Genomic DNA, 72,089 nt, shown 5'->3' with positions numbered 1-72,089 from the left:
TTATATCAGATTTGCAAAAATTGCGGTGGAGATCGATACAGAAGTTTGATGATATATTATAAACACAGAAAGAACATAAATCCAAAAATAGAAAAACCACCATCAGAACTTGAATATTACTTGAAACATAGAACAAATTCCGAAGATTCAGATGAAGATGAAACAGATGAAGATTCCCATGATTCAGATGATGATTCCCAATATTGATAGCAGCAGAGAGGGGCGTCTACGGTTCTGTTTGGGACAAACAATAATCGTAGACGTGGTAATTGACCTCTATGAGTGGTCACTATTTTTTTTTGGTAAAACACAAGGGTGACCATTCCCCTAAGTGGTCTGTTCACCCTCTCTGCTGCTCTTTTACTTTCATTACCAAACATATCCAAGCCAGCCTAACCCATATATGCTCTATTTGCTGTTCACCCATGTCTAGACTGGTTCCATTATTCCATATCTGTGCCGTGAGTCCCGGCCATTCAAGGACAAATATCAATGTAGTTGTGTAGGTATGTGAAACACTTTCTAACCCGTTTAGTTTGTTCGGACCATTTAATCTAATGGCGTATGTTCCTGGTGGGGCAGGAGAATGGGTTCGTTTGCCAACAGCAACAGTTAGACATAGCAATGTGTGTGTGTGTGTGTGTGTGTGTGTGTGTGTGTTAAGAGAGAGTTTTTAATATTATTCTTGAAAAGATCCATTAGAATAGATTTTATTTGGGGTCACATGACATTTGATTGGGAATAAAAGTTGTTTTGTCAGTAGTAGTAGTAGTAGTAGCAGCAGTAGCAGTAGTAGTAGTAGCAGTAGCAGTAGTACTGATAGTAGTAGTAGTAGTAGCAGTAGTAGTAGTAGTAGCTGTATCAGCAGTAGCAGTAGTAGTAGTAGCAGTAGCAGTAGTAGTAGCAGTATTAGTAGTAGTATACTATTACAACTATACTCGTTGCTCGAAATTTGTGGATCTGAACAAATGTGTTCACCTCTTATGTTTCCAAATTGTACTCTGTTTCCCGGACTTGCGGAGACTAAATAATCTAAAAGCAGGGAAGTGGAAGATGCAGCAGGTGATATTTATAGTTTAATTAATGGAGTTGAATTGAAACGAACAGTTTTGTGTTCTTTTAGTCAAACTAGAAGCTCTATTTAAACAATAAAATATTGAAGACGTTGCCATTGTTATGTTTCATTTACCATCCCCTAATTAGTTTATTATCAGAGTAACGGTAAATGACATAAGTGTAGGTTGAGCATCTTGGTCGATGGTCGTGCGTACGTGTTTGGTGAAATGTCACCGCTTCCACAGCCTTGTAAAAACTTGTTAGAATCGCTAAGAATTTAAGTAATGGAAAACTTCAGATCAGTTCTCGTTCTGCGCGGTAGTAACAGAACCGTCATAAATTTATTCCACTATCTTCAAATGCAATATCCAATCGATGAAGCGGACAAATCAAATCAAATTGTAATTGCAACGTTCAACGACTTTCTTCCATATCCATCCAAAGATCAAAGCCACCGCATCTAGTAACATAGACTATCTATGCAAAACTAGTGTAATTAGACTGATATATTGATTGATTGATCGATCGAGTGATTGAGTGATTAACTGATCGATGGATAGTCTACTGGAAATAAATGTATGGATAGATCAATGCATATGTCAAGTTATTGGCTGACTGACTGATTTATTGATCAATCGATTCCAAGCAGTGTGAGACGATGGGCAGTTCTAGTGGTCTGAATATTCTAACAAAATATACCACTCTTTAGATTAGAACCAATTGAACAGTTTTAAATCAGAAGATACGGACAGGGGGAAAGATGGTGAAAGACATGCTCTATACCATTTTCTTGATATGGTTTAGATGAAAATAGGAGATTTTGGGAAAGAATTTGGTACAGATGAGCCTCATGTCAACATAAACAAGGGAAAGTTTAGTGCCAAACATGGAGGAAAAAGAAATAATTGACGTCATATTTTATGCTCTCAGTATTGTTAAATAGTACAAAGTTATTGAACTTAACATATACTATTTAAACGACATCCCTTTGTACGTACATGCATGTAGTAAAGAGCTATTTGTTGGAATCTGATAGGTTTTGTGACAAGAAATAAAATGTTTTAATTAAGAGAAGGGAACTAGAGTGCTCATTAAAATGTGTTTATGTAAATATAAAATTGACCATGCGCACTGGTGTACTTTCTTTTTCAGCCTATTCAGTTTTGGGGCAAAGTAATAAATCCCATAATGCCTAACGGAAGCGATCGGTTTTGGACATAAAACAACATACCAGTATAAACATACAAGAAAACCCACTGTAACGTATCAAGCTTGAATTGGCTGAAACACGACCAGTTTTGGAAGAGAGATTACAGAGTAACAGTTACCGTTCCTATATGTCGATTGTATAACATGTGCGTTCACAATCAATGCACAGGCCAGTAATGACAACAGTGGACCTATTGTTAACAGTAGAGTGCCAGAGACCAGTTATATTTTGGTCTACCTAAACACACTGCCTTGAATTCCATTCGCACTGAAACAAAAATACTTTAATAGGCTTATTTAAGTAACTAACATGCCTATGATACTTTGTAAGGCTGACATCTGAGAGAGAACAATTGCCTTTACTATTGGCATACAACTGTCATTCTCATTTTGTGTGACATTGATAATTCAAATTCACTTAACATAAACGGTATTTCATCGTGTTTATGCATGTTTGTTTGCTTGCTATGATATTCTCTTGTCGTCTTTACTGTACTCTAGAATTACTGACTGATCGATATATTCTTTTCTTTATCAGTTAATGATATAGTATATGGATGATAATTCAGCCAATAGCTGCGCAAAGAGTTTTACGAAAACAAAAACCAATAAGACAAAGACGAACATTAGTATGCGGTTTTGATCATATCATATTTTCATCAAGTATTCTCTTGATTTCTGGCTTCATAAAACACTGGTATTGCAAACAATACTGATGCCTATGTTTAGAAATAAAGTGAAACTGACCGAAGAGTCACTTGGGCTCACTTTTTTATGCTTGAGTTAGTTTGCTATTGCTCGTGCCATTCCTCAAATCGCAGATATATCCCTTTCACCATGTTCGTTTCTAATTCCCTGTAGTTGAGTCAGTATATATAGTAGGTAATGCCATTTGTCCTTTTCTGATTTGTATTGATTTGATATTGATTTAAAAGTTATTTTATCACCGAAGCAGAACTAACCTCTTCAATGATTTAGATTCACTGGCCCGTCATGAAGCATTTAGTCCTACATTCGTGCTTCTGTTCATGAGCAGAAATTTCTCCTTTTAACCATTGTTTCCATCATTGCAAATCTAAAGCTTGAGCTTAAATTGTCCATTAAAAAAGTGTGTCCTTTATAACAGTGAGAACCAGGCCGAGGCTATCATATACTAGAACAGAAGTGGGTCTATGTGCAATATATTTTTCCCTTTTCCTCGGTTTTGCTGGTCATCTAATCGAGGTAGCTCACTTTGTTGAGCGTATGTATGTATCTATGTATGTATGTATGTATGTATGTATGTATGTATGTATGAATGTATGTATGTATGTATGTATGTATGTATGTATGTATGTATGTATGTATGTATGTATGTATGTATGTATGTATGTGTGTATATATGTATGTATGTATGAATGTATGTATGTATGTATGTATGTATGTATGTATGTATGTATGTATGTATGTATGTATGAATGTATGTATGTATGTATGTGTGTATGTATGTATGTATGTATGTATGTATGTAATGTATGTGTGTATGTATGTATGTATGTATGTATGTATGTATGTATGTATGTAATGTATGTGTGTATGTATGTATGTGTGTATGTATGTATGTATGTGTGTATGTATGTGTGTATGTATGTATGTATGTATGTATGTATGTATGTATGCATATGTTTTGTTTAACGACTCGTCAGCATAACTCGGCCAATACACTGTTGATCGAATGTAAGGATCTAAGATTGTATTGACAAAAAAATTTCGTTAGGACGACAAAACCTAACAAAAAAAGATAACGATAAAAGATTAAAAGTAACATTATTAAATTCTTTAAACTAAAGATAAAAAAATAGAAATCACAAATTTGAAATAAAATATATGGCATTTTTTTCTCAATTATTTAAACCGCATACTTTGAACTTACTGACAGTGTTCACACTCTAGGGATCACCATTCAGAAGGATTACATAGGTAAGGCGTGTTTGTGCTAAATACGATCGACATGGAGATTTTGCATAGAAATTAGAACATTTTAGTCCTGATTCTATATCGGATCACACATCTCCAGTTAGGATCTGCGAACTGATCCATAGACAATTGTCACAGAGCACAATGTGTATTTTTCCAAAGTATTGTAGATCCCAGGGCAAGAGCTCCCAGCCTACTCCACAAATATGTACGTCGAAATAATCGTATTCAAACCAGTACCATTCTGACATTTGTTCCCGAGGTGTTTAACATGCCGAAGGAAAGTTTGGTTGCACTCAAAAACAGTTCTGAGCATTTCTGTTGATCTCTTTCATAACATGGATAAGATAAATGTCGGTACAGAGTTTAGGGTCATTACCAAAATGTATTGACTAAAACTTAATTTAATCAAATAAGTTTTACAGCCAGGTTAGTAATTGATTTGTCCAGCTAAATAGGTTACTTTACGATCTGGTACTTTACACCATTAGAACGGCTGTCTTTTTGACCTCCTTACATTACAAAATTGTTTTGAATGAAATCAATTCCGCCTGAGAAATCCAACGTGACTAAATAGTGTAGTATCGAGACATGAGAAAGGTAGCGCGTTTTTTTTTTTTTTTCTTCCTTTTTTGTACAAATGACAGACTGAATTTGTATAATATGTACTTTTAAGACAAATAAAAGTGTTATTAAGGAACTCGCAATTAACAGAGTGAGTCAAATCTTGCAAACTTAATGCACCATTTTAAGAATTTGTTTTTATATCATATTTAGTGACAATGATATCGTGACTTCTGAAAATCTGGAATTTACTTTAAAGACAAGCTATATGTTATGTAATGGTTTATTTGAAGACATCGTTTTAAAATATAGCTTTGCACTTTTGATGCAAGAGATGTGTTTTCCATCTTCCGTGTAGATCTCGTTTCACTAACTGCAGCGACTACGTCATCAGCAAACCAAGACTAAAAACGTCTGTGGGAAGTAAACAATATTCACTTCTCTTTCCGTCCTGGGAAATTTTCGCCTTTCCTTTCCACAAACAACATATCTGACTGATTCGTGTCGTTATCGTTTTGTGAGTTAGCAAATCAATAACACATGCAAACAGATTCATTTTATTACATTGATATCCTGCATATTGGTATATGCAATGTCTAAGAACTATACACTGGAGCTCTGATGGAATGAATGGAGCAGAGGTTCCTGGTCAATCCAATTCCTTCATTTGTTTGACAACGTCTGTTTTGAATTTAAGCTCAATTCCACAATACTTTCAGGGTAAATTTGAACTCGACACATACATTTTTGTTTTTCATTAGCTTCTAAATCAGCACAGCAAACTCAGCGGCAGAATGTATGCATTGCGTTCGCACACACACACACACACACACACACACACACAGAGAGAGAGAATTAAAGTAATTTCCAGTTTTCCTAGAATCTCTGCATTCTTCTGTATAATATTGAAGGTTGTGTGACCTTCACTTTAACGATCGCGAGAACAAGACCTAGAAATCCTGGTAATCATAAAATACAGTAGCACCTTCTGCCTATTTAGATCCATAAATTAGGGGTCAGGTTTAGACTTGTCAGACGTGTCAATTATTTTAGAAAATATGAACATTTTTTCAACAACAATAAAGAACTAATTCAACAAGCGAAAAAAAGTTCTAAAACTTTATTCGACATGGAAAGGTATTCTAAAAACATACTGTTTGTATTGTATAGAAAATGAATCTGATTTCTCTCTCTCTCTCTCTCTCTCTCTCTCTCTCTCTCTCTCTCTGAATATTGCCCGCCATATTAACTTCAAAATGGTATTAAAACTTATCCAGGGCTCCAGTGCAAGATCTGTAACAAAGTACAGTCAGATCGTTATTTTGGAATGACTTGCTGAAATTGCACAGAAAACATATGACTTATTTCTTTTTATGTTTCCATGCAACGCCTTGTGCTACGTAAGATGCAGTTATTGATTTGTATTTGGAATCACGTAAAGTTTGGGCTCTAATTGATGTGGTTTCTGCCATCCAAATTCAGAGAGCAGATGCAAAACGTGCAGATTTGCAGAAAAAAGTCTCAAAGTAATGAATCAAATCGAGGTGTTCTTTACAAAATTAAGGCACAGTGTACAATCAAAGAAAAGAAAACTAAGTCTATTTTAGCGAACAATGGGCAGAAAGCACCACATATATTTTCTTGCAAATGTCCGTTTCTAGGAAGATACATGAATAAGCATTTTAATCATTTATTAGCAGACCAATTGTCTGTACGTGGAAGAATATTATCGATTGTATTATAGTGTATTTTAATCGACATGAAATATTTACTTTTCACACTCAGGATATGTAATACGTGTTTTTCAGATTTAAATATTTACGTAGACACACTCAGGATATGTAATACGTATTTTTCGGATTTAAATATTTACATAGACACACTCAGGATATGTAATACGTATTTTTCGGATTTAAATATTTACATAGACACACTCAGGATATGTAATACGTATTTTTCGGATTTAAATATTTACATAGACACACTCAGGTTATGTAATACGTATTTTTCGGATTTAAATATTTACATAGACACACTCAGGATATGTAATACGTATTTTTCGGATTTAAATATTTACATAGACACACTCAGGATATGTAACACGTATTTTTCGGATTTAAATATTTACATAGACACACTCAGGATAAGTAATACGTATTTTTCGGATTTAAATATTTACATAGACACACTCAGGATATGTAATACGTATTTTTCGGATTTAAATATTTACATAGACACACTCAGGATATGTAATACGTATTTTTCGGATTTAAATATTTACGTAGACACACTCAGGATATGTAATACGTATTTTTCGGATTTAAATATTTACATAGACACACTCAGGATATGTAATACGTATTTTTCGGATTTAAATATTTACATAGACACACTCAGGATATGTAATACGTATTTTTCGGATTTAAATATTTACATAGACACACTCAGGATATGTAATACGTATTTTTCGGATTTAAATATTTACATAGACACACTCAGGATATGTAATACGTATTTTTCGGATTTAAATATTTACATAGACACACTCATGATATGTAATACGTATTTTTCAGATTTAAATACACTCAGCAATCTTTTCTCCAAAGATTGTTTAATTTTCTTTAGAAATGCGGATACATTAGCGTTTTAGTCTCTCAGTAATTTTCTCAAGCACAATACCTATGTTCAAACAAAATTGAAAGCACGTTTGAAAGCTCGAAATAATGTTAACCAAAATTTCTGGTTCAATTTTCCGAATGGTTCGAACATTTCGTGGTAGCTGAAACGAGAATGCATTTCACCGGAGCTAAGCAGATAGTTCATTTAATTAAACTTGCATATCAATTTCCCTTTTTACAAATTGCAACCAAATCATTTACACAACACAACACACACACACACCCTTGCATGACTTATCAAAAACCTGCATCGAATATAGTTTCATAGATATGTCTTATCAGTCATAATCGTCGTATACCAAGGAATGGGTGTTTGATTCCTTGCAGTCGATGGATGCTTGCAGGATATATTTGACTTTCATTTGATTCATGGTTCATACAGACATTAATGGAAACACACTCTTCGATCACTTCTGGTAAGATTGGATTGCACTTGTACGCGAGAGGTTTCATTAACTTCTTCAGCATGGCATGTTCAGTAAACAAACGCTGAAAAGCAAACAGCTTCATCTGTAGTTATTGTAATCTATAATATGATTGGCAGAGGGACAGAAATTCCAGTCCAATGGTTACATTAAGAAAATGTAACTCCAAGACTGGTATTTTCTCATTTTCGTTAACACCATGCAAACAAATAATTTGTCTCAGCTATGTATTCAACAGAAATACAAAAATGATAATAGTTCATCACGTATTCATTCGCATTATTAACTTGGTTAGGTGTGCTAACGTCAAATGTCTTCAATTATCACGTGACAATTGGACACTGAAACCTCGCCCTAGTATCGTAAATCTGCGTGGTTTGTCTACCAGGTTCATAATTGTCCTCCAACTGTCTTTGCTAAGAAAGCATCGAATATATCCTAAGCCACCTATGGTCATGTGATTTTGAACCTCAATCACTGCACAAGTGCACGAAATTGAGTAAGCGCTCTTCTTCCGTTAGTTTTCGTTTTTACTTGAACTGAGTTACAATAGCATGTCATTTTTTGGTATGATATGAAAGGCAAAATTGTATCAAATAAAAGCAATGGACATTTCTCACCCTTGTCCCAGCATGCAGCTTCTGTATCTTATGAGCAAACACGACTCATCCCAATTTATAACGGACATTTGTAAAATGTCACTTCTGATAATATATATGAAGGATGGGTCACAATGGAAACATGATTACAAAGAAATTAAACTCTATACAAAAAGTTGCAAGGTTTTGATGCAGGCCAACACGATATAATTAAACTGAGAGTTCTCATTTTAGCTCGTTGAACAATAACATTATGTATAATTAAAATACAGATTTGTGTTGTATTTATTGTTCAGCACACGATAGGCTACGTGGCAAGTATAACTGATGGAGGAAGAATCCTGGAAAACCCAAGTTATAACCACCGACCTACGGGAAGCTACTGGCGATCTTCGCCACATACCCACATAGGACGAGCCCGATACTCCAACCCACGCGGGCAGTGTGAGAAAATACAGATTGTGCCAAGATGGAAAAAAAATAGAATATTCAACAGATGTATGACGGATTGTATCAAAATACTAGTTCAACTAGTATGATTATAAGTCAGCGTTCAGCGCTTGAATTGTATAACGACACAACCAAATTTAATAACTGTGATCATTTATATTAATCAACTGGCATATAATATATAGGATGTTATACTTTTTATGCCATTGTCGTTGACAATAATATGCAGTACAAGGAAACACACATAGAGTGCATATTTATCTTCAGAAGAAATATGTCATCTTCAGTGCTTTTTTACATTTCATCTTCAGTAATTCGTAAAAAGTTTTACTTAAATAAAATAGTGATTTAGGATAACTCATCATTCAACAAAATAAAAATGGGAAGACAAGCAGAGAAGCCATAAAACCATTTTACCAACCATAGGCACAAAACAATAGCATGTTAGCAATAATAAATCAGGCGTATGGACATAAACTATATAGGGCAAAGTTACACGGAATAGACGTGCTTAATAGGATGTAGAACAAGTCCGATACGTCCACGCTGCATGTCGTAGGAAGCAAATGAGTGAAGGCAATCCGTGTCGTTGGAAGTGATGATCATGGTAGTTGAACATAATTGCTTGCCATCCTGATGTAACACACTACTTCGTTAGTCAAGAAGTTAAACAATCGTTAGCAGCTATGTTACAGGCATTCAGATTCATGATCGAATGTGTCAAAGGTCACCGTTGTGATCAAATGAACGATGATATTCTTGAACTTTACAAAAGACAAAGACTTTGATGGCCGTAGCGAGGGTAAGGTTACGACGGTTTGTCTTTTGCTCGAGTAAACCACTATATGTATCACTCCCAGAAACGCAATATATTCGCTTAATTCTATGTCTATATCCCCATATTTGAAGCAAAGTGATGAATTGTTCAGTAGGACACTATCGGAGAAAAGAACATAACTTAACATCACAAGACCAGGAATAATTCAATCAGCAGCTCGGACGAGGAAATTCTTCCTAGTCAAACTTCAATCAGCAACACGGACGATGAAATTCTTCCGAGTCAAGCTTCAATCAGCAACTCGGACGAGGAAATTCATCCGAGTCAAACTTCAATCAGCAACACGGACGATGAAATTCTTCCGAGTCAAGCTTCAGTCAACAACTCAGACGAGGAAATTGTTCCGAGTCATGCAAACTGGCCAAGATTTATCATTATTGAAACTAATGATGCAATCGATAAGACCAAATCGGAGATCTCAGAATGCAGCAGTATGATATTTTAAAAGTCAAATTGATTTCCACAAACACATACATTCTATTGTTATAACTTCTGAGAGCAAAGCCAGTGTTTTTGAGTAATTACAGTTGACCCTTTCATTCCTACTCCTCTGAGGTACTTTAGCTGCCATAGATATTACCACCATAACTATGCTTGCAAGAGAAAACCAGTGTGTCCGGCTGTGCATATGTATGTAGTGATTGATCGTCTGTACCAAGAGACTGTTTTGTGAAAATTGTTCAACTTAACACAGGTAACAAATCCTAAGCCAATATAGCTAAAGTGGACAAAGAAAACCTTCTCGAAACCTGGTGCACCTAGACCGACGTTACATGACCCAAAGGGGAGATGATGTTCAAAGTTTTGGTGCCTCCAAATCCCCCATCAGCAGGCACCCTAGCAATCAATATCCCAGTAAGTGTACCAAATAAAACTTCACTGCTAGAACCATTATCCTAGTTAAGTCTAGCCCAAGAAAACATAAGCAATGGTGCCATTTGTCATAGAAACGGTACGACTAGTATGATACCCATCTGTACTACCGAGACACCATTTTGATCGGGATCATCTAGGCGTAGCAATAAAGAAAGAATACAAGAATCGACTAGACTTAAGAAAAATCTGACGATCCTATTTAAACTCTTTAGCAAATTTGGAAATATCGAGAGTATGTACAGTGGAGTGACCACTGATAGCACGCTTCAGGGTAAACTCTTATCGGCCACTTTTTTAAATGTCCGGCACAATAATGAAATCGATATGATAAGGTTTAAAGGCAACTGACGATAACATATATTTTGTTTAAATAATATGAGCTGAGAGGTAACTGTCTTCAATAAACTATTTTAATACAAAACGATATAGTTCATTCACCAGCCTCACAACCAACTGATTTGTGTCAAGAAAAATGGATAAATCCGCTAGAGGAGTGACCATCATCAAATGTAATCAAACTTCTCACTGCCAAATTAAAACAAATTTACAGTGCAGGCTATATCAGTTAGTGAATCGATCCACAAAACTCGTACACCTTGCTCTATATATCTCCCTACAGTATCAATTTGCATCCTGACAAATTTTTCTGCTCATCCTTAGATCTGCCAATCTAAAATCCATGTTCTTTACTTGACTTAACGTGTGAGGTTAATGACCACTCATGTGGTTGTGACCAGTCTCCAAAATGCTTTAGTACTAAGAGTACCAAATTCTCAAGGGCTAGGGCAGAGAAGGATACTGAACATGGAATCCTTTCCCTCTGCGTATCAAATCGGAGAGCTGATTGTTTTGACAACGTATGCTATTCAATACACCCAATTACAAAGATACTCCAAGATGTTGCTGCAGATGCAAAGCCACAAATGTCGTGAATTCCTAAAAGTTTCAATAAGCCGTTCAACCAAACATCAACAGGAAGCGTTAAAAGGTCTTGAAACCTGTCAAAACCAAATTTAAAAGCGAAACTGAATCAATACCGTATATACCAAAGTAATCTTCGTGTAACCGTTAGAAAAAGCAAGAACAAACGTAGCGCTCCATTGCCGCTAGACTGAACTATCATTTTTGTATTAAATTACTTTGAACTATGAAGTAGACAATTAGGGCAAGAATCAAAGCAACTGTATAAAATAGCGTAAGAAATTTAATGAAATTGTCATAACTGTACCAGAATCCTCAAATACATTAGTCGAAATATTTTTGAATAACACCTCACAAGAGAACTATTCTGAAAGCATTCAAATGTCTAAAATATGAAAGAAAAGATTCCACTCAATAGAAAACCTGCTGATACTGAAGTTTACATCAAACATTTCACTCTCATAGAATTATTAGACTCACGTGATAGATCACATAACACTTCAGATGGTATTAATTATCAACGTTGAATCACTGACCCGATACAGGTCTGAGTACACTACTAAATATTCTCAATAAACTCGGAATGCTGGCGACGCAGTTCAGACGAAAAGCAACGGTAACACCTGGAAAAGACCACATCATTAACAAGGTGCATTTGCAAAGACCATCGAACGGAAGACAAACAATCGACTCATCTGGCATCTTTAGTTCAACAAACTACTACTATCAGATGTTCAGTGTAGATTCAGACGCCAGAAAAGTGCAGTAACTCGTCTTATCATATTTCAGGCATTTATTAGAGAGTCAGTAATAAAGAAAGTACATATAGATGCCGTCTTACAGAAATCTTATGCCACTACGTGGAAGTACGGTATTGTGAAGGACCTATTCAATATTGGCCGAATGAGCCGACAACCTAGCAACATTTATGCCCAGTCTTTTAAAACGAAAATGCTAGAGCTAAGGAAGGCAGTAACCTTTTGAAAGCTATACTCAGTAAATAGGTCTACCTCAGGGATCGTACTGGAACTTACGCTATCAAACATCAAACTTACAAGGATAGTGCAACACATTTATTGAGGAAACAACTGCTCATTATATGTCTACGACGCATTTGATCTGCTATAGTATTCAAGGTATTGAAGGTCAACTGCTTAAAAGTTTATTTTAAATAGAGTTCAAAAATGTGCATGGGCAAACGAATTCAAATATGAAGATCTAAAATTTCTTTTATGCATTTCTGCTGAATATATCAAATTTACGATGATCAAACGTTCTCTCTTCACGGTTATTTAATTCCTGTTGAGGAGGCTGCTAACACTATAGGGCTCAATTATAACTTAACTAACTTCCCTTACTCATATTAGTTACCTCAGGCAGATATATTATTTTTTTTAAATCGATTTAACGCGAGTCTTGAAAAACACAGAGTGGAGAGCAGATAGGACGATTTTTCTCCGGTTATAAAGGTCATTAGTAAGATTTAAACTTGCTGTGTCTCCGCTTGATATGGATCAGCTTGGAAACCTTACCTCCAGATGCTTGATTAGATATGTAAGCAGTGCTTAAAAGCTTTATACGCGCAAGTTTAACTTCCATTCAGAAAGCCCATATGGTGGGTTAAATTGACGGTCACTTTATCTCAGACGAACGAAACTGGCTCTTCAGTACACTGCCACACACAGAAACCAAATTTCACTCCATCTCCTGGCATGCTAATTCATCCTCAATTAAACGCAGCAGAATGCTTCATTTCAAACATCCGTATGCCCAAAAACACAAACGTGGTTTTCAAAACCCCTCAAAATAACAAACGACCTTTGCGATTCCAAAACATTTTAAACCAATACACATGTTCTGCAAAATAAATGCAACGAACCAGAGCATACTCCTGTGAAACTATATCCATACATACACATGGTTCAGAAACCCTTCACCGCTGCGGTGGCCTAAGTGGTTAGACCGTCCTCCTCATATTAGGGAGGTCGCAGGCTCGAGGCCCCGGCTGAGTCATACCAAAAACATACAAAAAAGGAACTAGCAGCTGCCTCGCTTGGCGCTCTGCATTAAGAGATTAGTGTTAGGACTGGTTGGCCTGGTGTCAGGATAATGTGACAATGTGGGATATGATGTCACAGTGATAGACATCACTATAAACTGCCACACCGAAACATTGTTAAAGCTACGTTAAAAATCAAAATCACACACACACACACACACACACACACACGCGCGCGCGCGCGCGCGCGCACACAGACACACCACAGCCTCCTATTGTGACCGCATGTTCTATATATATGTAACTCGAAAGATGAAAACAAGATTGCAGCTGCCATCGCGACTTCCCGTGGCATCTTCGCATGCTGTTTACCGATCAAGCTTCCATTTAAGCCGCAGAAATTATAGTCATACTTAAATCTAGAAACTACATAGAAACCTCATAAAACAAGAAACTACACAGAAACCTTCCAAATCTAGAAACTACACAGAAACCTCCCAAAGCTCAAATATTGTCGCTTTTTCGGTCTTTCAAAGCCTGAAATTTGACAATCCATTAACATCCTAAATTTTGCCGAAATGTGATTTACATATACAATCAAGAAGAAAGTACCATTTACTGTTGGCTGCCGTTTAACATTAAGGGTAATGAAATAACAGATTCTACAGCCAAGTGGTATCCGAATGGAGGATTCCAAATCCTGATCTGAAATATTATATAAATCAGCACGTTCTTCATACTTGGCAACATATTGTGAACGAACATTTCATAAACAAGCTTTAAGACATTAAACTTTATCATGGACAGCTGTATCCCATAGATGACGCAGTACAGTGCCTATCGCATACTGGGCACATACCCGACTCATACCTCATGAAAGTTGAACCACAACTGTAATTCACATACTGACACTCTTATCGAGTGTGTCTGTTTCCGCCCTGTGAGACAGGCGGATTATAAAGTGAGCTCGATGAAGTGACGGTATGATAATGTACCACCAGTTAAAATCTTAGGCACTTTCTCGGAATGCGGTTGACATAAATTATTCTCTCCATGCCTTTCTAAAGATTTTACATTAGTTATCGTCATCCTTTATTTTGTGCACATTTATAGAATGTTAGCATCTTTACCTTTAATATTTTATTTTGGTTTTCTTTACATTCATTTGGAAGTGTTTACCTTCCTAAAGTTGTGTACAATTCTTTAGCTTTGTAGTTTTAGAATCTTTCATTTAGTTGGCATCACTATATAGCCGTTTTAAGGCAGCGGTACAATACAATTTCATTGCACATTTCAATTGGATAATGATGTTTTCTTTAATGTAAAGTTCGCTACGTTTTCCTCTTCAATTTGGTCGACCTTCCTATCTTCCGGTCTATTCACCACATTCCAGTACATGTTTAAGTAATATTTTTGATATTTAAAATTATAATTATGAAAGATGCAATTTTTTAAAATTGATTATATCACCCTTTAATGTACACGTGTGTCACTAAAGAGGCGTTGATATAAGGATGGATAGAAAGATGTATAAATTAATATCTAGAGAGAAATATACACCGAGAAAAAAAATCATCCACAAATATTTTCGCATAATGAATATTTATTTTGATTTTAATCTTATGATTTGGGTCTCAAGTACATTTCTATGTCATTAAATGAAACAAATGTTCAATAAAGAACTAAAGCGTAGGATGCATAAAGAAGGAATAATACGAAACGTATAAACAATGCTTTTTCTGCATATATGGCATAAACCAATTTTGAGCTATTTTATACATTAAGTACATTATATCATTATATATATATATATATATATATATATATATATATATATATATATATATATATATATATATATATATAATATGCACCGAAAACAAAATTCATTTCTTTCACATCCAGTGCAAATTACTCTTATTAAAATTAGCATAAATTCTTTTAGAGTAATGCAGTATTGGTAATACTAACAACTGATGCAATCAAGATGGTAATCATGTGATCTCGATTGTTGTAGTACATTTACTTACTTTTACTACTGTATCTGGAAAGGTAAGCTCCACTAATTGTAAGCAAATGAAATCAGAGGAGCGTATGATACAATGAGGAAATATTACAGACAAAATCAAATAATTTCACAGAAGTAATTATTATTTCCACTCAGTTGTCAAATTATAATTAGAACGCCACATTATTTCGTGAAATCAAAAGAGCCATCTGTAGAAAACTAATTTCATAAATATAAATATAAAACAAAAGAGTTGAAAGATAATAATATAAACAATACATTGAAAAGATAACTATGTAAACAGAGGGTTGTAATGAGTATTAAAATGCCAAGCTGTATCAGAACAAATAGGTCACAATGATTCATGTTTATTTGAGCCTAAAATACATTTTGTAGCACAACTGTTTAGAATAACAAACAATATTATTAATGAGTTAATACTTAAATCGTTTGTGAATGGTGTCAGAAAACAATTTCCTTACATAAATCGACATTTTGTATTTGAAATACGAATCACTAATAATACAGTCTACCTATACACAACTATCAGTGTATCACAAAAATGAACACAAAAGATATTTGAAACAACTTGTTGAGAATTCAGTTCAAAGTGCTATTGTCTGGTGATTTGATTAAATTCATTACCAAGAATAAGAACTGAAAGTATGAATCTATATGATATTTTGCTATGGAAATAAAGTTCATTCAGTAATGGCAGCCGTCATTAAACGGCTCTGTTTCTGGTATGAATGTACAGTTCCTTGGACATAATTTGCTTCATGTAAGAAAAACAATGACACTTTTGTTAAACAAGTCATTTGTAAAATTATCACTAAGTTAACTCTAACCTATAAAATGCTCTGTACTGCATGTTGTTGATGTTATTGGATTGGGCTTAACGCCATTTTTACCGCATGATAGGCTATACATGTCTTCCAGTATAACTGGAGAATGAAGAACCCAGAGAAACATCGGTAGAAACGACCGACCCATTTGAAGCTACTGGCAAGCTTTCTCAGATACACATATTGGCCGTGAGAGGGACTCGAACCCACGCGAACAGAAGTGATATGTCATTGAAAGCGGTAAAAGCGATCCTCAGACCAAACAGCCACACGGTACCCACTCCCCCAAGGTATGCATGGCATGTATCTAATCTTTGTGTGTCTATGCCTTGTTACAATATATATATATATATATATATATATATATATATATATATATATATATATATATATATATATATATATATATATTAGAAGAGTGTTATGATTATAGAATGATGCATATATTAAAGAAACCTAATTTAACTCTTGTGTAAAGCAGCTTCAAATGTCATCTGATCTATTTGCTTTCAGCAAAACCGGTATTGATTTCCATTTATCACCTACCAGAGAAATCCTCATGTACGTGTAATTCTGAGTTTGACTCATGGACCATTTATTGATAGATTTATTTAAGAAAGTTTGCATGCTCAGAAAGAAATGGTATGCGATTGAAGACAACAATTTTATTTATAAATGCGGATTTTTCATTAAATTTATTGTCGTTATGTTGAGTTTTCTAGCGTATTCAGTGCAAACATTTGTGTGCATGCCTTCATACTATTGTCATTATCCAATACAAGTACAGAAAAATAAGTCTATTTTACTTTTGCATTATACTAATTTCTCAACTTTTGACAGCAATCTTGCGTTTTTATAGCCAAGCTTTAAACCGAAGATTAAGCTATGATAGGCTAGGTGAGTGTTCTCTCCAAACCCAACCAGGTGAGAAAAAAAAAACAAAAGCGTTATTAAGTGATGTCACAATTCAAGAAATTTTAAGCTAATTACCCGCACGCTACAGCCCAATGACATTGAAGCTATGTCATTCAATATCAGGTAGATGAACAAGCGTACTACCTAATCAGATCAAGGCAAGAAGCCACATTATGTATTCAGTAGTAATTCGAATCCAAGTACAAAACAACTCCGCCAAAGCAAACACACACACACCTCATCCCCCAAAAGAAGAAAACAAACGAAAGAACACAAAAACAGGTCATGATCTGCCATAGCAGAATGCGCCGGAATTTCAGGGTCTATGTTATATGTTCTATTGATTATTTCTGACAAACTGTATAGACAAAGATATGCCATTGAACTATACAGTACTTTCCACGATGGTATCTAAATTCGGACTAAGTCTAGGTAGAACCTTTGATCTTTTTATAACGAATTCTTTGATTCTAACGAAATAAAAGTCATAACCACGAAAGTCGCCGCTACGGTGGCTTAAGTGGTTAGAGTGTCCGCTTCTGATGCGGGAGGTCGCCGGCTTGACCCCAGGCCGATTCATACCAAATACTTATAAAAAGGAAACTAACAACTGCCTCGCTTGGCGCTCAGCAATAAGAGGTTAGTGTTAGGACTAGTATGTCTGTTGTCAGGATAATGTGACTGCATGTCAGCGGCATAATGCCCCAGTGATAGACAAATATAAACTGCCATACTGCAGACGTCGTAGTGATATGACTAATTTTTTTATAAAAACTACGTTAAAAATCCAAATCACACACACACACACACACACACACACGCACACACGCACGCATAAACACACAACTACGCAGTGTTGATCATGTCCACGAAATAGTGCTTGGAACAATCAACACTCGTGCATTTTCGAATTATAGCAGCATACTTCTGCTGTTGCTTTCACGGTTCATATATTCATGATCCTTCGAGGAACATTTGAATAAAGTGTGGTTATATGATAGCTAATTGAAACAAATGTTGCGGCAACATAGCCGACAATGACATGAATAATGTTTCAGTAAGTTATCAATAGACAAGTGCCATATCCTGCATGCCAGCATTAAAAAAATGTATCTATTCTAAAACTGGAAAAAACCTAAGTGTTCTACATATACATATATATATACAGATTTTGGCCTTAATTACCGCCTGCCTAGCCAAATAGATCACGTGGATCTTTTTCTTGTACTTTGTTTCATCCTTCGTTGTAGTCATTGTGGAGAGTGGGAGGTGGTTAAGCGCATGGCTGAGTGGATTAGTGAGCTGGTGCATGAAAAATTGGCGATAGGCGACTGATGGTTCCATTAATCGATGTGATAATAATGATCTTTACATCTATACATTGCAGTAGTTTGCCACTATTATTACCACCATCTTTTACGCCATAAAATTTCTTATTATTATTTGGACCAGTTTGACTCAAGAATACTTGTACCAGTCGTTGGGTCACCAGCTACAATTGATTCCAAATGTTATGTCAGCACATCATCATGTAATATTCACTAGCTCATGCAATCTTTAACTTTGCTTATTCACTTGTCCACTGAAATCCATAACTTTGCTAAAACTATTATGGAACTATGTTGTTAAACGACAAATGACAACGAAATTTATATTTTGCTTTATTTGGAATGACAAGTCTATTCGATAGTTTATTATTTTAATTCCGCAGCAAACAATTTCATAGAAAAAGATATGCGGTGTCATATGTTTTCCACTAACCTATTTGACGATGTTAATCCATTTAGAAATCATGGCGACATGTCACCAAGGATGTATTATGCAATTCAATATATTGATCATATTTATAGACTGGATTTCAGCCTTTTACCGTTACAGCTTTGCTTAACATGTTTAATTACTGATTTTGTAAATGAACTGACATGTATGACTGTATGTATACGCAAAGAAAAACGATCACTCTTATTACGTCGTACAAGTGTACGAAACAGTCGGCGTTTATCGAACTTTTGTATGCAACGGATTGCATCAGATTAACAACAGTACATTATTTATAAAGTTAACGCCATTCTCTGCAATCGCGAAAAGTGGTATAAACCAAATAGCAACCCCCCTCTGAAACGAAACGTATATGAGAAACAAACATCGAGATTGGTAACTTTTCATACCGGAGAAATGGCTGTCTTTGGCATGGTATATTTTCATCCCGGAGACATGGCTTTCGTGGTCACGAAAAGGATCAACTGGTTGTTATAAGACGACCATATGGTAAAGCCGAACGTACTGTTCCTTCTTCAGTAACAATCGAAGAAGAAAATTGACGGTTTCTGAGATGTAAGGATACCATTAAAATGTCCATTTTATACAAAAATAAGATGATCATCCTAACGAAATTACACAAGTAATCAATGCTATTATCCTTTATGAAAAGTATACTTGTAAAGGTTTGCTGCTTACGTAGTAAGGGTTAAACATGCTATGTGTACTTAATACGAGCACTTATATTTGTGACGTTGTTAAGAATCACTTCTTATATAAGATTAACCATATGGTATTGAACAAAATTTATTTCGGACTAAAATATATGTCCGTCAAATGGCCGAATTCATTGGACTTTTCCCGATTTGGTTTTCTGCATGTACTATTTCTGTTCTTTGATTATAGAGAGTGAATGAATTTCATTCTCTAAGACAACTGCCACCATTGTTGCTTCAACTAATAATAATGGTTGTGTACACTTGATAATATAGATCGTCTTCCTTGTGCAGTATGTGCTTACTATCATCCTGCTATGTATTCTACCCAAGCATCGTTGTTGTTTCATATTGTAATATTTAATGGAAAAGACACATTCCAATATATAGACATATTGATCCACTTTTCGACATTGCACAAAGCATCAGAGGTAGCACAGCCCTCCTCTTCTCACGTGGAAATGCCTAATTAGAAACAAAAATACGTTCCACCTGTAATCACTGAGTCCCAAGTCATATCCTACAACTAAAGACAGCAATCACTGGGTCCGCCATCTTGCTTCCGTCGAACTGACAATACAGTCCGCTTAGTGTGACAAAATACCGTACGAAGGTCGTAAAAACGTGAAATAATGAACAAAATGAAAGGTGTTTCTGGTCAAAGCTCCTTCAAAACACGGCCCGGGATGGGCGATCTATACACAGATTAAATATGCCGTCGTACAACTATCCAGTCTTGTAAACGCATTTTCAAACTCAAAAACAGCCTTTAAACAAGCTGTTCGTTTTCAAAGTCGAATTACACAACGCTATTATGCTTCGATAATTACAATATGGATCATTTAAATACTATGCAGCACTAGTATAACCGGAGACAAATTACGCGACGATTTCAAGATTTCTTAGTTCTAGTGTAGTTTAAACCCTTCATCTCAGGAAAGTCATCGAACGTTCCTCCACCCACCCCAAGCAGACTACTTATCAAGTCATGCCCTTAAATACATTTGCCCTTATATAATGTGCCAGTATTGAAAAAAAGATTTTGTTAGTCGCACCATCGTAAAACAGTTCCAATTGGAGAAAGGTCTTTGTACATTAATATGTTCTACTTATTGGTTCCATATATGAAAAGCAGCCTTAAGGTGTCATGTAACACAAATATGGTGAATGTATTAGTTTCCAATACATAACAAGTGAGATCACATAACAACTAAGCAACATTCAATATATATATATATATATATATATATATATATATATATATATATATATATATATATATATATATATATATATAATGTCATAATCAGCCTATTTTGTATACATTTGAGCAGGCTTTGGCGACTTTGAATGTCCTTCTGAACCTCTCAACTTTTGTAACGTAGACGAGGAAACCTTAATATACGCTGGTTGGCGGAGTTTTAAAATTCGTGTTCTGCAGATGACGCATTTTAGTGGCAGGCATCGCTGGGCAACTGCTACTTGTATTGTTTTGATGAAACACTTCCGGCAAATCACGCGATGACCACATGGATGAGTTTCCATCGTTGCCTTGGCATTCATACAGATGACGCACTAAAGAAAAGAACAAAATATTTATTGGTTCAGTATTTTGACACATAGATCGGGATCAAATGACTGACAACTCCTAATTCTGTGCCTAATTATCGACACAAATATGTGTAGATTTTCTAAAATAAGGAAAATTGTAAGATTGTGCAAATACCAATATGGTTGGGGTAACGCGTACAAAACAGGAAGAAACCAAACACCACAAATACGATTTCTATGTGAAGTGATATAAGCCACAATTTTCACAAATCGTGAAAGAAGGAAAAAGAAGTGTTTAGGAAGATTGAATAATTTAACGGTGTTTAATAACGTATCTGTACAAAAAAGACGATTCAGTGTTATGTCATTATATGTAAAATGTCTAGCTAGAGGCACGACACGGAAAATACCCAGGCTGTTTTGGGCAGTGTTAGAATCTATAACACCCTCATTGCAAGTCTGGCACGCTACCTTCTGAGATGGCACGGTTCCAGAAAATCCCGGTGAACATGGAGAAATGAGTAAACAAAATTAATTTTAAAACAACAACAAGCATTTAAAATCAATTAAAATGCAGAACATTGCTACCCAGGGAAAGGACGACAAGAAAAACAAGGCAAAAGTAGGAAGTAACAGATATCTTAAAATTATCACCTTTCTCAATGATATTTGCATTTACTGTCATGATAACATATGGCACAGTCTTCCTAATATTCTACATCATTTGTTTGCTTTTCAATCTGTATGTGTCTGGTCATTTAAGTTCAACGGAGTTTTAAATAATTATTATCATGGTACAGAAAGAGGAATATTTCAAGAATGGATAATTTTTTTCCAATAGCATCCAATTTTACGGACAGAACATTTAAGTTGAATAAATGAAAAATATTGTCCTTGTGACAATGGGTTAAAAGGATTATCACACTGGTTACGAAACTGTCGCGCTCGCTTGAGCGTTTAATAGGTTCAGATAATATGGTTCAATCTTAGCAATGGGTGTTCCAGGGGGTGAGAAGCGAAGCCGGCTCCCCAATCATTACTCTCAACAAATGACTGCGAAACAAGCGAAACAACCATAACGTTTCACAGAGCAATTTTTTTTGGACAGTTAAATGAATCAAATTATGCCAAGAAAACGATTTAAAGAATTTGAGTTATTTACCCCCAGTGTCCTCATTATTGATTCCATAACAAACCCTATCACCCACCACTATATTCCTGGATCAGGTCTTGCTTAGAGTAAATAAATGTAAAGAAAACTGCTCCAAATGATCCCCGGATGCAAATATTGGAATAGTTCTCAAAAGTGTTTCCCACACCGTGATATAAACATCACTCCGTTTCGAAAAACCGGTACAATGATCTTTGTAGATAACACGTACCAAAATCTCCCTGTATGTGGTTTGAGGTTTTAACGTCATTTTTTCAGCATATCACAGGCTGTAATTGGCGGTCGGGATATTTTGGAGGAGGAAGAACACGGCAAATATCACAGAAAGAACCTCCGCCCGACGGTTAGCTACTGGCACGTTTTCATAGATCCGCGTTGACTGAGCTAAGACCCGAATCACACGGACAGAAGAGAGAATATCAGTGATTCTTAAAGGCTAGAAAATTAGACCACTTGGCCAGAGGGAGCCCGCTAAAATCTTTCTAAGAAAACATGTTGTCTGCTTTATCTGGAAACGTTTAACTGACTCAGAATTTAACAGTACAAAATATGAGTTTATTTCCAACCAAGATCACTTAAATGACAATTGAAAGTATTACTACTATACATAATATCTGAAGTTGTGTGGCTGTCTTGAGTATAAAAAGAAGAGAGATATGGGATGAGTTTGTTTAATTAACGCGTTTAATGTGTAAGTAGCAGTAACTATAATATCATGGTTATGGAAGTACACGAGATTTACTTGAATAGAAGTTTTATATTAGAATTGAACTTGATATTTTACAAGATTCATGTTGTCAAGGAGTTTGACAGTAACTACACACTAAGTATATCACCGTATAGCTTGGCAATAATTACATACTAAGTATATCGCCGTATATAATGACAGTAATTACACACTAAATCATGCTAATCTATGACTGTTTAGTTTGAAAATTATTATAAACTAAATATATGACCGTATAGCTTGAAAGTAATTATACAGTAAATATATGTCCGTATAGCTTGGAAGTAATTACGCACTAAATATATGGCCGTATAGCTTGAAAGTAATTACACACTAAATATATGTCCGTATAGCTTGGAAGTAATTACACACTAAATATATGGCCGTATAGCTTGAAAGTAATTACACACTAAATATATGTCCGTATAGCTTGGAAGTAATTACGCACTAAATATATGGCCGTATAGCTTGAAAATAATTATACACTAACTATATGGCCGTATAGCTTAACAGTAATTGCACACTAAATATATGGCCGTATAGCTTGGAAGTAATTACGCACTAAATATATGGCCGTATAGCTTGAAAGTAATTACACACTAACTATATGGCCGTATAGCTTAACAGTAATTACACACTAAATATATGACCGTATAGTTTGAAAGTAATTACACACTAAATATATGACCGTATAGCTTGGAAGTAATTAAACACTAAATATATGGCCGTATAGCCTGGAAGTAGTTACATACTAAATATATGGCCGTATAGCTTGGAAGTAATTAAACACTAAATATTTGGCTTTATCGCTTGAAAGTAATTACGCACTAAGTATATGGACGTGGCGAAGAGAATGGCGTTTATGAATAGTGTGTAAACGAGTTTCAAGCTTACTGACTTCGTGAATCCTGTAAAATATGATGTTAAATTGTTATAATTACAAATGGTTATAAAGTTAATAACGAATGTCATTAACAAAATGACAGAACAATGTTTTAACTATTGTTAACAATTATTATCAAAGCACACAAAATGTTCGCATGAATGCTTTGGTTCTTCCCTTATATTTTTGTACTTTACACAGGATTTGACTTTCAAACAAAAATAATTCCTAGGTGTTCCTCATTGGCTATCCTTGATAGTTGAAAAAGATCTCGTACAGCTTAGTTATCGTTAAACTTTTAACTCCCTATATGTTTGTGTATGATTGATGAGAGTAATTTGGATTGGAGGGTATACAGCTTGTTCTAGCTTGAAAAGTGCACCTTTCTAAATACTGCTATGTCCACTTTGTCATTATCTCTTCCTAGACTTCAAAGGTAACTTTAAAACAAAATTAGCCAAAATCGTTATGTTAAACTCCTTTTATATTTATAAATAATTGATCAGAAACTGAAACTGTCTACTCTGGCACAATTTATTTTCACTGTTTTAAAAACTGCTAACGTTAGTGTACGTTTGATTAGCTCATGCTCATTTTTCTTGCACATTGGAGCATCCATTTTGATTAATTGTCTGCCTTAGTTTAGTGCAAAGTTTCGAGAATTATTTAATGTATTACCCTTGCGATAAAATCTAAGTATTATTATTAGATTGGTCTTGATGAGACATTCGGATCAGATGTATTTTATATCAGTAGATTACGGTTTGATTAAACACTAAATTATCTGCGCTAATGCAATGGCATTAAAGAAATTGCAAACTGGAAAATTAAATTCAGTTTGAAAATAACTCTCTGCCTTAAAACAAATAGAAAATGTTTTCTGAAAATACTCCTTTTATGAGACGTGTATGCTAGTCTGATATAAATATTTCAGCAATCAAGATTAATCGGGAAATGTTAAATCAATGTTCACATGAATCAAACAAAAAGGCAAACTGGTTTCAAATTTGGAATAAAACCGGGCGAAGCTTGCTCTGAATTTTTCAATGTGTCAATGTGTGAAAGTCGATTTCAGAGAGTGTTCTTTATTTTTTCTTGTTACTTAAATAAATTTAGAACTTACACATTTCAGTGCTTCATATAGTTGCACATGAATCCGTGCCTGTTATTACCATACTGTTTGATGAAGAGGAATTTGCTTAAGTTACATTTCAGTTCTTCATATAGTTGCGCATGAATCCGTGCCTGTTGCTACCATACTGTTGGATGAAGAGGAATTTGCTTAAGTTTTATCTACGATCTAAAGCACAGGAATACAGTATATACTCGCTTATAAATCAAGTCAAAACTGCAAACAAACATATTTTCCTTTGCATAATGCGCCGGCAGATCAGGGTCTATCTTGTTTGTTCTACTGATTACCCCTTACCAACTGCACAGATCCAGATTTTGTCGTCGGCAGAAGTGGATCTGTGTTGTTTACAGTTCGACTCAACTTATAAGCGGGTACATATGGTAGTCTGTTAACGCGTATGTTGGGGTTGCATTACAATATGTTTGCAGGCGATGTCATTAGACATATTGTGAAACCAGCTTAGGTCATCAAATGTAAGCAAATATCTTTATCTGAAAATCAGCTGTTTGAAGATGTTGCATGATTCCAAATTTAAATGCAAATAATTCAGGATGTTCTCTTCCACTCACCTCTTCGTCATCTTCACCCGGCGTTAACTCAAAATCCCTGTCATCAATTTTTGACAATAACCTATCCTGAAAGAAAATGAAAATGAAAGACACCTTGAATTTCAAAATACGGTTAAGTACTTAGCACAGTAGATCTAAAAATATCGCCTTACGTCGTCTCATTCAAGATGATTTATGCTGTGTCACATCTCAATCACGGCGTTTAGCCAGAAAGTAAAAGATGTGTCGGTAATATTATATCACGATCGCGTTATCTGTCGATCGTATTCTTTTTTAAATTCTGTGAATTTTACTAACTTTCTTTGTCCGGCATATCCGGTTAAACCTTTTACGATGTATTCTTTGAGGTAAACATTTTGTAGAAATCGATAATATGATAATAAAAGATGAGCAAGAATAGTGGTAAAAAAAAGTGAGATGAGGTACATCATGGAGATCCCATGAAGTTTGTTTTTTCTTTTAAGAAATATCGATTCTAAGAATCTGTTTAATTTCCAACTCAGGACAAAATAAAACTTGAATTGATCAATTATGAGAGCTGTGTTGAAATTCCCATAAGCCCGCATTAACAGGATATATATCAGATCAGAACAATATAGTACAGAAAATGTATTCAGTTCGTCGAGATTTGTAAATTATTAATTGTAATTAGAAACGTATTTACTTATGGATATATAGTAGCATGTGCATATGATGCATTGTAAAGTAATATTTGGGGATTCTGTTGTATTTTATACCATGTGCCAACGTAGTAAATAGACTGTTCTGTTAATGACAGAGAAGGGGCAAATCCAAGATAAAAAAATGTCTAAGTGCTTTTTATTTTGATTGAGTAGCTCGAAATTGGTTATCTTTTCAATATATATGCCGTTCATAAAGTGAGAAAAATGCTAAGACGATGAGAAGCTTTAAACGGCTGAATTATTTTTCTTAGAAAGTCTACTCCAATCCTTGAGAAAAAAAGTATATCCGGAACTGAGTGACTGAATCATATTTTACTCTACTGCAGAGAAAGATCTCTCCAGACTGGTCATACATAATTTAAAAAGCTTTCTGTTCAGCATGACACTAAAACCTTGCAACCCGTCACAAGGTCGTAGGATGATGTCTAAAATGATTTAATTCGTCGTGGATATCAAAATGAAATCGACGCTTTTTCGTCGAATGGTAGCTTCAAGGTGAAAATGCGATATCCTATGTATTTTATTTATTTATTTATTTATTTATTTTTTGATATATTGTATTGGCTGTCATGTTGTGTTACAGCAAAAATGGAATGTTTAATAGAAAGCTGACTTCGAAGTTAAGTTATATTCTTATAGACATCTCGACTGAATGGGCATATAATACCGAAATTCAAGATTTCTCTAATTATGAAAAGATCAGTATGTAATACTAGTACTAATATAAACATTCAGCGCAGACTTTCATCCTAGTATATGATGACTCGAATATCTAAGGATTTTATATCTGGAACTTGCCTTTGACAACAATTTGAATTTCTGTTTCTCATCTCAAAACTTTATTTCTTTGTAAGTTTTCCAAATTCAATGCCCAGGAACAAGCACCGACACATTCGGAGAGATATCATTTATCTTTACCTTGCTGGCTAAGACCAACTCACTAACTCGAACTAAGTTTCCTTACAATCTGGAAAAAAAGTCGAATAATACGGGAAAATATTAGTGGCATTAGATTATCCGACTGTCCGAAGTGTGTCCTTTTCTCCAGCTAAATATTTCAACAAAGATGGGGTGGGGCAGGTAATTAGTCACATCATTGAATGTTGGGCTCGTGCATTCTGCAGCAGGTCGGAAGAAAACGAGGAAGTCGGAATTATAGCACAACTTCAGCTTTGTGAATAGATGAACACACAATGGAGCGAAATTGTTGAGGAAAGCGTTGACCCTTTCAATCACTGTGCTAATGTTCCGAGTGCAATATATTTGAGTGAGTGTGTTAATGTGCTGAGTGTAATGTATTTCAGTGAGTGTGATAATGTTCTGAGTGTTAAGTATTTCATTCAGTGCACTAATGTAATAAGTGAAATGTATTTCAATCAGCGTGCTAATGTACTGACTGTAATATATTTTACTCAGTGGGTTAATGCAGTCATTTCACTTAGTGTTTTAATGCAATAAGTGTAATGTACTTCAGTCAGTGTGTTAATGTAATCAGTGTAATATATTTCAATCAGTGTGCTAATGTACTGAGCATAATGTATTTCAGCCAGTGTGAAATTGTAATCAGTGTAATGTATTTCAGTCAATGTGCCAATGTAATCCGTGTAATGAATTTCAGTCTGTGTGCTAATGTAATCAGTGTAATATATTTCAGTCAGTGTGCTAATGTAATCAGTGTAATATATTTCAGTCAGTGTGTCAGTGTAATCGTGTAATGAATTTCAGTTTGTGTGCTAATGCAATATATGTAATGCTCATGTAATAAGTGTAATGAATTTCAATCGGTGTGCTAATGTAACCAGTGTAATATATTTCAGCCAGTGTACCAATGTAATCAGTGTAATATATTTCAGCCAATGTACCAATGTAATCAGTGTTATGTATTTCAGTCAGTGTGCCAATGTAATCAGTGTTATGTATTTCAGTCAGTGTGCTAATGCAATATATGTGATGCTGATATAATAAGTGTAATGTATTTCAATCGGTGTGCTAATGTAATTAGTGTAATATATTTCAGTCAGTGTGTCAATGTAATCAGTGTAATGTATTTCAGTCAGTGTGCTAGTGTAATCGTGTAATGAATTTCAGTCAGTGTGCTAATGCAATATATGTGATGCTGATGTAACAAGTGTAATATATTTCAATCGGTGTGCTAATGTAATCAGTGTAATATAGTTCAGTCAGTGTGCCAATGTAATCAGTGTAATGTATATCAGTCAGTGTGCCAATGTAATCAGTGTAATATATTTCAGTCAGTGTGCTAATGTAATCAGTGTAATGAATTTCAGTCAGTGTGCTAATGCAATATATGTGATGCTGATATAATAAGTTTAATGTTTTTTAATCGGTGTGCTAATGTAATCAGTGTAATATATTTCATTCAGTGTGCAAATGTATTGAGTGCAACGTATTTCAATCAATTTGCTAACTTATTCTGTGTAATGTATTTTAATCAGTTTGCTATTTACTCTGTGTAATATATTTCAATTAGTGTGCTAATGCAATAAGTGTAATGTATTTCAATCAGAGTGCAAATGAAATTATTGTATTTAGATTTCCTGTTACTCTTGAATCCTTGCAAACCTCTATGCTTCATGCTGTTTATTACTCAAAATAATTTTTACCAATTAATATAAACAAAACAGTTGTTACCAACACTTGACAATAATGAAAAGCAAACTAACGGGTAAAATAAAACGTTGAAAACTGTTTTTTTATGTTAGGATGGAGGCCTTGATGTCAACGTGGAGATATCATCGAAATGAATTTTGTGTGGGTACCTACATGGGGATGTTTCCCAAAAGTGGGTAGCACCATTATATTACCATTATTTAGCAAGAGTCTTCCTGGATTGGTCATTCATAAGATGCATGTATGTTTTGCCCATCTTACCAAAGTAGTTTAGTAATCTGGCGAAATATTAACGTTACATTCTGTTATAACTGAATTATTTGTATTCGACTTATAAGTGCTCAAAATCCGTGTTCATGCAGACAAATGATTACGTATATAAATCTTATGAAAGGAACTGATTCTAATATAATCACATTTGGTGTCGTACATATATCAGATAATAAACTTGTACAAGACTTCAAAACACGGATGCGCAACGACTGACTGCCCTTCGTTACCACCAGAGCACTAAAATGTCGCGTCAAACGATGAAATTAGCATCTGCGTTTTACCATTTATCAAAGTTATTGAAATCATGCTGTGCGACGTACAATCGAAGAACTAACTGCATTAATTCGCTGTTTATAGCGGCAAATAAATATGTTGGAGAACAATGCATTGTTTTATACTAATTCAGAGTAACATAAGAAACTATATAACAATACGATTGCTTTGACGGTGTTAAACGTATAGGCGAACAAACTTAACCATTGGGGACAATACAACTTACTTATAGAGCTATGTACATTTTAAACCCTTGCTTTGAATTCTATCTCCCAGTTGTTATATTTTAGAGTATAAAATATGAGTGAAGGTGTTATGTTCTCATTTGGCATTATAAAGGTGCTGAAATCAGATTCTAAATTATGGGAAATATTTCAAATTTGCTGTTCTAAATGATTACCAGTATACAAAATCGAATCAACGTCATCAAAATTTATCATATTTGCTTCTCGCACATGCTATATTGTCTGCACGAGTAATGCCCCTAAATTACATTAAAATCTTGCGCTCAATCCTATAATTTAATAGCGCTAAATTGTAGTATCCCTGCGCCGAATCATAATGAGACGCTCAAAGGCCACACGTAAAAGTATAGATCAAATAGTCCAAATAGAAGATAACAAAACAACTACATGATTTGGGGAGACAATAACTATGATCACATTGTTTTTGTTACATCACTGGATAATTTCACAGTGCTGATAGGAAATCATTATACTACGTCAAACTGTCTGTTGATATATCCTATGAATTCCTAAATTCAGCTTCATTTATCCACCAAAGTGGACCTTATCGCGGCCATTCGCATGAAATGGCGTCTTCGTTTTCTGTGCTAATACACCCTCTCGATTTAACATATAAGCCAAAAGGAGATAATAACGTGATGTAGTTTCTATAATTTAGCTTCATGCAAGCTTGTCAGACCAATCTTCAAAATAATGTCAGATCAATCCTTTAAATCATCCAATCTTCTAAATCAGGTACCATCAATCATCCAAATCATGCCAAACGAATCTTCGAAAACATATCAGACAGCATTCCAAATCATGTCAGACAAATCTTCCAAATCACGTCAGACAAAAAATCTAAATCATGTCGGACAACCTTCTAAATCATGTCAGTCTAATTATTGAAATCATGTCCGTCCAATCATACAAACCATGTCAGACCAATCTTCTAAATCATGTCAGACCCATCTTCTAAAAAAATCCAATCTTCTAGATCATGTCTGTTCAATCATCTAAATCATGGCAGATCAATCGTATAATACATGTAAAATCAACCTTGTAAATTATGCCAGAGCCATCATAGAAATCATGTCAGACCAATCGTCCAAATCATGTCAGACCATTATTCTCAATCATCCAATCTTCTCAATAATATCAGACCATTCTTCAAAACCAAAACTAAATTATGTCAGAGAGCATTCTAAATCATGTCAGACAAATCTTCTAAATCGTGTCAGACAAACCATTAAAATCATATCGGAAAACCTTCTAAATCATGTCAGTCCAATTATCCAAATCATGTCCGTCCAATCATACAAATCATGTCACACGAATCTTCTAAATCATGTCAGACTAGCCTTATAAATCATACCAGACCAGTCTACCAAATCATGTCAGTCAAATGTTCTAAAACCAGCAGCTGTAGTGTGATATCTGCATTTTCAATCTGTATTTTGGTAAATATAAAACTAGTAACATTGCCAAGCAAGGATGTGATGTGATGTGATTTGGATTTTTAACGTAGCTTTAACAATTTTCCAGTCATATCGCTACGATGTCTGCAATGTGGCAGTTTATAGTGATGTCTAGCACTGGGGCATCATGCCGCAGACATGTAGCATGATGTCCCACCCAGTCACATTATCCTGACACCGGGCCGACCAGTCCTAACACTAACCTCTTAATGCTGAGCGCCAAGCGAAGCAGCTGTTAGTACCATTTGTGTAAGTTTTTGGTATGACTCGGCCGGGGATCAAACCCACGACCTCCCGCATCCGAGGCGGACGCTCTAACCACTAGGCCACCGGAGCGGTTGCCAAGCAAGGAGGAAGAAGCGATAGAAGTCAGATTCCAATTGCATTGATTCAAAACGTGGTCTAAGTTGTGCTCTTCGTGCAAATGCACGTCCGTTCGATCGTCACCTTATTACATGTGGAAATATATTGCTACACAAAATATTAAATAGAAACCAAATCAGTCTGTGGGCAGGCAATAACAATGATATCGTCATATTTATTACATCAAATCATTTCTCCATACTTCTAGCGGTTTAACATTTTACAAGCAACTCAGAAACGTATTAGCAACTCAAACGTGTGATGAACATCTTATCAAATTAAATGGGTATCTACCTTTATTTGCACATAATAATAATAATGAGGACTTTGTATAGCGCCTAATCTTCAGAAGTTCTAAGGGCTTTACAACACTAGACAAGACCTATAAGATAAAAAACATATAATGATATGATTACAAACACAAACATAACATGCCGAGAATATTTAAGGTAGGAAACATTATTAGGTCTTTAAGTTTAGGTCATACATATATACCTACATAAATACCTACCTACCTACATACATACATACACATACATGCATGCATGCATGCATACATACATGCATACATACATACATACATACATACATACATACATACATATATGCATGCATGCATGCATGCATGCATACATACACACACATACAAGCACATACATACATACATTTATTTTCATCTCTTAATCTATGTTGCATATATATCTTGTTTGCAATGCGTTCTCTCACTCATGTGTTTAGATATTGCGTTTTCTTTACGTTTCTTTCTATTTATATATATATATGTGTATATGTGTATATATATATATGTGTGTATGTATGTGCATGTATGTATGTATATGTGCATGTATGTGTATGTATATATATATATATATATATATATATATATATATATATATATATATATATATATATATATATATATACATATATGTGTATGTATGTATATATATATGTGTGTGTGTATATGTATATATATATATGTGTGTGTGTGTGTGTATGTGCATATATGTATGTATGTATATATTTATATGTATATATATAGTGTACTGTAAGTCCATTAATGTCAGCTATGTTCCTATCTGTTCTGTTTTAACGAAAAATTAACTGAATGAAATCTCTTCTGAAGAGGAAATAAAGAAAGTCAGTCAGTCAGTCAGTCATACATACATACATACATACATATGCAAAGATCTTATGATATATTAGTTTTATAAAGGTAATTCATGGTTCTAAGCAATAATAATTATCATTGCATGTTTCATGCCAGGAATAAAGTATAATGGTTATTTTCATAAAATGTGTGGAATGCTTCTGAAACAAATGAATATTTAAAGCTATATTATCATACAAGCTATCAAGTTCATTCACATTCCATGTTTGTTTTAAAGCATTTTGATTATTCCTGCAACTGATAGAACAGTTAGTTAAAATTCCCTGATAACCTTAAACATCAAGGCAACGCGATAATTTGTGATAGCTAGTTGCAAGGCAGTATTCAACCGGTGCCATTTGCATTTCAGTCCCCTTCGTTTCCGTACAAAGTCATTGTATATTGAAATAGAAGTGCAAACCTGTTAAAAAAACAATAAATTTGTATCGTAGAAAATATCATCAATAATAAATACATAAGTAGGAAGTGGCAATTGGTAGCAAAGTAGGTATCACGCCAGCTCTAACGACAATTGCAGTGAAATTAATCTTTTTATAAAGTAGTTAAGTGACAATTTTCATTTTCCAGTACTTAGAATAACGATCTGCAGCAAGCAAATTGATGCTTGTGCCAGACATTTAATTAGCGGTTTGGTTACGTGAATCTACATTTTGTTGCGATATAAGCAGCCTAATACTCCCATTTAAAATAGGACATGCGCACTGTGAGTAGAATATCATATATATACAGTAATACCTCGTGCATTCGCGTTTCTGGATTCGCGAATTCAGGGATTCGCGAAATTTTCATTGGTACCCTCTACGTGCATGTTTTATTTTATTGAATTGTACCTTCGTTATATGACTTCTGTGACATATGAAGTTTACCTAGTTTACCTTCCTGACAATGACAAAGAAAACGTCAGTCATTAAGTTTACAGTCCCATTCGTTACTTGGTTTTACCTTACTGTGAGTGCAAAAGAAAACGGCAGCCAATGAATTAGTATAGGGGTAATATTAGTACATGTGTACATGTAACGTACTGTAAATTCGCTAGTGTGGCAAATACCCATTAGGCGATACTGTACTCTATTTTTACGTCAACCAATTATTTCTCTTTTTAAGGGTAATGTATTAAGCTAACTTTTAAATGAAATTAAAGTGCTTTGGGAGTATGATTTGGGTCATATTTAGGGTTTAAACCCTAGAAATAAGCATTTATTAACATTTTTAGTGACTCGTACCAAACATTCGCGATTCCTCCTGATCCGCGACTGGTTCCGGAACCTAACCTCGCGAATGTTCGAGGTATTACTGTGTGTGTATATATATATATATATATATATATATATATATATATATATATATATATATATATATGTGTGTGTGTGTGTGTGTGTGTGTGTGTGTGTGTTTCATAACTGAGACCAATAATCATTTTTCGGTGCCACATAAGCATAATTCTGCATATTTTCTGGTTTCCCGCGAAGTTGGGATCTTGCTGTGATACAACATATGCGTCCAAAAAAAATCAGCCAATCAGTGGGCTAAAATTTGTTTTCTATCTGTCCACAGAGAGTAAAACGGTCTTTGAATGGAAACCATGGGTCTGCTATGTTCATTTTTAAGAAAAAGCTGTTTTCCAGTAGCATCGTACATATAACTTTTATAAAGATAAATTTGCTTTTTGATTCATTTAGTTAATTTGACTTATTGATTTATTTTAGTTTGCAACCAACACGGTCTATCAGTAAAACCAATCGAATCGAAAGATATATGTAGTTAATCTCAAATTTAAAATATCCATTTAGGCGGCTTTATCGGCTTTATCGGCTCTATATATAGGGTTTTGCAGAGTAAGGAATGCAGACATCCTATCAAATCAAGCTTTCGTCGTGTTGAGCAAGAACATTGTCCATCTGATTGTCTATTTTCTTGATAGGATGTAAATTTAAGAACACAGTTTTCAAGGGTTGAATCAAAGAAATGTTTGATATTTTTCTCCATGACATGTAATTTATGATAGAAAGTTTTCCTTCTTGTTGTTCAGTTTTCATTTAAGTTATGAAATTCCATAAAGATCCTTAATATATTTAACTGTTTAGCCTTAGGAAATTCCACTTTGTGAAGTGATGACCTGATGAAATGTCCAATCAAATCCTTACAAGGAATTCAGACCGATTAGCTGGTATGCCTCTTATGAAAAGCATCGGAAAAAAGTCATAGTGAAGGATAAATTAGGGTAGAAGAAACCCCAACAGTCCCCATTATGATCCTCGAAGTTACCAAGTTACATCTTAAGACGAAGGCCTATAGTGATACATTTATTACCGGGTTGCAATAAGCCGAATAAGTATGACGGGCGAACAGGTAGGTTTCGGATTGTTTTTCGGCAAGTTGTACTTTCATGTTTTGTGTGAGACTGTGGTCTTAAGAAAAGTTGTCAAAGATATATTCTGTTCAGTTACATTTGTAATTTGAATAAAGAATGTTTCTAGATACTATATTTAAACACATTAGCTGTCTTTCCTTCTTAAAATGTAGAAGCTATTCGTTATTTAAACGTCGAAGGCTTGTGCTGTGAATCATGAAGTGCAGAGGGTGTTTTGAAAAAGAAGTCAATGTCAATAAACACCAATAAAACCAAAAATTAGAAACTTCACTAGATAAATCCAAATTTGGAAGTCTAATCTGCCTCTTTCTGTCAAACGTAAGGCATAATTATCGCAGTAGTTATTGTTCGAAATTGCAGCCTGGCAATTTATTTCTCAGGCTGGTACGTGTTGTTCAGAAATACAATGACTTAATTGGTCTGAATTATATAAGGAAGATTAACTTGCCATTTAGTTATGTCGCACGTGATTGTTTCGTTGTTCTTTATAAAAAAAAGCGTCCTTTTCTTGAAAATATTCAGGTGAACTTCTTCTTTGCCTGTTATGTAGGCAAAGTACCAGATTTTACTAATCCGATTAACAATTTCATACTCACTATTTTAATCTCTTTGTGCTTTGGTCTTCCGTTCATAGCCTGTCTTAAATTTGTGCAATAAAATGCGATAAATCTAATTCGATTCTGTTTTATGAATTGTAGTATATGATAGAGTCGTATCGATATGCATTACTGATTCAGAGTAACGTCTCTAATGACTCAAAATGTATGGGATGTTCAAGACGTTACTAGTTATCTTAATAGCTTTGATATTATGGGCAATGCATCGTCACCTAGCTAACAAGATAAATGTCCAGGTTTGTCCAAAAAAATCTTGAGTAGTCGTGTAAAATCTACGTACATGGCAATATTCTACAACATCTTAACGCCCAAATGGCACTTTCCAAACTTGTTTGATACGTGTCTAACCCGTTCACAGATATATGTCCACGATATACAACAGTATCATGTGTAAAGAATCACGAAGACCATTCTAATTGTAGAGGTATTGTTTAAGTTGTCCTATGACATTACTTTTGTTTGGACACAAAATAATTTCCTCTGCACTTTAGAAAGTTTTGAACAATAATCCTGGCATTATTTCAGAAAATTCTAGCTCGAACATGATTTACTTTTTACTCGGAAAAAGACTGTATTACATTGTTACAGAGGCAATTAGCAAAAATTTGCAGTCCGTAACCTTTCATTTGAGAAGAGTAGTTCTCTTCTCCTATTTTCCAGAGTGTTCAGTGAAAGCTAAAGAAGATTTAAAAAATGAGATTCTTTCAAACGCAGAAGCGGCAGAAGAGCTGATTCTATCTATGTCTCTGCAAAAAGTGATGGAAAAAGGATAAATTTAAACAACATAAGAAGCAGCAAAACAATTTAATTTATTCTCTTGAAGAAATTAAAAGCAAAATAAGCAGAAGAATCTATTTCACTCAATCAAGGCACTCAAAAGAAGAAGAAGAAAAAATGGATTTTTATGAAACAAAATCGTTTCATATGTGTTGCGATTCTTATTAAAGATAATATATCAACATCAACATAATATATCAGCATTTCAGTGTCTTGGCTTTTTTATAAAGAATTATTATTAGTCATAAGATATAGACACACATGTTTTCATTTTATTTATTTTATTTTTTTTGGGGGGGGGGGGTGTTGTTTGATTTAGCAATAACGAGCAACATCACTGTTCTGAGAGGTATGGCTTGGCATTGAAAAGGACGGTTGGGTTTGACAAGAAATTATGGACTTTCAGCATCAAACCGTTACCACATCTACGTCACACTGATGCGACTGTGCTGAAGTCGTGAGTGATAGTGGTATCAGTATGCATGTAATAATGCTAGCATCGATACGCTTTTACACTTTTACCACACTTTGAATTTATAGGATGGTATGGGATGTATATATGTTGGCTTTGTAGGGTTTGTAGGGTTATACGGTTTTAGTTTAAGGGTTTGGTTTAAATTTACCCTTTGACTGTACGTCCCATTTAACAATGTGTGCTGGTCATTAGGTGTATGTGCTAGTCAGTGTGGCTGAGTGCTGGACAGTACGTGTCAATGTTGGTCAGTAAGTGGGTAGTCATACTGCGACGCTGCGTTTTGTTCATTTAAAGTGAGTATTGGTCGGTCATGTGAATGCTTTTGTCCCCAAATGATAAACATATGTATATTTTTGGCATTGTCATCCCCTTAACCCAATACTGTCCCATCCTGAAAAACACGGAGACTTATGTCACATTATGATTCTCTCTATACCCCCATATTTGCCCAACACATAACATGGTAAACTTATGTACTACTGTGAAGTTCGTATTGACACCACACTCATACTTTCAAGATAGTGCATATTTATTTCTCCTGACACCATACTCCATTATACTTAACTCAACATCACCCACCCCCATTATGACTATTAAATGGTTAAATCGTATCTTAATTAATTTGCTTCCCTTGGGGATATTTATTTAACTAGTACGACTTTGAGAGAAATCAAAAAGCCAATACTTTTGCAATTAAACCTTTAATTGCTACGAAAGCTAGCGACAGAGTATTCTCTTCTACAACCATTATCTTACAAGAGACCCAATGTAGAACGTTGCCAAACTGAACATCCCTCGCTTCTACATTTGTCATATAATACGTCGGGAGATCTTTGATTGCATTTGTTCTTTCAATTAAACGATTGTTTTATTAGATTTGATCACCTTCTTTCGCGAAGACTGAATAAATAGACAATACTGTTTCGCCTCTTCCATGTTATTTCCTTGTGGTGGTAACAGCTTTGGTAGGAAAGCAAACGCTAGTCTCAAAGATATATTGTCAACCACTGCTGTAATAAGTTTTGACTGCGGGTCGACCAGTAAGCTATTTGATTCACTGATAGACTATTAACTGAAGAAATAAAAACTGTCGGTCATTGTCCGTTGGTATCCTATTAGCCTAGGCCAAACAATCAGAACTACTGATAAGAACTCTGTGGAGATTAATGCAGAGAATGAACATTTTTGCGAGAATTTACTCTCGAAGGAAGATTTTAATCAATGGTACTGATAAAAGCTAAATGTGGATCTCAGCAGGATTCGTTTTTATTCCTTACTGTGGATCTCAGTAGGATGCGTTTTTATGCCTTATGTGGATCTCAGTAGGATACGTTTTTATTCCTTATTGTGAAGTAATCCTGAAGTTGTCCAGCTGTTGGTGCATGGTATTGGAGACTTGCAAGATCTGAAAGAAACTTATTGTTTCGCTGAGATACTGAGGAATAAATACCGTAACAATTCAAAACGCGTTTATATATATATATATATATATATATATATATATATATATATATATATATATATATATATATATATATATATATATTTATGTATTAATACTATTCTCAACTACCGTTTGTTTCATAAACGATTGATTTGGAATAAATAACTGATCGCTGAAAGATGTAGTTAGACCTAAATAATGGAAACTGGGTATTCGAAAAGCATTATTTTATCAGAGTGAAGTTTAAGCAATAACCCTTTCATCAGAGCTTTAAGCGATGTGTACTGACTCTAATGTAAGTAAAAATGTGTCATAACATAAAACTGCGTTATATAAGTCAAAGAAAGCAATACAAACTCCAGCATCCACGTGTGAAACCCATGCACAAAGATAGAGCTGTTCTAATTTTGCACATGCGCTCTGAATCTGTCATATCCAAACCTGCTGCCTAGAAATCATTGTAAACCATCAGACAAGTCGCTGAAACATATCATAACTGTTTCAAAACCTGGCTTAATGACTATCAGAATGAACTTTTTCTGTAAACTATCAACATTACCATGAATATGCGATCAACGTGAAGGATAACAAGGCAATCACTGACTAGCAGAGAGTTGAATAAGGCAATAAAGGGACTACCTGTTAGGTTAGTATCAATGTACTTGTTGTGGTACAATATCGTAAGAGACATTTGTTGGAATATTAAAATATAAAATGATATGTTTGGACAAAAGCTGATGTCTTGTTAGGGCAGAATTATAGCGGATAGTTATGATCCATCATTCTGTTCACAGTGTATAGCCTAATTCGCCCCACGTTGAATCATTTGATTCAATCTTATCTTCCATTTTCAATCTGTTGGAATAATGTCCTACTTTATGTGCAGCCACTGTATCAACAGAGGAATTTTATTTGAATTTGAAATGTCAAAATAAATTTGTTTCCTTCCTAAAATAAATAAAGTCCAGCGTGTCTTCGTTTGCAGGAAACAATTATTTTACTGATACAATAGTATAGCATTTGCCACGATATATTTGACATTTATAAGTATTTAAACCTTTGTAAAAAAAATGTACGAGGAAGAAACATTATTTCTTCCGAAAGCAATTATATATATATATATATATATATATATATATATATATATATATATATATATATATATATATATATATATAATAAACTGACAACGAACAGTGCAAAACTAGTATCTAGCAATCCTAAGCGCTTTCGACTCTTAATAAGTCTTTTTCAAAGGCAATTACAAACATACACAAGACAAACAAATAAAAGAGACAAACCGTTGTCTTTGTAAACCTTTACATGACTGTGACTTGTTGCGGACGCTGAAAGGTATTTTATATTGACCTAGAAATCGATCGTAATCAGTTTATTACATTTATCTTAATCAATCCCCGACAAACGCGATCCTTTCCTGAATCCAGTGCACGTAAAAGGACTGTTATTCACCATATGATTTGTATATATCTTCAAGCTTAAATTTCCTTCGTCATTCTTCGTGGCATGGGATGAGTTTCATTTTGTATCTAATGTCTAATTAGCAAAAGTATTGATTAGACACATCAGTAATTCGATTTGTCACATACACTATAATAATTTGTTATCACTATCGGGATACCAAACTTTTAATATTATGCTAAAACGATTGGTGTTTGAATCAAGTTTGATTTGCTTAAGGACTCAATGCATTGATAATATTTTTAAACAATAATCCACTGTCAAAATGAAATACTCACAAAGAAATACATACAATGTCATTGAAACCAAATGAAAATTAATTACAGTAAATATCTAGCTATACCATAGCACGCACATTAAAATACGTATTCCCAGTTTTCTCTTCCTAGCTCTGTTTTCCTAATCGGACAGATTTCTTTCGTAATTTGTCAAAATAAAACACATTGCTGCATTGAATTCATGTAATTATTGTTGCCACATCCCTCCTGAGCCTCACTTTGGAGAAATAATCTGTTTTTCCTCAAAAGATATCAAGCGTGCTTTTAAGTATGCCTGATCAAATAAAACATTGTGTTCAACAGGCGTTCAAACTGATGCTGGTTTCACTTGATTATTCGGAATTCTTAATTGAATTGCCATGAAACTGTCACTTGAAGATAGCGACTGTAATTGAAACAACTGTAAAATCAATGAACGTTCCACGATAAACTATTTTTCTATAATTTTCTAGTCAATTTCATCAGAAAATAAGCCATGTCAAACTTTACTTCAGGGGCTCATTGTTCTTGACAATAATCATTTATTTACCGCAATTCACTTTCATACCCAGTCAACTATATGCGCTGTTTGTCAATCATAAAGGTAAATCAAATTGCAAAATAACACGAAACTTGATGAATTATAGCGGATTTCCTTTCACTAATCCGGATAGAAACGTCTTTCCAGAGGAAGGAAATCTAACGAGAAAACAAAATTTAGAGCATCAGAAGAATGTAAATCACAAAGTATCACAAGTATAAAGGTTAAGCGAATATGGCGAGACAGTTACATGCTGGAAAAACGGATTTTCAATTAAAAACAACATATTAATATAATGAGTCAAATTTTCAAGTAGCAGATCAAAAGGAATAAACGTTTGCTTGGTAGTACGTTCGTTGACTGTACTGAACAAAGTCGGGTATGTGAATTAAATGAATCTTCAATAAGAAAAGTGTACGAAAACGGTTCGTTTATTATTTAGTTCGCACGAAATTCATTTTCAGTGAGAGAAGCGTGTGTCATACGTATATATTTACTTTAGCAAGCATTTAAGAAAAGTGATACAATCTGAAGTGAACATACATTTCGCAGAAAAGTCTTTGCTGCATATTATCTCGTACATATCTTTCAGAATACAACAAAAAGAAAAACAAAATCGACGTGCCTTGAAAATAACGTACGTCTACAATACACTGACACCTATTCCTACAATCGGTTTTAATGTATTGTTTGCATGCTTTGTTTCATGCTTCTTATTTTCGTGGTGAGTGTCATATCGTGAAAACTAAAACGACGCGAACGTGTCTTTTTGCTTAAAGGAAATTAGATAAATGTGAGCTGACAAACAAGCCAAAGGATAACTACCATCAACATTTCTAGCACTCTGGGCAATTCAAAGTGTAATGGCCACGAATTAGCAGATTTACGGTGAAAAACGTATTGCACAGTTACACTATTTCAGTATATGCCATTAGTCGTTGGCATTTTGGAATAATTGATTTAAATAGTACCACATTTTCTTTCTCATCATAGTCGCTTCCTGGTAATCTCCGGTTGATCACAGTAACTATCACCAAAAGTGTCAAAAAGCTGACTTTATAAAGCGTTTATATCAGAAGATTTATAAGTTAATAAACCTGCACTGTATCTGACCTATTCTGTTCAGTATTGCTATTTCCATTCAGCTAATAATGATGCCGACTCACACTAGGGAAATTAGCATACAGTCTACGTTAGGAGAGAAAGAGAGAGATGTGTGTGTCTTGTGGGGAAATATATATACCTTCAATAAACTCATTTGTATGAGTTTTTTTTTTTTAAGAACTATTTACAGAGTTCGGAAATTAATATTGAATCAAAGCAAATATGACAGGCTAGAATTTGTTTTAGAAGCAATTACATGTTTTGTGTTTTTCCAGATAAAACTATCGTACAAAATACACAGATGGCAAGGATAAAGCATCAAGTTTTACGAATAGATATATTCTTAACTCACACTTGAATCTGGAGAAAACTGTCGTTGTTTTATTTGTTTCTTCCTTCCTGTGTTTATGTTGTATTGTCCTCTAAGGTTGTATTAATGTGTTAGGTGCTCCTCAAACGGCCTTTAAATTAATCGATTCCATGCTGTGGAATGAAACCGGTTATACGCATAGTTATTATTCATTTTAATTGTTTTGTTTTTTCAAAGACTGACGCAAACAACACGACAGTTTGAACAAACATTAGAAGTGAACACAAGGAGTATGTGATTTGTTGCCTGGTTATACGCATGATACGTTCTGGGAAATACATTTTGTGTAGATACATGGACACGTTTGTATATAAATAATAAAAAAGTAAAAAAATTGCGCTAAAATTTGTCTGGGAGCACATCAAATTTTATAACCTGTTATTCAAGTATTGTAGTATATGTAAAGACTTGCAATTATAATCGAGTCATATATGTCTGCGCGTCGGGTAATTCTGCGCAACGATACGTCATTTCTGTAAACATTTGATCACGTGCTAGTTTGAGTCAAAAATCCATTTTGTATCCAGAAAGAAGAATCATACATTAATTAAGAAAAGTGATATTCATAAAGTGTACAAAAATACCCCAAATTTAGACTCGAAATGCATATAAAATGTAATTTCTAAATGGCAACGTGAAGACCCAATCCATGACCTTCTTGAAGCGGTAACCCAGAAAATTCGATTTACTATGCATCTTTTACAATCATACAAATAAATACATTGTATAAAAGATGGAAATGTGTACCTTAAAACAAAACTATTTTAATCCAAGTTTCCAATTTTGCAAGAAGTTGTCCCACACGTACAAAATCGTCTGCTACCCAACGTGTCTACTTCTCAACAAACTACCCGGCGTATAGTTTGTTTCTAAATTCTGTAGTAATTTTTCCCCATCAACAAGACGTTGTAAACACATTACATCCTATTGATTGATACTTCTCTTCCATGTAATAGCTTATATTTCATAAAATGTTGAACTTTACTAACTTTTTACAAGATCGGTTTAGTTTGCTTAATATCTCTTGCCATTTATTGTCATTTTTACGTTGAATTTTGTAAAACACGCTATAAACCTGATCTAATTACTCCACTGAACTGCTGACAGAAACAGTCCAAAGTAATATATTTCATTTCTATAGCAAGATGGATAAACATTACATCTTTTCATAGCTATGTGCATAATAGGCCGACATATCGCGAGTCAAGAAAACGGGGGGGGGGGGGTTATCCCCTGTGTCCAAAATTAATATTATTTTGAACAGAATATTCTGGTGACAATTGCATCTTTTCAAATGGGAAGCATTGCTGTATTTTATTTTTGTCAATCGCTCGAATTAGGTATACGTTTTGCTTCAATACTGGAAACGAAAACCTTAGGTGCGCAGAAATGCCCGACAGCAGTATATATATATATATATATATATATATATATATATATATATATATATATATATATATATATATATATATATATATGCATGCATGCATACATACATACAAACATACATACATACATACATACATACATACATACATAGTCTCATTTGCATACAGATGGTTTTATCTGTATGCAGTAATGAACATATTTATTATAGTCTGAAAATGTACACTTGTAGCCAGTTCTATTGTAAATCTCCCCTGGTGATCTTAACAAGGTATGTAACCTGAAGGTAAGGAACTACCAAACGGTCAGGAGCAGACAATATTTATCCGAGAAAGATTTTAGTGGTAACAAACTATCTAAATTTACCGAAATATCATGCTCTTCAATTCTCAAATATCTGCAATGATTTCACAACGTCAACAGTGATCGATGAACAAGTGCGAAAACCACCAAAATCACGACTAAAAGGGGTGATCACGTACTTTCCGACTTGTTCATCGCAGTGTTTCATAAGTCAAGACAATATTTCCAAGACCTGAGTGCGGCTTTTAAAAATGTCAGTTGGTACTAATGTTTCTTGAAGCATCGTTAAAATAAGAAAGAAGCAAGCTACAAATTATACTGGCATTTTCGTGCATTACGTTTTTCAAGGTGCAAAGAGAGGCGTTACTGAAAGCTAGTGATCAATAGTAATTTTTAGGGTAGAAAGATAAATTATTTTAAAGTGTATGTTTAGGGAAAGCCCAATAAATAATGGCAAGCAGAATGTGTATGTCTTGTTATGTATAGATATATTGAGTTTTTAACCTTTTTCCATGATATAAGATTGTGGGGTCATATGTAAGTAAATTACTAGATAGCTACGTTTGTCCATGATTGTATTTAATAATTTATGATAATATTTGTAAACATGTTTATCTGGACTTTATTTCAGTAGATTGGTTTTCCCATCGAAGAAAACTATGGTCTACCTTATGTTTGTCAGGTTATCTTTTAATATTTAAGTAAACAGACATGACCTTGTTTAAGCATTTGATGGTAAAACGACCCACATCCTGGTCTTTCTATTGTGTCGTGGTCTTTTATATTAAAGTTGTGATCAACAGAATTATTTATTCCTATTTTAACATTTGTCCAGTGGAATCAGTCTTTGAGATGTGTTCATTTATAATTTTAGAGGATTTATTTATTTAAATTATTCATTGGAATCACAAAGTGTTTCATACTTTTAGACTAAAACAATAAAGATTATTGTAAAATCATTCAAAGACATTCTGGATTATATATCTTGATATATCAAAACTGTTGGCACATCAACTCATCCAAGACTACTGACACATCAGCACATTCAATACTGAAATTCATTACGAACACTATACTTTTGGACTTGTGATATCACTGTTCGGACTATTTGGGATTTAATTCACAATAACTTATGTTCCCTTAAAAATTTCGCTTTGTGTTCTATGGATTTAAATTAATTGATGGATTTTACATAAACAGCTGGTTTCGATTTTTCTGTTACTGAGTTTGAAACCACAGAGTCGTAACAGTCTGTGCAGTGTACAATCACGTGCACTAATATTTAGGCAATGTTTTATCGAAAACTCTGTATTCTACCCACAAAAAGGTCTTGGAAATTTGATCAAAGTTGAAAGAAAATTGACATTTGACAAGCTAATAATTATCTCGGATGAAAATTATAAGCAACTATTACAAAAGTGGGTGTTTGTATGTGTGTGTGTGATTTTGGATTTTTAATGTAGCTTTAACAAGTTTTCAGTCATACCGCTACTATGTCTGCAGTGTGGCATTCATATAGTCATATCTAGCACTGGGACTTCATGCCGCAGACATATAGCATCATGTCCTACCCAGTCACAGTTTCCTGACACGAGGCCGACCAGTCCTAACACTAACCTCCTAATACTGAGCGCAGAGCGATGCAGTTGTCAGTACCATTTTTATAAGTCTTTGGTATGACTCTGTCAGATTGCAAACTCAAAACTTCCCGCATCCGATACGGTCACTCTAACCAATTAGGCCACCTGAACGACTGTTAAAAAAAAGTTTTCAAATTGTGGAATTATCTTTACAGGAAAATAATTGTCCGACCCTTAATACTAAGAGGACCAAAACAGTAGAAAATTGGTCAAACACTGACTTCACAGACTCCATACGTCAGTATGTTTGCGAATACAGCAGACAGTTAGACTGTAACTGAAAAAAGTAAAATAAATCTAAAGATTGAGCTGACCAGTGTAGCTCTCTCTGTCTGTATCTCTCTCTCTCTCTCTATTTGTCTCTGTCTGTCTGTCTGTCTGTCTGTCTTTCTCAGTGAATCGTATCCTATAGAACTTCATGGTTATTAGTCAACATCTAAGTAATTACAAGCTGCGATAACGATACTAGAGGGACCAGTTTTCAAACATATGGTCCATCCTTAGGCCGATTCGACCAATTTGGCCTAAGCGGACCCCGCGTTTACAGGGGCCACGCGCGTTGGTAATTTTGAAAAATATATCAATGGAAAGTAATTTTAAAGACATGGAAGAAAATTAAGTTCAATATCATGTAAAATTTGGTTAAAAGTTTATTTCCAATTGCAGTGCTTACATGGGTCCCCGCTCGTAAATTCAGGGGTCCCAGTCAAAATGATCCAAACCGGGTCCCGTGTTTACTAAGGTGTTTCCTGAACGTTTCATTTCTCTTTATTTTATTTTATTTTGTCAGTAGATTGCATACAAATAGGAATAACGTTATCTTTCTTCCTATGACGTCATCATAGCTTGCCCATTCATTTATGATCTAGCAGCCATTGTATGCGAACCTGTTCAAAGAAATCGAATCTGCAAGCTCTGAACCAGGTCACTTTTGGCGGCCATTGCAATCAGTTAAATCCTAATTGATTATTGATATCGATGTGTAAGGCGAGCATATACTTTTCTCATGTATCAAAGTCAAACAGTGAAGCCATATGGTAAAATCAGTGATTAGTTAAATATATTTTCAAATAATGATCCTCTTCTTCCCGTTGCGTGCTCATCTCCATCTGGCCCGTGTTGTAGATCATTTGGAATACATGCAGTGTATGTTTTATTTCAATGTGAGCTCTCCGCGGAAAGTAATTGGATTTCTCACTGCATCACAGACAGGAACATTTACTGTGCGAGAAAAATAGGGATGCCATAGACAAAGTTATGTTGATGAAGAAAATATGAACTTTGTCCTATAGAATCATTAGATTTTAGCAAACATCAATGTTCATTGATATGTCATTTACTATCCCGCAATTCCTCCCTGTGAACATACTGACCTAACTTTTACTGGACACAACATATCACAAAGAGCATAGAGTTCTCTGCCTCTGGAAATAGCTGCATTTGAATTTCAATGAATTTACTGGAATTTATAGTGTCATTGATCTTTCTGGAACTTTTCTATCACACCAGTTAATAATAATAATAATAATAATAATAATAATAATAATAATAATATCATTATTATTATTATTATTATTATTATTATTATTATTATTAATATCATGCTTGTTCACTGTTTGCTTTTGTCGCCCTACACAAAGGCAGAGAAGATGAATTCAATAAACATTTTAATTTTTTAAGTTTTTAAATTTAATGCGGTCTTTTATTATAATATGAAATTCTTCACCTTTTCAGCAGGGTTCCATGACAAATCACAGAAATAAAATTTGAATTGCTTTCTTACGGACTACAATAGGGTGCATTACTATCTATTGACTCAACCTGTGTCGTAAATACAACAAAATGCATTAACAGTCGATTGGCTTATCAATTTTTAAGTTTTAAAATTTAATGTGGTCTTTTATCATAATCAAACATTCTTTACCTTTTCAGTAGAGTTCCATGAAAAATAACAGAAAAAATTGCATTACCAGTCGACTGGCTTAGTGTTGTGAATACAGTAGAATGTATTACCAGTCTATTGACTCAATCTGTGTGCATATAATAGACGCATTAACAGTGGACTGGCTCAGGTTTTTTAATACAATGGGAAGTATTAGCAGTCTATTGGATCAGTGTTATGAATACAATAGGAAATATTAATAGTCTATTGGCTCAGACACTGTTGTGAATACAATGGGATGCATTGACAGTCTATTGGCTCAATCGCTGTTGTGAATGCAATGGGATGTATTGACAGTCTATTGGCTCAATCATTGTTGTAAATACAATGGGATTCATTGCCAGTCTATTGGCTCAATCAGTTTTGTGAATACAACGGGATGTATTGACAGTCTATTGGCTCAATCAGTGTTGTGAATACAATGGGATGCATTGATAGTCTATTGGCTCAATCAGTGTTGTGAATACAATAGGATGCATTGACAGTCTTTTGGCTCAATCAGTGTTGTGAATACAATGGGATTAACTGACAGTCTATTGGCTCAATCTCTGTTGTGAATACAATGGGATTCATTGACAGTCTATTGGCTCAATCACTGTTGTGAAAACAATAGGATGTATTAATAGTCTATGTGTTCAATCAGTGTTGTGAATACAATAGGATGTATTAATAATCTTTTGGCTGAATCAGTGTTGTGAATATGAAACCAAAATTGAAACAGGATAGTTCATAGCTGATAAATATCATGACAAAATAAAGATACGAGCATTCACGTAAACGTATCTTATCTATCCAGTAAAACTATCTCGATCATAAGTGATACCCGTGTCATTGTTTTTGGTTTAAGGTTGAGGCTCTCTCATTTGAGATGCTTCCAGATATTGTCCATACAACAGTATCTAACAAAGTTACTATTAACAAATACTTCCAAGTGGCCAAAAGTGGTAAAACACCTAAAACGTTTTGTTTGTGTCAACACCATCTCTGCAGCATGACTACTTGGAGTGAATTCTTCCCAGGAGTCAATATCGTGCAACGTGACTATCTGGAGTGGATTCTTCTCAGGAGTCAATATCGTGCAATATGACTATCTGGAGTTGATTCTACCCGGGAGTCAGTATAGTTTTGCCCTTTACATGACTTTGTATGCTTAAACTTTTAAATCCATTCTATAAAAATTGTTCTGCAATTGTTTTTAAACGACATCAGCTTTTAGGAAAATGAAAAAATATTTAAAGTTCACCGAGCCAGAAATAACACAGCAGCAAGCATTTGTTTCTTAAAACTGACGAATACAAGTAAGGGAGTACTGAAAGTAACGGTGACTTAAGGAAAACAGATCCGGGTGTTTTCCAAATTTTGCTGGTATATGTGACCCAGTGGATCCGTATATTTTGACAACTAATCCTTGTAGAAAATAGATTAACAACTTGCCTCATTCAGATTCCATAGAGATATATATTTTAGTTACTAGTATGTGTTACTCCTCAACCCTCACTAATTAGTCTTTCCTCCTTCAATTACGAGCATGTTTCCTTATGCTTAAATTCAATGTTTTAGCCTGTTTCTAAACATTTGTTTGTGTCCCTCACTTCGTAAGGTAAAGAAGTATTTTGTCCATTTTATCCATTTACTAACACATCCGAAAATGGTCAGCCTTTACTGTTAAGCCGAGTAAGTTCTTTACTATGGCGCAGGTTCCATCAGGCGTAATTCGCGACTCTCTGCGCCATAGTCGCTAAATTAGCGACTATGCCATCTGGCGATTTGCTATCCAATCTGGGATAGTATCCCTACGCCGACCAACTCTGAGGTCACGTCTGTGTCTTAAGAGCAACAAATTAGTTCGAAACACATGGGCCCATTACTTCGTTAGTTATCATGACCAAATGAAGTCAATCTAATAATCTCGTGGAAGCAACTTTAAACTAAGCATAGAAGCAAGTCAAAACTAAGCACAATTCTTTCAAACACGTGTGCTAATATATGTTTTTGCGAAGCGTAAAATTGTTTATGCTTATTGGAACACTTCCGTTGTCAAATCTTTATTTTCGGATGTGCGTATATTTGCACGTTGCATAGCTCGTCAATTTTTGAGGTTGTCTTGCTTGTAGTTCGCAATCCCATAATGCCTAAAGAGAACTAACCTGTTTAACAAACAAACAAGCAAACAAAAAATCAATACGATAAGAATTCCAGAAAACAACCCACCCACCAAGAAACGAAAAGAAAACCAAACAAAAAGCAACATCTGAACTTGTGAAGTTTGAATTCGCCACTATTAACAGTTATATTCGGAACAACTTCTGCTCATGCAGTACAATCGGTTCAGGCGGCAAAATCACGATCAGAACACAGTCGGATGTTTGTTTCGAAAAATATGTGACGCATTTCGCTGGAGGCGGATCATCAAAGCCATCAAACTTATGTGTATTCCTATAACTAAAATCGATGTTATTTATCTACTTGATGTAAACTGCCCGGCAACAACTCATCAAGGGATGGATTCCGAATATATTCGCTTGATGTAATCCGCATGGAGGTACAGTTTATACTATTATTTTCCAGACTGATAGCTGCCGGATACAGTTTGGGCATTAAATTCTAGCCAAGGTCGTACGCCACGCATTAGCTTTCGTCGCATTACGATGGGAAAACCGTCTCACAAAATAGAAGAAAATAAAAAGAAAGGAAAACGAAAACTTGAACCAGCCGTAGGCGCCCAAATATTGGGGCGCTGGACGGCGCTGTCATCGTTGACAAATGAAAATTAAATTTAATAACGAAAGCAAAATATGCTAATTCGGATTTATAGTTAACACAACTAAAATTCGATGCCAGGAAGAATGATGCAAAATAAATTTAGTTATCTATCTTACTGTGGTCATTTTGATGTAATGATCTCAATGATGTCAATGCTTAACGCATTGGATGAAGGCCAAAACGTACCCGCTTTAGGTCAACAGTCTGTAAAGGAGTGTAGTTTTTTTTCTTTCTCAAGTAGCATTTCATATTTGTTTACAAATTCACGATACAGATTCAGGGTGGCTAGATCGAGACGACGCATATTCCTTAGTATCCATTGTGAAATTAGCATGTGGACTTTTTTAGAAAAAGGTTTTTAATACTTCGATGGATTGATACAGCGAAAGGAATGGGAAAATCTCAAGAAAATGGAGGAGAACTAAGCTAAAGCACACTAGGCAGAATGGAACCAAAGCATAGTGATACCGTAACGGAATTATTTTCAAACGTTTCGCATTTAAAAGTTCTTGAATAAGTTCATGCATTATTTCCAATGTGTCTTTCAAGCTATCGCGGAAAGGTTAGAGGGTGTTCCGATTGCATGAGCATCTTTCTGCCTTGATATGTTTGAAACTCTTCATATGTACATGAATATACACGAATGCTACCGGAAAGAAAAACATCTTATGTAATTTTTAGTTCAATTTTAGAAACATAATACAGGAATTGTCAACATTTTATGTTTTTACAAACTGTTAAACAATTTCGAGTTACATAAATTATCCAACCCGATTGATTGCAAATTATGTTATGTATAAAGTTAAATGTTGATTTTACCAGTGTAATTGTTTTTAGATGTGTCGAAAAGAACTTTCTTTGTCAATTCATTTAATTGTCATATGTAAGTTTTTATCCTTTTTAAATTATATATATATATATATATATATATATATATATATATATATATATATATATATATATATATATATATATATATATATATGGGGGGGCGGTGTAGATTTCATAATTTGGCCAAACTGTATTTTCCCAATCTCGGAAAGTAATTGTTGTAACGTGTAGAATGCGCCACCATGATACAAGAAGTAGTGGAAAGTGAATAAAATTTGCATGCAATGCCTGTGATTGATGTTATTAAAGGATACGAAGATAGATATCAGCTAAAATTTTCATTTAACATAGAGAGTAACTAGCTTGAAATAGACGTATGAAATCATTATAGATTCATTCTTTCTCTTTCAATACACACGTAAATTGCTACAGCTTTCACAGGTTAACTAATTTATAAACATCGAGGCATAGAAAAAAACGTCTTATCTTGCCATCACTATGTGGACCAAACAAAATAATTTTATTAATGTAGATGGAAGTTTGTAAACGCCAAATCATCTTATCACATTAGTAAAAATGTTCAATACAAGTAATAGTCAAATTTATTATTATATTTACTATATAGTATATCTTTAAATATAATATTTGCACCATAGAGAATGTGGCTTGAAAATATCACCTGTTTATATTTGTCTTCATTTTGTGTGGTGTATATGTGATTTTCCGTGAGATGTGAGAGGTGTATTTGCTGTAATTTAAAAGGTTTACGTTTGTATGCCGTTTGAAAACGCTTGTGACGGTACAACAACAAAAACAGCTTCTTTAATACCGAGGTAAACGTGATGGTACGATTAAAGGCCGCATCTTTCCGGTCGCGAGTCCAGCACGCCAACCACTGTGGCTTTAAATAAGCGAGAAACTGAGTGTTTTCTGGAGTGACTAATCAGATTAGCTAGAAGTCCCAGATGGTACATCGTGAAGAACTCATTATCCCATGGCTAATGATCATTCGTCCAAGTTTGTATCCTGCGTTGTACTCGTTCATTAGTAATGAATTGTATTTTAAAATGTTCTATCTCTTCCCGCTATACAAAGAGCTCTTACAAACATAAATGATTCATGCGTTGTAAATATGATTGCATAGAAGGAAAAGGCTATCCAGTAACGATGATATGATCATATCAAAATTAATAGCATATTGTTTTTATCTCGGAAAGCTGAGGATCGCGTCGCACCCATTCTTTGTATTTACATGATGTAATATAATAATAAATACAAAGAGAAGAATTTACATTCTTACGGAATACAATTCATGGGAAGATTTATTAAAATATATAAAATATTAGTTTAGTTTAATAATTATCTTCAATGATTTAATCGTCATTATATTCCTTTTCTTTTCTTAGTTTTCATCATCGCTACCAACATCACTGATGTTGTTGTTACTACACTGGTATTCTTTCAGAACTTGTCATCGATATTGAAATTTAAAGTGTTCTTTAGTTATATCATTCGTTAGTGGCTTTTAAGTACGGTCACCGTCTTAACCAAAAAATATACGTCGCCTAGGGCGCTAAGCTACAAAGAGGTGCCAAATTATTTCTTAATATATTCTGCAGTCCGTGTCCTCTGCACGCATTAACACAAGTTCGTTCCCCAGCTTGTCACTATTCAAACTGTGTAACCAAAAGGTACTCATGTCTTAATCATTATTCAATTTTAATGAAGAGGCTTCTTCCTTTTCAACGTGCTGGGAATCCACGAATGCACGAACTGGGACTAACTCATGATTATAACGTGGCACCAATACATAAAGGGGGCATATGCACTGTTATAACTGTAAGTTCCAACGGTTTGTTCACGACTGAAATGGTTTAACAGACATGCACAATTTGCACGCATCTTTTAAATCGAGATAAATAAGCATCCTCAGAATATGCCATTTAGCCATTGTGGTTTTCTTCTGAACCCTAAATTGCGAAAACCTATGCACTAATTAATACGATGAATCGTGACAGTCGTGAAAATCATCCTTTTTATGTGTTCAAGCTACTGACCTACACTGTGTCTGTTCTAATGTTCGTGCATGGTCCCAAAGCCACTTGTGTTAATTATGTGCTTAAAATACTGTTATCTTTCAATGAAGAATGAGATAGCTTTTGGGCCATGTATACGATAGTCCACCAATTAAACCTATTGACTCTCGCACCGTCAATGCTCTGTTATTGAAAGTGTACCAAAGGTAAGAGACTATGTTGTTGTTGTTGTGGGGTTTAACGCCATTTTTCAGCACACGATATGCTATGCATGGCGGCCAGTATTAATGGTGGAGGAAGAACCCGGGAAAAACCCGGAAAGAACCAACCACCCACGAGAAGCTACTGGCAAGCTTTCTCACATACCCACATTGGCTGAATCCGAGACTCGAACCGGCGCAGACAGAGGTCAGATGGCAGTGATCCATAACGGAGAGCGCTTTAGACCACTTTGCCACTCTGGGCTCCAGACTATGCATGTATGTATGTATGTATGTATGTATGTATGTATGTATGTATGTATGCATATGTATGTATGTATGTATGTATGTATGTATGTATGTATGTATGTATGTATTGTATGTATGTATGTATGTATGTATGTATGTATGTATGTATGTATGTATGCATATGTATGTATGTCTGTATGTATGTATGTCAACAGTTGGCATAGACAGCAATTATTGACATAGGCCCCTACTTGGCTATCCAATTTGATACTTCATCGAGGATATAACACGAAGGAGGTGATTATTAAGCTCGTCTTAATTTGTTCTCTTGACAGAATCTGCTAAATTCAATCGGAAATAATATAAAATCAGACGATCGGACGGAGAGGTTACATACAATAGGGTTTTGATAGTTGGCTAATCGATATTGGCGAAATTCCTCCAGAGAAGGGCTGAGTTGTGATTTTAAATAATGTCGGAATATGCCCAACAGTGAAATTATAAAATAGTCATCCGGATGTAAAAATAATCCTAGTTTCTTCTTTTCTGGGTTTCGACCTTCCCGCAAACGATGTGTATGTATGTATGTATGTATGTATGTATGTATGTATGTACGTTTGCATGTATGTATGTTTGCATGAATGTATGCATGAATGTGTGCACGTATGTATGTATGTATGTATGTATGTATGTATGTATGTGTATGTATGTATGTGTAAACATGCAGTTCCACATAACTATATATCTTAACTATTCAAACATAATAAATGATGCTTAGTAAAAGGTTAAAGAACCATAAACACACACACACACACACACACACACACACACACACATGTCAGTTTATACGCACACTAATCGTGCATTTTCAGAACTCTGTTGCAGTAACGTATGTTCTTGCTAGCTTTCCAAATCTGTTCGTTGATGAAAGAGTTCATTTTACACTGCTATTGTTGATTCCAAAACATTTATTTCATACACTGAATAGCAAGGTGTTGTATTAAATCTATTTATGTCCTTCATACAGTCAATCTATATCGTAAAACCCACAAGATCGTCAAATTGTACTCTACGTTTAGCCGAATACCAGATTATCTATTTGCCAATATTGAAGACGGAAACTATAACGTCAGTAAAGGTAAGTCCATCTTACTACCATGTTTTTGTTTCTATAAAAAAGGCTGTCCACACTGTATAACCAACGTGCTCTTATGTGCCCCCAATGACGTTTGTCATATCATTCTAGTGATATTATGCCCACAACATTCCCCACTGTATATTCACCTGCTCTACACAGAAACTTCTCCGGTGGCCTAGTGGTTAGAGCGTCAGCCTCGGATGCGAGAGGTCGTGGGTTCGATCCCCGGCCTAGTCATACCAAACACTTACAAAAATGGTACTAACAGCTGCCTCGCTTGGCGCTCAGCATTAAGAGGTTAGTGTTAGGACTGGTCGGCCTGGTCTCATGATAATGTGTCTGGGTCATCATGCTACATGTCTGCGGCATGATGCCCCAGTGTTAGACATCACTATAAACTGCCACATTGCAGACATCGTAGCGATATGACTCAAAAATTGTTAAAGCTACGTTAAAAATCCAAATCACATCATAACTACACACAATTCCTGGTAAACAAAACTTAACGCGTGTAAGACAGGATTCCCAAGTACATTTTTACACCAATAAAAGTGAGGGGAAAAAAAACCCAATGATGATTCCATTTCAAATTCTTATATTTTAGCAACAGAAAAACTGACGACTTTGATATTATTTTGTTATGAAAAAACTCTCTGGAATAATTGTTTTCCTTAATATATCGATCTTGGAGATATTGGTATGATTAATATATGCTTAATATATAGACATTTATTCTGATTATTTACCTCAACTTTGGAATTCGACCTGCATATTATTCATCCCCTACTTATTTATTTATTAAGTGACATTGCAATTCTCAGAAAAACTCCTTTGAGAATTCATACACATTGTTTTTATCTCGGAAAGCTGAGGATCGCGATTAATTGAGAGCAGTTAGTTAAACAGAAATGCCTGTCATGCTTACAACGTCAGAAACGGAAAGGAAAATTTTCGTACCACGCATTAGGGGCACATGTTGCAGATTACCATGAAATGGGCAAGAGTCAAAGTTAACCGTCCTATCCCGTAATAACATAAGACTTTCAAAAAAAAAAAAAAACGAAGAGAGACACTGCAAGTCATATAAAGCTGATAACGAATGAGATTTTTACCCTTGGGGATTTTGTCGCGATATAATAATCTTTGAGAAAAACAATGAAATTAATGTACTAAGAATTTACAGGGGAAAAGAAAGGACAAAATGTAACTTAAGATGTTTTCCTAAATATTTCTACTTTAGATGATGAGAATGCTTTAAAAGCTTTCAATCAATTTCTGGCACTCTCTTGGTTCGTTATTAGTCGAAGCACTATTATGGATTAGTGTTACAAACATCTTAAAGACAAGGTTTAGGTATCATCCCGACTTAAATTCTTTACATTTATACTGATGTAATCTTCATATCATAACGTATAATTCATATTCCATATCAATGTTAATAATGTACGTGCCTTCTTGTATTTAGTGAGAAATATTGACTACCATTCATTGAACACAATGGAGAAAAGTGTAGGGCAATTGTTATAGGAAAAATGTATTTACTGTTAAAACGAAATGCAATTTCAGGCGAGTTAGCGTTTAACGAGAATTGCTATATAGAAATGCCTTAGGGAGTTGCAACCCATCGACTATAAATAATAACATGCAAACAATAAAATGCCAGATGAAGTTGTACAATGAGATTATTAAGAACAAAGCGATTATTTACAAATTTGTGGTCGGTTTGTTATATGGAATCCTAACGATAACAAATTTATTTAGCTAGCAAAATGTATCAGTAAGCAATATAAATGATATTGCCAGATTATCGGTTTTTCATTGAAACAACCTAAAAAGAAACCGTTCATTACATGCAAGTTATATATATATATATATATATATATATATATATATATATATATATATATATATATATATATATATATATATATATTTAACGTGGATGTCAAATATGCATGAATTCATGTATATGTTTATGTAAATGTATTTGTATGTATAAACATATGTACTGTATGAGTGTATATATGTATTTATTACTATGTATGTGGATGGTGTATGTGCATAAATATACAGCTCTTGAATAGATTTATGTTGGTATGAGCGATATTATTTTATTGCACATACACAAACACATGCATACATAGATACATACATACAATAGATACATACATACATTACATACATACATACATGCATACATACATACATACATACATACATATACATACATACATACATACATACATACATACATACATACATACATACATACATACATACATACATACATACATATCTCTTGGTAGTCTCTCGAGCCGAGGAAGACAAGTCTTGTGATCTCATCAACGGTGGAAGCGCATATGGCTCCGGAGTTACAATTCCGATGCACACAGGCGGTTGCACGGGGCATGGGACACAGTTGGCTGGGCGTGGCTGGGATACAGCTCTGTGACGTTTCTCACGAGCTGCAGCAACACGCTGGTGGCGGTCAACCTCGAAGGTGGAACATACGTTTCTGGTCAGGGCTCACCAGTGACTTCTTTCTGAGGCGGCGAACTCAAGCTGGCGGGGTTGAATGTCTGTCCATTTGATGTGCGTCTTTGTACCTCTTGCGAGGGTGGCCATGGTTTCGGTTGCCCTGGGCTAGCTCGCCAAACAACAGCTGCTTTAGGAATCTGTTTTGATCCATGCGGATGACATGGCCAGTCCAACGAAGCTGGGCCTAGATTTGTTCGGCTTCGATGTTTGCTGTCTTGACTTTATCAATGATTTCCTGGTTGGTGATTCAGTCCTGCCACTTGATCCGCATGATGGATCTCAGGGAGCGCTGGTGGAATTGTTCCAACTGACTGATATGCCTTCAGCAGACAGTCCACGTTTCACAGCCATACAAGAGCGACTTGAGGACAACTGCACTGTACACTTTCATCTTAGTTGACAGGCGTATGTCCTTTTTTTTGCAAGACCTTGATTCGGAGTCGTCTGAGTGCTTGACTGGCTTTTTAGATCCTCCTCGCAGTGATCTCTTTGTCCAAAGAGGCATCATTGGATATTGTGCTGCCAAGGTATTTGGAACAGTCCACATTCTTCTGCTTCGTGTTGCCAGTGGTGATGCAGGGTTGTAAATTGACAGTGGTTTGTGGCGGGCTGGAATAGAACTTCTGTCTTTCATAGGCTAATTGTGAGTCCAAATAGGCTGGAGGCTACCGAGAACCTGTCCACGATTACCTGTAGGTGAGTCTCTTTATAGGCCATGAGGGCACATTCATCTGCAAAGAGAGCTTCAGTGATGAGTCCTTCTTGCGTCTTGGTTTTTCAGCTAGACGACGGATATAAAACACTGATCCATCCAGGTGACATCTAATGTAGATACCAAGGTCAAGGTCACATATGGCATGGAGCAGTATCTGTGTGAATAAGGGGTTGGATAGTACCGGAACGAATACACAGCCCTGGGTGACATCGTTGGATATGGGGAAATTCTTAGATGGTACACCATCTGAGAGAATCTCCCTAGTCATGTCATCGTGGAAGAGACAGATGAGGTTGATAAACTTATGAGGACAGCAAAACTTCTTGAGTACTACCCACAGTGCATCTCCGTTGTCTGTGTCGAAAACCTTTTTCAGGTCCACGAAGACGGGATACAGATTCATGTTTTGCTCAAGGCACTTCTCTTGGGCTTGTCTCACTGCGAAGATCATGTCAACGGTGCTGAGTTCTGGGCGAAAACCACCCTGAGACTCGGGGAGGTTATCTTCTGACACTGCCGCAGTAAGCATGTTCAGAGTAATGCGAGCAAGTCTTTTGCTAGATATGGAGAGCAAGGAGATGCCTTTGTAGTTACTGTAGTCCGCACTTATGCCGTTATTCTTATAGAGGGTCATAATTGATGCGTCGCGGAGGTCGTCCGTCCAGATGCTGATTAGCAGATCGTGAAATGCCTCCAGAGTCTGTTCACTGAGAGCCTCCGCTGGGATTCCATCCTTTCCATGTGTCCTGCCACAGTTAATTTGTTTAATGGCCATTCTCAACTCCTCTATCGCTGGAGGAACATCCAGTTGGTTGTGCGCTGGCTGTTGCGGTATTTGGTCAAGAACAGATTGGCTGACAGGGTTAGGAGTTGACTAAAGTGTTTTTTCAATTTGTCCTGAATACCAGCCTTGTCCTTTATTAGTGTACTGCAATCTGCAGCAAGCAAGGGGCAAAGCCAGACTTGGAAGAGCTGAAGATTGACTTGACGGCATTGTAGAAATCTTTGCACTTCATCAGCTTTCTTTTCCCACCAATGGTCATGCATCTTGCGGATTTCTCTCTGAGCCTCGGCTTGATAGAATTTGAAGTGGTCTTTTCGGGGTATGGAGTTTGTGTCATTCTGCCAGTCCAGACATACATACATATACACATATTATTATATGCTCATTTTTTCTCCATTACCTTTGCATTGTCAGATTCGTTCAGTATTTTACGATACTGAAATCTCACTCAACTTCATACTGCACTCATAAAGGAGCCACTTTCTTTTGTAAACAAACAATAGACGCAGACGCCAGCACTTTTGATTTGTAAACAAATCATGTACACTCATGTAGTAGGTGGTTTACGTTATGTTTGATTAAATTTGTTTCTGAATGAACTAAAGCTGATGTTTTGTGGACTGCCACATACTAGCTGCTCTGCTACATTCCATGTTAGCTATTTTGATACAATATTTCGGATTTAGGCTGGCGATAGGCGCCAGATTTCATAAAATTGCTGGGTACCTAAAAATAACATGCAAGTCACAAGGCATAAACTGTCTTCTTTATCTGGTAATAAGAATGACAACAATATATTTGTAGTTTTACGTCCTGAATTCCCTCAAAAAATACTTTGTTAATTCTGCAAATCCGATTTACATGAGCCATGTCATGGGTTCTCAAGCTTGATTACACATTTCGAAATTTTACAGTAATTTCGACTATATTCCAAGTGCAATTATATCCTCCTTACTGGTCTCAAAATGAAATAAACATTAAATTCCATAACATCTTTTTGATAATTGTAATTGATTTCATATTTTTCTTACATTATGATCTCAATCATTCATGACAGAACAGAAACACAATTGCAGATGTCAACAAGCTTCTCCCTCGCTGCTTCAATCCGATGTATTTCATGTAGAATTGGCACAGATAAATTCAGTCCATAATCACGAAATTTCGTAGAATCGACAACAATACCAAAATCTACTCATTCCAGATCGAATGGAAAAGTTGTTGCAATGAGCATTCATTCACAATATGACTAAAAATTTCAATTTTAATTAGACCAAAACGCCATTTTATTTCAAAAGATATGTCTAGCGCGCGACTAGATTCAAATTTATCTGGGCTGAATATGTGCGCATTAATAATGCTGTTCTTGTGTAATGATGAATATGTGCTTGTGTATTTAGTTTAGAATACGGCATGCATTTAGTCGCTTTGTTTCTTGTAGTCTATTCTGTGTATATAATTAAGCCTTAGGTAGAATAAGAAAATGAGCATATAATAAAAAGGTTACTGCATAGGTATAGTAAAATATGAACTTGTTTTGTCGGATGGATATATTGCACTCCAACGGTCGCGCAGCATTTCTATCCGACAAACTCGTTCGTATTTTCCCATACAAATACAGTAACCAATACGTAATGTATAAAATTGTTATCCCCAAAGATATTAATTCAGTTAGAATCGTCTATGAGAGCTTTAAAATCAGTAATACATGTAATAAATTACAGCTGTAAATATAGATGTATTTGACTTTTAAACATCCTTCGTCTCACACCACTCCTCTTTTAAAACAAGTATATGTTAAAAGGTTATTCAGTAAAACGCGACCGTTGTCAGACAAGTTTATTTTAAATGGCGATATCTGTTCCGTAATTAATAAAATCATTTAAAGGAATATTTGTGATGAATGTTCCACTTCTAAAAACTGAATTCTGTTTTATCTTCATTTGACAGGATGAATTATCATTATATATGACATTTCTCAATACGATTTCGTACTATTTGAAGATAAAGGTTCACGTTACAACGCTCGTTTTAGCTTGGTATCCGAGCATAATTGATTGGTTCAATTAATCTTAACAAAAACTACTAAACATATTTTTTGATAAATTTATAAACCAAAGCATGAAAACAAAATATATTTGTTATTAGAACTTTTCAACCAAACGTGAGTTTTCTTAGCAATTATAATTGTAAAAAGACGGTTGCGATGGTAGAATAATACCATTGTCAATGCAATACACTATCCTGCTGCCAGATTTGAGACGAAATACTCCTAAACAAAGCCACGGTTGCATGTTCATCGATATACATCTGAAAATATTCGACCAGTCATCGCCTTATTTTTAACGCATATTTTTCAATAGTTTGTAATCTTATCTGAACACGTATAATTGCTTGAAACAAATTATCAAACAAAAGTCGGTACGTAAATTGCTAACAATTAAAATACCACCATGTCGGCCGATTCTGCGCGTTGGGTAATTCTGCGCAACCATACGCCATTTCTGTAAACATTGGATCACTTGTTATTTTTTTGTCAAAAATCTATTTTTATCAAGACAGAGCGATCGTACTTTAATTAAGAAAAGGGATATTTATCACGTGTACAAAATACCCCACATTTAAACTCGAAATGCATATGAAAATGTGATTTCTAAATGTCACCATGAAGACCAGCTCCATCATCTTTTAAAACCTGTAACCCAGAAAATCCCATTTATTATGTATCTGTTAAAATCATACAAATAAATACATTAAATAAAAGATGAAAATATATGCTTTAATAAATTCTACATCTTAATCCAAGTTTCCAATATTGCAAGACGTTGTCCCACACGTAGAAATAGTCCGCGAGCCAACATGTCAGCTAGAACGGGATTCTCACGAAATTTCCTGGCGTATAATCTGTATCTGAATTCTTAAATAATTTTTCCCCCATAAACAAGACTTTGTAAACACGTTACATCTTACTGAATGTTGTTTCTCTTCCACATAATAGCATTTTATATGATGTTGAACTTTACTATTATTTTTTAAGATCGGATTAGTTTGCGCAATATATATTATGCCATTTATTAGCATTATTACGTTGAATTTTGTAAAACTAGCTTTAAACCTGACCTAATTACTCGACTGAAGTTCTGACAGAAACAGTCCAAAGAAATATATTTCATTTCTGTAGCCCAAATGGATAAACATTACATCTTTTCAAAGCTGTGAGCAGAATTGACCGACATATCTCAAGTCATGAAAACACGGGATTGGTATCCCGTGTGTCCAAAATTAATATTATTTTGAACAGAATATTCTGGTAACAACTGCCTCTTTTTAAATGGTAAGCATTGCATTATTTTCGTCATTCGGGTGAATTCGGTGAGTGTTTTGCTTCAATATTGGATACGGAAACCTTAGAAGCACAGAAATGCGCGGCAGCATTGTACATACATTCATACATACATAGATGATATAATACAATATGATTTCCACCGATACATGTTTTCAGCATTAATATGATCCACGTGGATTCGAAATCAAATTACACTGTAGTCCCGATGCTAAGTTTTCTCGATCTTGTAGGTATATATTTCTATTTACATATTATCTGACATATACATGTACACGTGATTGTATCTGTCGCGTTATATCTGTAAATAATGTACTTTAACTACGTTAGCAATGAATGATTTAAAAGATCAGTTCAATAAAATACACTTAGGCTAGTTTCCCAGTAAACCCAACGATAACACAAATTATTCCAAACGTATTATTACCAGCAAGGACCTAACTCCGGGCGTTCAGACAAATCAATATAAGCCACAAATACAGAGCGAATTAATTACTAGGTTAAAATGCGGTTTAGATTACAAATCTAATTTTTCATATTAAATATTATTAAAAAGGTGTATATAGCGTAGACTAGGTAGAACTTACTATTTTCTGGTTCAAATGCTCCAGCTCCTTTTCTGTGACTTTTCTCCTATGCTGTTCTTGCTGTTGCCGTTTGAATTCGTTGTATTTATGAAACAAGTACATTCCAGGCACGGCAAAAGTGCTTGATGGCTTGCTTGCATGTGAAGCACGAGTCGAATTTGAAGGCATTTTCGCCTTTAGTCGGGTTTTTAGAATCTGAAGCATGTTTGTCCATGTTCACTCTTTTCAAATAGATTAGTTCTGGATCAATTCCAAAGTGACGTCACAGCAACAGAGAGCGCGCGCACTATCAGCTGACAAAAGATCCTATGAAGCTATCAGCCAACTAAAAATGAACACAACCCGCAGTTTTCATTTCTTCGTACTCTGTTTGACGTGTTGCGATCAATATGTCAGTAAGAAGAAAACACTGCTTCTGAGGAATGGATCTTTGCTGTAGAACAATACTGGCTAGGTAGTTACCGGTCTGAGTGAAGAAAGCATACTGCCGTTGGGCGCTATAAGAATTAGATCGCCTGGGAATTTATTAGCCAATGTTGCCTTGCATGTGAAGTTATGGAGACATAACAAAGTCAGTGATTAATGAACTTTTTAGTATAAAATATACGGAATATTAATTCACTCTGATACGTCAAAACTGCGTAATGCATGCACACGTCGTAATAAACGTAATACTAAATCACTACCACACGAGCCCTCGGGTATACTTGTCGAAAAATGACGTACAGTACAACAAGGTCTAATACGTACAATTCCTCGTCTGATGATGTTCTGTTCATCAAAACAAGATAACTGTTTATATCGTTTCAGGATGGCCACTTCCTTCTCGCCGTTTTTGCTTCATTTGACCAATCGTCTCTAATATTGTCTTTAATATGCAATATTCGAAGCAGTAAAGGAACTGTACAAAGACATGCTTCCAATTGTACAAAGACATGCTTCCATCGAGATAACTTTTATTACACACAATCGGGTATAAAATATACGATCTCAAAATTCTCCAATAATTACGAAGATAGGCATAGGAAATATTAAACTGATTTCACAATATGTCAGCAGATGTGTGTGGATATATGTCAATCTGTATGTCTCTGTCTGTATATCTCTCTTCCTATATATATATATATATATATATATATATATATATATATATATATATATATATATATATATATATATATGAGCCAATGGTAGCTATAACATGCGACAAGGGGTTTTCGATTTGGAAAAGTAACTCTGAGAACACATAGATATTCAGAAGGCCATTGCACATTTGTGAAGTTTTTATCTTTTTTTTTAAATAGGACGTATTGTTTCTATATATTATTCAGACGGTGTGCTTGAATGCAATATCAAGCATATCGTTGGAGTTAGTGACGGAAAGGATACTGGTAGAGAATCCTAGGGCGTTTTATTTTATTATACCACATTGGCTTCTTCCCGACTTTTATAATCAACTATCAGTTTTTTATATGCGAAACATACGTATATACGTGTCTTTTATTCGACTCGTTTCCTGCATTCCATAATAAATTTAGGAATCCGTTTAGACTGCTCACGTCATGAAAAAATCCGCGTCTAAATTATCAACATAATTATTTATATATTGAACTTTGTAGTGATGTTATTTAAGAAAAAAATACCTTTTTTGCATCATTTTTCTCACGTTTGTACCATTTTGAAGTTGGGTGGGAAGTGGTGAAGGTATGTGTTGATCAGCAGAATAAATGTAAATATCTAATTAAGATTTTGAAACGCATGACATAAATTGCTTATTGATAACCTTTCTCAGCTTAAGCATTTTTTCATTTGCTGAAAGAAAATTATAATTTAAAAATGTAGATGTCCAGTTCAAATTTATCTTAAAATATTGCACAGCTTGATATTCTCTGACATATATACAGGGCCGTGTTATCCAACGGGCATTGTAGGCAATGTGCCTTGGGCCTGCGAAAACACTGTTACGGAAGAGGAGTATACACAAAGAGGCAGAGTCATGTCAATGTCAATCGTTTTATTTTAAAAAAAGGCATATACATATTGCATATTTGCAACTTTTCAACTGGCAAAATATTGCCAAAGTATGTCATACAAGTTTCGTTTGGATTGGTGTTTTACTGCACTGCAACACGACTATTTTATAGGGTGCCAACACCGTTGGATTAAATTGCCTGGGGGCAAACAACTGATCACAAGCCAGGCTGATCGATGGTAGGACTCGAACCCTCACCAGTTTGATTATGAATCCTAAGTGTTAACCACTGAGCTCCTGCAATTACAGGTCAAAATGAGTAGCGACTACCATACCACAATATATATTTTTGGACTTGTTCCGTACAGACAAAAGCTACGAAGGGTTTTTAGTTATAGTATTGATTCATTTTTATCATTTATTAAAATTTAATGTTTCCAGTATTGTTTATTTATGGGATGAAATGATAAACGAGACAAATTTTCAATTTTACATATTATTTGCTAAATCAGTTTAGGAAATATGAAAGATTTCGTTCCATGACGATTGCGTAGAGATTAAAAGTTAAGAACAAATTTCATCCTGCGATGCTTTCACCTGAGAGATTTATCAATAAATTCAATAAAATAAGAAATCGTGCAACTCTCCTGCGTCTAAAATACTATTCCAAAGTGCTGCCTTAGAAATTACTCAAGGACAATATTTATCATCAGAAAATGGATGGAGCATGCGTATTTCACTAGGAAAAAAAAATTTCTCAACGGATAATAATACAATTTATTCTTCAAATACAGAAATCAAAACAAATCTTGAGAACAAATTGTAAACATTTCAAACAAAACAGTAAATAGCCAACAAACTTATAAAGAATGAAACCAATCACTAATCACTAATGAACGCTCTCGTCGCTTGAAGTACTACCCACCATTACTCTGTCAGCTCATAAGAACAACGTGGTGCGTGACATTGGACTTTAACATCACAATCAGGATCATAAACTACCACACTCAAAACAAAAGCTTATTATTAGTAGTTCCGTTCAGAACCATATACAACTTTCTGGCTTACAACATGATGTATATGCACGCACTCTCCCTCGAGCAATACATTTTTATGTGAAACACGATCTTGAAAACATTGGATATACCGTATATGGTCGCTTATAGGTCGAGTTAAATTGCAAGCAAAGATCCTGATCTGCCGTAAAATAATGTGCCTTCAGTTACGGGTCTATATTGTTTGTTCTACTGATTACTCTTAACAAGTTGCATAGGACCAGATCTGCGGGCTCATCGGCATATTTGGGTATGTGCAGCTTGCAGATGGACTCATCTCATAAGCGAGTATATACATTAGGTGAGACACAATAATCATACCTGACGGAGGGAATAATAACAATCAAAACATGGATCTTAATACACTCCTCACATTTGATGGCAATCATTGCGTCGATTTACGTAACGGTGTGATAGTCCTTGGTCTCGTTCCACGAGGAACTAAATATTAGTCCTTATTATGGACTACTGTGAGATCTATTAAGAATTAGATGTAGAATATATTCATAATTAAAATTCGTTCATATTTGGAACAAGAGAAACAGAGACAGAGTGCACGTGAGAAATGCATGTTTTTCAATTCGACTCCGAAACATGCATATCATGCATTATATCTTTCGCGCGCAGAAACAATCAAGCGACGTCATAGCAGCCAGTTATCGCCACAATTGGAACGGTCACGACAAATTACTTCTTATAGGCAGAACAATCGTAGGCGTATCACACACAAGAAACGCTCAGGACAAAATCATTACAGACAAGAATAAAACAAAACTCAACAAAGTCTTTACGATCAAAGACCTAAGCCTGACTACAACAGTCATGACTCATCTGAAGTTTGGTATTTGAAGTTGCCCGGATTACGAAACCGTCAGGTACCTTACTCAGACTCTTCTTGCAAACGATCAAATGATTATCACTACATTACCGTTAGAAATTATCTGGAGGCAGTTGATACTAAACTTCTGGAATCAGTTTTATCATTTATATGGAATATATGGAATGATAATTATAGGTTACTGCATGTGTATGAGAAAATATGAACGAGTTTTTTGGATTGAATACTGCACGACCTTGGGAGTGTAGTATATCCATCCGACAAAACGAGTTCATATTTTCTCATACAAATGCAGTAACCTTTTTATTATATACTCTTTTTTTGTATTCTACCTAAGACTTAATTATATATACAAAATACACTACAAGAAACAATGAATGTATGCCGTATCCCAAACTAAATGCACAAGCGCAAATTTATTATTACACAACAACATCATTATTAATGCACACATAACTCCGCCCAGATAAATTTGAACTTAGTCGCACGCTCGACATAACTTTCGAAAGAAAATGGCGTGTCTAGTTAAAATTGAAATTTGCAGACATATTGTGAATGAATGCGCATTGCTACAACTTTTCGATTTGATCAGGAATGAATAAATTTTGGTATTTTGTTTCGATTCGACGAAAGTTTGTGATTTTGGACTGGATTCATCTGTGCAAATGGTACATGAAATACATCGGATTGAAGCAGCGCGGGAGAAGCGTGTTTACATATGCAAGTGTGTTTGTTCTGTCATTGACTATTTGAAATCATTATGTGGGAAAATATGAAGTGTTTCACTTGCAATTATCAAAAAGATGCTATTGAATTTTATGTTTATTTCATTTTAAGTACAGTAAGGAGGATGTAATTGCACTTGGAATATAGTCGAAATAACAGTACAATTTCGAAATGTGTAATCAAGCTTGAGAATTCATGACATGGCTCATGTAATTTGGATTTGCAGAACTAAGAAGGTACATTTTGAGGAAATTCTGGATGTGAAACTGTAAGTACATTTTTTTTACCATTCTTATTACTAGCTAAAGGAGCCAGTTTATGCCTTTATAGCTTGCATGTTATTTGTAGGTACCAAGCAATTTTATGAAATCTGGTGTCTATCGCAAAATCTAAAAGTAATGCGTCTACTATGCGAATGTACATGATTTGTTTACAAAGCAGTTCCTAATTCACTATTCTGCACACGTGTCCGTCGCGTGGGTGCAATATAAAGGTGTGCAATATCGTGAACTATTAAACGATTCTGATAATGTGAAGTTAACGGAGAAAAAAAATGAGCATATAATAATCTATTAATATTTAATCTCAGTAAAATGATACACTCATGACCCGAGTCACTTAAATGTCGATGACGTTAATCTGTCACTTTTTAAACACACCGTAACAAGATAACTGGGTTGGATTTCGGATTTATAACAGAACACTTTTAATGGTGATACAAGTACACTGTTTAATAATGAATGATTTGAATGAGAAAAGATTTATGATTAATAAGTGCGTGTATAAGATCTATATATTGGACACTTTAGCATAATCTGCACGAACATAAGGCAACAAATGAAAATACAAATAAATGACCTTGCAAAGTACAATGACAAAGGTGAATTATTCACATTAATTTCACACGACGGAAAGAATGATGTGTTTTACGCAAATAGTAAACATGAATTTAATCAAATAGTGACAAATGGGGTATTTTACTAAATAAGTAAAATGATGAAAACAAAGGGACAGATATCATAACAAATATCTTTACAATCACCTGGGTATTACAAACCCCCAAATTAGCGCACGGCTAAAAGATTACATGTATGGAGTTACACACTCCGTTACCAGCTCACTTGGCTACTCGTCACGCTGTCAGTCAATCAGTCAGTATTCCAGGTAGTCACCGACCACCATTCAATTTCTTGGTCAATCAAGCAATCAATCAGCAACGCCAGATCACCAGCTATTCAACAAGCAACACTGTTCACTCAGCTCTACCACAGATATGGTTCAGCTTTATAGCTGTTATGGTCAACTTCTATGGTTGGTTCTACAGCTTATACCACTCGACTCCGATCAGCTCTACAGCTGCAACTCCGAGCAGCTGAAACTACATCTAACACTGTGTACTATGCATGACACTGGCATATATGATAAAACGTGCAGATTACATTATCAACACAATAATTACAAAACAATCAACAGGTTTAGAAGTTAACATACCCGTGCCCGTTAAGAATCCCACGGTACTAAATGTTTCTTAAAATGCAACTCTGTATATTGATAATATAAACCTCTTGCTAAGTCACAAACAAGAATAGGAAACATTTGTATTATACTAAGTAAGCCGAAGCTACAAACAACATATACAAAAATAAACGTATACAACTTATAAACAAGAAATTAATAAATAACTCACATACTTCTACAGCTGAAGATGTGCAAGTCCTTAAGTATTTGTTCACATCTCTCATTTCCCCCCAGCACAAAGCTGGTTTGAAGTAAAGAGATGACACCCTGGTTTTCCAAATGTGTGTGGTTTGCATTGTTTCCCTGCCCACCCATGACAGACGTGCAGTTTTTATGTCAAAAAGTAATAGTGCAAAATAAGTAGTTTTTGTCAGGGTTGATCTTGGTTCTGTTCTATCAATATTTGTTTTAGTCATCCCTTCTGCTGGGTCCTGGTCTGTACTTAAGCCCTATGGAGCTCATAAATTCATCAAAACAAGTTTCTCTGGGGATTCATTTGAGAAGCTGGCTTGTACTACCCTTGACTAACATACCGGTGGAGTTTCCTGTTGGGAGGACTCTTTGCTCCCAACCACTTCCTAAACCCAATCAGAATAGGATTATCCGTGGAAATGGTCCTCGTGAATTATTCTCTTAGAGCTCCGGGGTCATTTTCCATTCCTAGACCCTGCAGGCTTGAACTTGGGTTCGTACTCCCCTACCCTTGTCACCGTTAAGGGATTAGGTTTCCGCTCCCTGTTAAGGTTTGTTTATTTTTAGTGACTTCTGCCAAAGTCAGATTTTGTCCTCTGTTAGGTGGTGTTTGCATTGTTGGGTTACGCCCCAGTTTTGTGACAGGACTGGCACTATCTAGATCTTAGTTTGGGTTATAGTCTGTCTATAATCTGTTTAAATGGGAAAGTAGTTCTTTAGTGTAGTAAAATATAAATTAAAAGACAAAAAGATTATATATGTGTGTGTGTGTGTGTGTGTGTGTCTGTGTGTGATTCGGATTTTTAACGCAGCTTTAACAATTTTTCAGTCTTACCGCTACGATGTCTGCAGTGTGACAGTTTGTAGCGATGTCTAGCACTGGGGCATTATGCCGCAGACATGTAGCCTGATGTCCCACACAGTCACATTATCCTGACACCAGGCCGACCAGTCCTAACACTAACTTCATAACGCTTTGCGCCAAGCGAGGCAGCTGTTAGTACCATTTTAGTTTTAGTAAGCCTTTGGTATGACTCGACCGGGCATCGAACCCACGACCTGCCGAATCCTAGGCGGACGCTCTAACCACTAGGCCACCGAAGCGGTCCCGCAAAAAGATTATATTGTAATAAATAAATAATGTGTCTAATAGTATGTGTGTTTGTTTGGTGTTTGCATGTCTGCAATTAGATTTAGAAGTGTGGAAGTGAGTGAGAGACAAGGCAAAATGCATATTACAGTAATTCTGTATACATGAAAAATGTTTTCTTTTGGTTCCATGTCTGTTTCGCTGTTAATTTGTGCAAGTTCGTTTTTGTGGGTTATACTGTTGTCTCAGCAACTGAGTAATCTTGTGCTCTATTTCCTGTTTCAGAGACCTTTTTTCTTCGCTTCGTTAAGAATAAGTTTTGTCCTGTTTGTATCACTTATGTACATTTCCACCTCTGTTCTGTTATATTCCATGGGTTTACTAATCGTGTTTTTGGTTAGGCTCCGTGAAGAGTCGCGTTTTATGGGCCATGCTTCATAAGAAGTACCTTATTTGAAGTTCTATATGTATTGTATCCATAGTCCTGGATCGAAATCCATATCTGTTCCCGATCCGTTGCCGCTACGTACTATGATTTGTTGTATGGTATGTTTTATCGGTTTTATTTCTTTAGAAATCCCAAGTCAAGAGTTCCATTATCCTTGATCGAGGTCTGTGTTCGTTCCGTTGTGATGTGTTGCGCAAGTCTTTAATTTTATTGGTATCATCCCTCTTAGACTCCATCATAAAGAGGACACACTGGTGCCGAAATTTGAATGGTTTTGCGCGTTTTGTTGCCCCCATAGTATATGTAGTGCGTGTATATTCAAATATAATTTTGACAGATTTATTATTTTGGATTAGGGTTTTGTATACCGTCCTGCACTAGTGTTTATATAGCTCCTTAACCCTGGCTGGTTTCGGAGCTTTAGTTACCTTAGTGATCCTTGCCAGGGCTCTATGTTGTCCAGTGTATGCTACATGCGTATGCTATATGTACTGTATGCTATGCATTGTGTGTTTGTGTGTGTGTGTGTGTGTGTGTGTGTGTGTGTGTGTGTGTGTGTGGACTGGCTCTATAATCACATTTATGTTTAGAGTTTACTTTAGTTATGAGGATTTCTATGTAAGAAAAAAAATTAATTCCAGCTAGGGAGATCCGGTATTATCATGTGGCGGTGGAATGTGACTCAAGTCTTTTGTTTACACGCTTCCGTGACAGAGGCCAATACCTTCGTTCCCATGCTTTGAGTTCTTATCTAATGTGTGTAGAATAGAAGAGGAAAGTAAACTTTTGAGAATAAAATAATCAAGAGGAGAAAGAAAAAAGAAAATATTTTTATTGCTGAGTACGTGTATTTTAAGCATTTTAAACCTTGTAGTTTTAGTAGATTGTATACGTACCCCCGTTTTTGTGTTTCGTAATGTTCTAAACTTTGACCTTACCTTTGGGGAGATCCGATACGATCCGTGCTACCTCGCGTGAGCCACGTAGCTTAGGCATTGTACCATTATATGATCCTTAATCAGTAAGGCACATCCCTGTCCCACTGTTTCTATTCGTTTTGTACCTATCGATGTTATTCCTTGTATTAGTTTCTACGAGGGATTCGGTGTTTTTATTAGTATGTTGTTTTATTAGTATCTAATTCAGTATTTACGCTGACAGTTGAAAAAACGATGCAGAGAAGCTCGTTTAGGATAAACCTCTCGCATCGTGTTAGTTTCGGATTGTATATCATATTAAATGAATTTTTTGTTTTCCTTTATTCGGAATATGTTTTAAACGTATATAATCTGGATATAAGAATATAGTTCCAAAATTATAGTTACAAAAACTATGCAGAGACGCTCCTTGAGGATACATTCCATAGAAGAGTTTATACCCATCGTGTCGTGTTTGTTTTTGTTTATATATCATAT

The 72,089-nt window shown here is 35.1% G+C and overlaps 1 protein-coding gene across 1 annotated transcript; it reads right to left on the bottom strand.

Moving 5' to 3' along the window:
• Positions 1–18,490: 18,490 nt before the first annotated feature.
• LOC149776175 (uncharacterized) lies at positions 18,491–63,429 on the bottom strand. The gene is made up of 3 exons (XM_089942484.1): positions 62,836–63,429; positions 25,850–25,915; positions 18,491–21,388 (listed from the first exon to the last, which is right to left on the bottom strand). Exons 1-3 carry the CDS (start codon positions 63,037–63,039, stop codon positions 21,125–21,127), a joined length of 534 nt encoding a protein of 177 aa, XP_089798610.1. The 5' UTR covers positions 63,040–63,429; the 3' UTR covers positions 18,491–21,124.
• Between the last annotated feature and the right edge of the window lie 8,660 nt (positions 63,430–72,089).

This window comes from Sinohyriopsis cumingii, chromosome 18 (assembly GCF_028554795.1).
Source record: "Sinohyriopsis cumingii isolate HCF-2022 chromosome 18, ASM2855479v2, whole genome shotgun sequence".
Classification (NCBI taxonomy): domain Eukaryota; kingdom Metazoa; phylum Mollusca; class Bivalvia; order Unionida; family Unionidae; genus Sinohyriopsis; species Sinohyriopsis cumingii.
The sequence above is the reverse complement of the archived record's forward strand: the minus strand, read 5'-3'. Positions and strand labels throughout refer to the sequence as shown.

Bases quoted from the DNA above. Each gene is read 5' to 3' on its own strand.
- LOC149776175 (XM_089942484.1), bottom strand. From the start codon at position 63,039: ATGCTTCAGATTCTAAAAACCCGACTAAAGGCGAAAATGCCTTCAAAT. The intron at 25,916-62,835 runs GTAAGTTCTACC...ATTTTCTTTCAG, and splicing joins AGCATTTGAACCAGAAAATA to GATAGGTTATTGTCAAAAAT. The intron at 21,389-25,849 runs GTGAGTGGAAGA...TCTTTTCTTTAG, and splicing joins CGGGTGAAGATGACGAAGAG to TGCGTCATCTGTATGAATGC.